General features: G+C 39.3%; 1 protein-coding gene and 1 long non-coding RNA gene across 2 annotated transcripts in view; one reads left to right on the top strand and one right to left on the bottom strand.

Annotated features, from left to right (window-relative positions):
* LOC140725967 (uncharacterized) overlaps positions 1-2,680 on the bottom strand; it is a 6,985-nt gene extending 4,305 nt beyond the window's left edge. Inside the window, exons 1-2 of the long non-coding RNA XR_012098549.1 lie at positions 2,618-2,680; positions 1,937-2,071 (exon numbers count right to left, since the gene is read on the bottom strand). This is a non-coding gene — a long non-coding RNA (uncharacterized lncRNA). The remainder of the gene's footprint in view (positions 1-1,936; positions 2,072-2,617) is intronic.
* Positions 2,681-16,689: 14,009 nt separating this feature from the next.
* Positions 16,690-46,355, top strand: katnal1 (katanin p60 subunit A-like 1). Its single transcript, XM_073043841.1, has 11 exons — positions 16,690-16,927; positions 31,606-31,781; positions 34,440-34,603; positions 35,662-35,827; positions 36,727-36,854; positions 36,941-37,046; positions 40,975-41,133; positions 42,439-42,565; positions 42,773-42,907; positions 43,077-43,203; positions 44,475-46,355. Exons 1-11 carry the CDS (start codon positions 16,768-16,770, stop codon positions 44,671-44,673), a joined length of 1,647 nt encoding a protein of 548 aa, XP_072899942.1. The 5' UTR covers positions 16,690-16,767; the 3' UTR covers positions 44,674-46,355.
* Positions 46,356-72,089: the final 25,734 nt, after the last annotated feature.

The following is a 72,089-nucleotide window of genomic DNA, read 5'->3' as shown; positions in this document are numbered from 1 at the left end:
CCCATCCAGACCCACTTAGCTCTGGGAAACAGGTCTTAATACTCTCTAACTACACAGGCATTTTTTCAGGCCCAAAGTCCATATACCATTTGCTTATATTTAATGGAGATTGTATTGTCTTATCGTCTGTCTGTTTTGTACAGTTTATCAACCTGAAACATTAATTCTGTTTCTCTTTCCACATTTTGCCTGACGTGCTGATCATGTTTTTATTGCAGATTCCCTGCATCTGCACACGTTTAAATTTGTAAACAGAAGGCAACATACCCTTCATAACAATGATTTTCTGAAGATTGTTTTAATAGATCAGATGCTTCTCCTATATGTAACTTGGAACAAATACTACAAGAATGAGATAGCTGCTCACGCTATACAGAAGGATCAAAGCCTTCCTCTGATGGAGACCAACTCCCAACAATGAGTTATTTTGGGCACTTCTTCCAAAGCTAAAGATTAGAAGAAGATTTGTACATTTTGTTGTCTTTGGAGGAAATAGGATCAAGGTGGTTAACATTCCACCAAGCACCGGGTCTGGGCTGCATTGATTAGAGATTAATCTAACACATGGCCTGGAAACCATTAAAATGTCTCTCTGCTTCATTAATCTTCAAGAAGTTAGGACAAGAGTAGGTGATTTGGCCTCTCATGTTTGCTCAGTCATTCTATAAGAGCAGGGCTGATCTGATCTTGCCCTCAGCTTCAATTTCCAGGCTTTTCCTCTCCTCTTTAACTCCTTTAATAGTTTGGATAGCTTCAGCCTTCATGGCTCTCTGTAATACAGAATTCTGGAGGTTTTCAACTATCTGAAAGAAGAAATTACTCTTCATTTATATGAAGGTCTAGTGAATCTCCTGTATGGCCTTGCAGTTAGGATACCCGATATTCACCCAGCTTTGCCTTGAGTTTGACTCCTAGTATGGGATTGAAGGGCTGCTGTGGTAGCAAAGTGGTTAGCATAATGCTATTACAGCACCAGTGATAGTAACCTAGGTTCAATTCCCACTGTTATCTGTAAGGAGATTGTATGTTCTCCCTGTAACCAAGTGGGTTCATCAAGGTGCTCCAGTTTCCTCTATCATTTCAAAGATGTACAGGTTAGTAGGTGAATTGGCACAAGGGTGTAATTGGGCAGTGTGGGCTCATTGAGTTGGAAGGGCCTGTTATCGTGCTGAAAAAATGAAATAAAATTAAATTAGTGTGTGATCTGTCATTCTAAAACTCTGCTCTTCTGGTCTAGATTCCCCTATGAGGACAAATGTTAGGCCTAATAAACTCATCTTGGCTTTCCAGCCAGGTACAAGTTATCGATTACAACTCTGCCACCTTTATCAGGAATGATGCCTTGGCATGTCTAGTCCAGTGGTATTTATACCCCAGCAGTCTGTCCCTCCTGATTGGTTACTCCTCGTCCAATCAGGTTTCTGCTCCCCCACCTTATTTACAATCTAATTCCAGTTCTTACTTAAATTTCTTTCAACATCTGCTCTGTTAAGCCTGCATAAGTTTTCTATGTGTTTATAAAATCACCTCTCATCCTTTTAAATTCCCATGAGTATAGGCCCTGACTTAATCGTTTTTGAAAAGACAATCCCTTCATCTTTGTTACCTAATACAGAGACAATGGTAAAACCTAGTGCTATTTTGCTGGTGCAAGCATCTCTACCTTTTGTTACTTCTGACAATTTAAATACAAAATACTATCTACCGGTAATTGATCTAAGGTCTCTGTTGAGCTCAATCATTCCCTTTTTGGAAATGGTCCATTCTGTGTAAAACTTTTCTGAACTTGGAGCACTTTAGCAATAGCATGAAGAAAATAAATTAGAAAATGCTGGAAACATTCAATAGATCAGTCAGCAACTATGAAGCAACAACTAGTTAATATTTGAAGGTGAAAGCCTTTCATGAAAATCAGAATTTAGAAAAATAAACTTACAGAGAATGGGGTGGTCTGAAGAGAGATATGATTGGGAGAAACCATGAGATGATAAATGCAGACAGGGTCGGCTTTGATGGGACTATCTCTCAGTAGTGATCCCAGTGATCTTCATTGTGTTGCTTAATATTCTTCCTAAAATGCAAAATAAATATTGTAAATAATACCACATGATTCACTCAGTTTTTTAATATGTAAACTAGCTATTGCTGATATTCTGTTAAATGTTTACATTCTCTGGTATCTCTAACACTTCAGGTTTCATGGCCCATTTTTAATATTCTTTTTCCAGACTAAAAATGTCAATGTGTTATCTGTCAATATATTTATACTTGCTGCCTGTTGTCGCTCTTCCCGAGTATTTAACAATATACATCCTTCCTCCGTATTGTGGATCTGGAATATCAAGGATGCCCACCATTTAAACCTAAAAGTGAGGACCTTCACTTAAATCTACCTTTTGAGGTAGCAGAAATTTTGTGCAGGCTTATCCTGATATTTTGATCAAAGGCCTAGAATTTTCAGATCTGACTTCAGAACTTCAAGTGAGAACCTTACTGACATGTCAGCTGTTTACAAACCTTTTTTTAAAATTTTATATTTTTAAAAATGTTTCAATGTACATCTAAATCGCACACTGCAGTCAAAGACATTTGAGACAGATCTATCAAATTCACTGACCTGCTCGGCATCAGGCTGAGTGGCCACTCTTTTGCTGTGTCTTGTGCAATATTTGCCTTAGGACTCCCCCTAGTGGCACATGAAGTTCAACAAACTTACTGCAGTCCACAATTAAAGTTGAAACATGTCAGATAAGACAGTGTAATGAATTGATAGCTTCAGCACGAAAGCTACTGTACAATTATTGGTTTTATTGCATGTATTAATTATATTCATATAAGTCAGCATGCTTTTTCGTGTTTGGTTTTTGAGGACTGAAATCCCAGTTTGTACAAATATTCTGCATATTTCAGTGCAATGGACTGAGTCAGACTGGAAGCTTAATCAGGCATCAGTTTTGTATATCCCATTCAAATTATGCTGCACATAAACATCTGCCAGTATAAACTGCTGATGCATGAAATGGAAGACAAAGTAATTTGAATAAGAAGTTTGACACTTCCTGTAAGATGTGACACATTTGATCACAGTGGCTTCTTTTTTAAACATATTTTTCACAATCACATGGCCGTTACCAGATATTAAGAACTTAAAGTACTGCAGGTCTATCCCCTCAGTGAGTTGCTCATTGAAGCAACTGAAAGAGCTGGAGTTGGTGTGGATCGTGCTGCTGCCTGTGCCTGAGAGGCGTCAGAGGAGCTGGTGTGCAGTCTAACGATCATCTTAGTTGCTTTTCTTGTGATCGCAAGACCCTGTTGGATATTGTTAATGTAGACTGCTGGAAGTCCAATTCACTGATTAACTGGCGGACGGCAGGGGAGCTGCGTGGCCTCAGTCACAGTGAGGAATAGGCCTCAAGCTGCAGTGTCACCTGCTCACAGCCACCCAGGGGAAAAGCTTTGGAGTCGGTGCACTTCACTGGAGGTGCAGCATGCAAGCTGAAGTTGGGCAGATCTTGCTCAGCAGAAGAAGCTGTATTGTGTATCAAAGCAGCAACGTTCATGAACTCAGGGTCATAGACTGTATTTTCTATGTGACTTTTTTTTATTGATATCTTATACGTGTTTGCTATCTTATATGTGCTATATGTGCCTTGTGCTGTGTGTGACTGTTGGTATTGTGATTTGTACAGGGTATCACTGTTTCATTGTTCTGTATTCATGAGGATTTATGTATCGTTAAAAGACAATTAAACTTTAAAATTGAAATTCATAGTTTAAAATAAATGTACTATCAAAATACATAGATGTCACCATATACAATGCGGAGAAACAAATACCTTTACAATTTTATGTATCTGGAACACTATCCCCCACGTAAAGACACACTCAAATAAATGCGAAACCCCAACTAACAACTGTAGCTTAGTATTCCTTTACTGATATTTTCCTCTGCCTTTTAACTTTCTGATACTTAACTTGTAGCTTGGGAAATGTAAGAGACATTAGGAAGGGTGAGCTGGGTGAGAAAGTGAGGAGAAGGATTACTTCACAAGGGTTTGCTAGGCATGAAGTTTGGCAAAGGTGTAGATGAAGGACTGGGTTGGTGTGCAGGAGGAAGCAATCAACATCCTTCAAAGAGGTTCAATTAGACCTTTAAGCAGAAGCATCACCATCATACAATTCAAGGATCTTTGAAAAACAGTTACAGAGTAAGGTTAAAGTCTTACTTAAAAGACACACAATATGGAAACAGAGTAGCAAGATCAAGAGGTGTCAAAGGTTTAGGGTAGGAACTTGAGAAGGAAAATAAACTAGGAAAAGGAAAGAGGCTGTGAGAGGTAAAGGGAAAACACCAGGTTACAAGTTGGATATCTTCACCTTCTGTCTCTACACAGTCTTTTCTCTATTTTCAAGGCACAAGTCAGAGATGTGATGGAATATTCTCCACTTGTCTGGATAAATGTGGCTTCAGTGACATTCAAGAAGTTCAACATTGTCCAGAGCAAAACTATGTGCCCATTTGACTGGCACTCCATTCACCACTATAAACTTCCCCTTCACCTTGTTGCACTGCAGCTGCTATTGACAACATCCACACAAATGATGCACTGATTGCTATTAACAAAGACTACAAACTTAAAGCCTCTTCCATCAAGAAGGAAATGGGCAACAGATGCATGGGAAAACCATCTTCTGCAGGATCCCGTCCAAGTCATGCACCATCCTAACCTGGAAATAGATGCCTGTTCCTCTTATCACTGGGTCAAAATTGATATATATATATTATTTAAGCCATATTTTGCTGCCAGGGACAAATTGCCAGCACACACAAATGACTCATGTGGTAGGTTCAAATTTACTGCTTAGATTCAGAGTGATTATGATGCAGAAGGGACCATTCAGCCCCTTGAGTCCATAGTGGTTTTACAGAGAGTAATGTCATAAGCCCAATTCCTTCGCACTTTCCCTCCAGACTCGTAGGTTCACTCCCCTCAAGCGCCTTTTGAAATTGATAATTATCTCTGCTTCCACCCTCATAGTTTCAGATCAACAATATTCCCTGAGTAAAACAAATATTTTTCCCATACTAATACTTTTTGCTGGAAAACTAAAATATGTGTCCCTTAGTTCTTATATTGCGAGGTATTGCATTCTCTGCCTGCACATAAACCTGTCAGAATCTTGATTATCTCCTTCAAATCTACCCTTAAACTGTTTCGCTCTCAGGTGACTAATCCTAGTCTCTCTGACCTAATCTTGCAGCTAAATTCCTTCATCCCTACAACCGTTCTGGTAAATCTCTTTGTCAGTTTCTCAAGAAGTATAACATCTTTCCTGACATGTGGTGACTAGAACTGGATCAGTGCTTTAGCTTATGCTTATGTAATGCTTCTGCTCCTAATCAATGCTTTAAAGTTCAGCAAAATCTCCCTTTTTTGCCTCATATGAATGCAAACTATAATACTTCTGTCTTTCTTCAAAAATCTACCTATACAACAGCAGCAGCAGGTGGTTCTGTTTCTACTGACATTAAAACTATAACCCTTGTCTGTATTGCCTGTTCTCGATGAGATGCGCTCTCCGGCCCAGAGAGAAGCGCAATAGAAGAGTATATAAGGAAGCTCTTGTTATGGGATTAATTCAGCCCTCCACCTCACCAGCCTGCGCAGGCTTCTTCTTCGTACAAAAGAAGAATGGGAGACTGCAACCATGTATTGATTATAGAGGATTAAGCTGCATAACAGTCAAGGACTGCCACCATCTTCCACTCATGAATACTGCCTTCGAGATTCTACAAGGGGCAAGAATATTCACTAAGCTACAGCTACTGAGTGCGTACAATCTGGTTTGTATAAAGGAAGGCAATGAGTGGAAGACTGCCTTCAATACACTAAGGGGGCACTATGCATACCTGGTTATGCCCTTCGGCCTTGCGAACACTCCAGCCTTTACAAACAATGTGCTCTCCATAGGTACGCCTTCGTCTACTTGAATGATATCCCAATTTTCTCGAAGTCCATGGAGGAGCATGTTCCTCATGTCAGGGACATTTTAAAGAGGCTTTACGTTAAGCTGAAGAAATCTGAATTTCACGACAACCATTTCATATTTGGGTTTCATCATCTTCAATGGCAATCTCAAGATGGACTCTACGAAGTCTCAGGCAGTTAGAGATTGGCCACAACCATCCAGTGTCAAGTCTAACGATTCATAGACTTTTACCAGAAGCTCGTCGGGAACTTCAGCTTCGTGGCAGCTCTGCTGATGGCTCTAAGAAATCCATGTCTGCTTTTTGTCTGGTGAAGGTTGTTTTATAGAGCTCAAACAGCAGTTTATATCAGCTCCCATCTTGGTTTCACCTAACCCAACATTCCCTTCATCGTGGAGGTGGATGCCTCAGACATCAGAGTAGGTGCAGCATTGTCTCAATAGTCAGTAATCTTTGGGTGGTAAACTGTACCTGTTTGCATTCTTCTCTAGGCAGCTATCCCCAACAAACAGAATCTATGACATCAGGAATTGGGAGCTACTGGCAGTTGAGTTGACTTTGGAAGAATGGTGCCACTAGCTTGAGGGGGCCAAGAACCTTTTTAGTGTTTGGACAGAGCACAAGAGCCTGGCCAGGAGACTAAATTCCAGGCAGGCCAGGTGGTCTATTTTCTTTAACTGCTTTAATTTCATCCTGAACTATGACTGAGGTTAAAAAAAAAACAGAAACCAGATGTCTTGTGCTGTCAGTTTGACAAACCTGAACAACAGGACCAGCCTATCACCAACTTGTCCCAAGCCAAAGTGGGGAATCAATGTTCTTGTTCGCAAGGCACAAGAACAAGGGGAGATCCCTAAGAACGGTCCTCTGGGTCGACTGTTCACCCCAAGTTTCGTCCAGTCTCAGGTACTCCAATGGGGATATTCATCAAGAATGACTGCTCACCCAGGGATTGCCAGGACCAAGTTCATCAAGAGAAGGTATTGGAGGCCCAGAAAGGCATAAGAGGTTCAGCAAAAAGCACAGGAAGGTAACGTATGGAACAAGGAGCTCCATACCCAACCTGTTCCAGAAAGACCATGGGCACATGTCTCCACAGACTTTGTCATGGGTCTTCCACCATCCAAGGGGAAAACTATCATCATGGTAGTTATCAACTGGTTTTCAAAGGCCTGCAAATTCATTGCCTTGAACAAGTTACCACCTGCGGTGGAGACAGCCAGAATTGTCCTTGACTAGGTCTTCAGGATCCACATATTCCCAGTTACGTTGTCACAGATTGTAGTCCACAATTTGCATCATGTTTCTGGAGGGCATCCTGTAAACTGATTGGGACAACTGAGAGCCTTTCCTCTGGGTCAAACCTTACAACGCCTAGCCTCAGAAAGACTTGACAAGTGGTGCGACCATTTGAGGTTGCCCGCAACACCTTACAGCATTCAGTGCTCAAGATCTTTGGGCACAGAGCTCAGAAAAAGTGATGCAATGGACTTTTAACTTTGTAAATCAATGAGTTGTTTGTTATGTCTCCCCTCTCCCTGCGAAATGGAGACACCTCTTTCTCCCTTATTAGGGAGAGAGAGAGAGAGCCTGTGGTATGTCGAATACCGGGTGAACAAGTAGTCTTTGGGGTACTGCAAGTCTGTGTCTTTGCTGTTACTTTGCTCACGCTTGAGTGCTTGGTGGTGCGTGCCAATGTTTTTTTTGCTGGAGGGGGAGAGGGGATCATTGCTGTTCTGCCGCTTACATGCGGGAGGGAAGCAAGCTGGAGGGGACTTTGGGGTTCTAACATTAAACTGTCATTTATTCTTTGGGGGCACTCTTGTGTTTTCATGATGGCTGCGAAGAGGAAGCATTTCAGGATGTATATTGTATACACTTCTCTGACATTAAAAGTACTTTTAAAACCTTGTTGTTTGCGAAGGGACCCAAGGAAAGGTGCTGGATGCCTGAAAAAGACATCTTGGATCTGGTTCTCATCCATGAATACCATCACTATCTCTCTGAGCAGCCAGGGCCTTCAAGAGTCGACTGTAGGGGAGGGAGTCATGTTATCAGAAGCACCCAATTGTGCCAGCTTTCTGGGATTTAGACGCTCTAACTTTCTAGAGTACGGATAGCTGGTGCAGCCTCTTTAAGGGTTCAAGACCATCCTGTTAATTGGAAATTATGTTTTGGCGTCAAGAATTCACTATTTAAAGAGCACCTGAACAGAGCCTCAGTGCACGATTGTAAAATCAACTAGCGATATCGTCTAGCATTTTGTTTGTGCTCAGTTCTCATTCCAGCTATATACCGTGCCTTGATCCTTGCCTCAGATACCCCAGCATTCGGGTGCTAAGCATCCTTGTCAAGGTCTCTCATCACAACAGGAAAAACACCACTGACCAACATCTTTCAGTCCAAAAAACAATCAATTCCCTGTTTTCCATTCTTCATTCAAATCTTCATCCAAGATGACTCTAAACTTCATATTGCTAATTCCTATTTTTCTAATCAGCCTTTGGTGTGATACTTCAAATACTCTTTGAAAATCTACAAACATCTACTTCAGTCTCTCATTAACAATCTTTGTAATATAATCAAAAAAATGATTGTCAAACATGTTCTACTTTTAAAAATTAGTGATGAGTCATCTTAACTAAAATTTTTGTGAATGTTGCCAAATTTTTTGTTTATTGATTATTGACCTGAATATCATATCCACCACATATGTTAAAGTAACTGGCCCGCAGTTACTCAGAATGCCCTCGCATTCTTCCCTGAAAATCTTCAAGTCTCTGAAAACTCCCATGTATCTATGATTAAAAAATTATAGCAAACACTTCCACATTCTCTATCCCGACTTTCCTTAGCAACTTGTGCAAGACATCTGAGCCCAGGCTACTGATTCACTCAACGTTAAAGGACTAGGCCCTCCATGGCAGTAGAGCTGTGGTGAGGTTATGTCATCAATGTCAGAGTCATACAGCATGAAAGTTTGCCCTTTGTGTTGCTCAGCAAGCTTGTCCCATCTGCCCACATTTGGCCCATAGCCCTCTCAGTCTCTCCTTTCCAAGTACAGTGGATTCTGCTGAACTGGTCCATCAGGGTAGCCACTTATCAAATCTTAAAGAACAAAATCTAATCGAGAAAATAGCCAGGGTTCTCTCTGTTTATTTGGGACACTGCGCTACTTAATTGGAAGAGAGACTGTTGCTGAACAGTTTTTGACTATCGTCAGTCATGTGAATTTGTGTGACTGTTAGACACAACACCTGCGTTTAGAGTGAACAGTTTTTAAAATAGTGTTAGTGCTTGTGTTCAAAAAGAAGTTATTTCTGTCACTGATAGTTGCCGAGAAATAAGCAATACAATTTAGAAACGTTTTGCTCACTGTGGTTTCAAGCATTCAGGCTTAGAGATGCCAGAAACAGCCAGGAGTGAAAATGAAACAATTTTATTACTTCAACAAGTTAGGAACCATGAAGAACTTGAAAGTAGCGACAATCATCTTGAATGTTACAATGAAAATGAAGATTTTATGATGCAATCGTTAAAAGCAGTGTATGAAGTCAGTCCATTATCTGCACTAGGTGTTTGTGCTAATTATCTTCATTTGCAGTCAATCTAGAGAACACAGCAGTGTATTGGTTATATCCACCAATGACAGTGAAATCTGTGTGATAGAGTTTTTACAGTGGAAAAGCTGTCATACTGCGACAGTTCCACTCTCTCAACCTCCGAAATCCAGGTCCAATGGTATGAGTAGTTGGGTCTTACTTGGTTGCTGTGGATACCCACGACTTCTTCTGTGCCTTATTGTGCCCTTCACTCTCCATGAAGCATTCTTGGCCCTTGGACCCCACTGTTGATGTCATCTGTCCAGTTCCCCCCAGAGCTGACTTTACATACTAGGACAGGTATTTCCCTATTTCACCAGAGTAAGGAGCCCACCAGCTACCCTCTCCTGGTTTAGCCCACCTGTCGAAGCAGGGGTGTGGCCACTGTCATATCCAAACAGCTACTTGGAGCTACATGTGACAGCTGGTCTCCCAGTGGGGACCAAAGATCAGGGAGCTGCCCCAGCATGGACATGACAAGCCCCTTCACCGGGGTGCTACCTCTCCCTGCCACCTTTTTTAACTATCACCATAAAACTCCAGCTAATTAGGGCAGCTGCTTAATTAGACCAAAATGTACTAGTCCTAATGTGTCACAATTACCCAGAAATCACTGTACTTATCTAGATGGCTTTTAAATGTTGTTACTATGCCTATTTTAATCACTAGCTCTGGCAACTCTTTCCAAAGAGGCACCAACCTTTCTGTGAAGATGCTGTTCCTCACGTCCCTTTTAAGTTTCTCACCTCTTATTAAACCTATGCCCTCTTGTTTTCAGCAACCCTCCCTGGGAAAAAAAGACTTTGTGCAACACTCCTCAGGGTCCTATCATTCACAGTACAAGTCCTGCTCTGGTTTGATCTCCCAAAATGCAATATACCATAATTACCTGGATTGAAAGCCAATTGCCAATCCTCACCCCGCATACCAGCTGATCAAGATCCCCTGTTATTTATTTATAACCTTCTGCACTATTTACAACATAACCTGATTTAGTATGATTCACAAACTTGTTAACCAAGTCTTTGTATATTCACATCCAAATTATTTGCATATACTGTATTGTAAACAAGGGTCCCAGCACTGACCCCTGGATCACACCACTAGACACAGAACTCCTGCCTGAGAAACCACCCTCAATCATCATCCACTGCTTCCTACCACTGAGCCAAACCACTATCTTCCCTGGATCCCATGCCATCTAATCTCCCAGGCTAGTCTGCGATGAGGGATCTTGTCAAAGGCCTTTCTGAAATCCACAGAGCCAACACCCACTGTTTTACCCTCATCTAGCCTCTTAGTCAGCTCCAGGACTTGTTAGCTACAACTTCCCAGGCACAAAGCTATGGTGATTGTCTGTCAGCATTTCCTCCAGCAACTTACCCATCACCAACATCAAACTCATTAGCCTGTAGTTTCTCTCCTTGTTTTGCTACCTATTTTAAACAATGGTACTATATTAGCCACTCTCCAGTCCTCTGGAATCTCACTTGTAGCCAGAAGTGAAGCTAAAATCTCTGCAAGGCCCTCTGCAATTATTTTCTCTAGCTTCACACAAGGTCCGAGAATGCATTAGGTCAGGCCCTGAAAACTTGGCCACCTTAATGCACTTTAAAGCTTCCAACTCCTCCTGCTAATTCATATGTGGTCCAACACAAAACCATTCTTTTCCCCCATTTCCATCATTTTCTCCAAGTAAAAACTTAAAAGAGAAACATTCATTAAAAATCTCATCAATTTCCTTTGGTTCCTTACACAGATGGCCATGTTGATCTTTACTGGTTGCAGGAGCGGGAGAACTGGCAGCTCTGTGCTCCAGGGATCCATTGTCTTAAATGTGATGGAGTGAGAGGAGTGACATTACTAGTCAGGGAAAATGTCACGGCAGTGTTCAGACAGGGCAAGCTGGAGAGCTCATCTACTGAGGCTACATGGGTGGAAATGAGGAAAAAGGGATAACCACATTAATGGGATTATATTTTAGATGACCCAACAGTCAATGGAATTTAGAGGAGCAAATAAGTAGAGATTGCAGACTGCCGCAAGAAACATTGGGTAATAACAGTAGGTGATTTTAACTTTCCACTTAATGACTGGGACTTCCATACTGCAAAAGGGCTAGAAGAGATAGAGATTGTCAAGTAGGTTCAAGAAAGCTTCCTTAATTAATACATGGAAGTCCCAACTAGAGAGAGTGATTTCCTATTAGGGAATGAGACAAGGCAGTTTGTGTAGAGGAACACTTACCATCTAGTGATCATAATGGCATTAGTTTCAATATAATTTTGGAGAAAGGTATGACTAGTCTTCAGGATGAGATTCTAAATTAGAGAAAGGCTAAATATGATGGCAAGTGGGGATTGGAAAAGGTTGTTTACTGACAAAGGTGCGTTTGGTAGGTGAGAGACCTTCAAAGGTGAAATTTTGAGAGTACAGAGTTTGCATGTTCCTGTCAGAATAAATGACAAGGATAACACATTTATGGAGATTTGGCTTTTGTGAGATGTCGAGGTACTGGTAAAGAAGGAAAAGGATGTGCCTAGCAGGTTATAGGCAGGAAGGAACAAATGCGGTACTTGAGCAGTATAAGAAATGCAAGATAACACTTAGGAAGGGAATCAGAAGGGCTAAAAGAAGGCTTGCAATTGCTCTAGCGGACAAGGTGAAGGTGAATTCTAAGGACTTCTACAGATATATTAAGAGCCAAAGGATAGCAGGGGATAAAATTGGTCCTCTGGGAAGATCAGAGTGGTAATCAATGTATTGAGCTGAAAGAGATGGAAAAGATTTTATAAGGAATTTTTTAACATCTGTATTTACTTGGGAGATGGACACAGAGTCTATAGAAATGAGGCAAAGCACCAGCAAGGTCACGGACTGTATCACTACTGGAGAGAGGGTGAGCAGCCAGAAGTTTTGCTACATGTTAGCACCAATGACACAAGGAGGGAAAAAACAAAATATGAAGGTAAGCTAGGCAAAAATATCAAATAGGATAGAAAGGCAAAAGAGGTAGCAATGGGGGACAAGGAAATGGCAGACCAGCTGAGTAAGTACTTTACATCTATCTTCACTTCGGAAAATACTAGCAGTATGCTGGAGGTTCGAGGGTGTCAGGGGGCAGAGGTGAGTTCAGTTGCTATTAATTGGAAGCTAAAAGGTCTGAAGGTAGATAAGTCACCTGGACCAGATGGTGTACACCCCAGGGTTCTGAAATAGGTGACAAAGAGATTATGGAGGCACTAGTAATGATCTTTCAAGAATCACAAGATTCTGGAGGATTGGAAAATTGCACTCTACTTTTCAAGAATGGAGAGAGGCAGAGGATAAAAAAATAGGCCAGTTAGTTTGATCTCAGTGCTTGGGAAGATGTTGAAGTTGATTGTTAAGGATGTAGTTTTGTGGTACTGAGAGGCGCATAATAAATAGGCCAATGTCAGCATGGTTTCCTTCAAGGAAAGTCTGCCTGACGAATCTATTTGAACTGTTCGAGGAAATATCAGGCAGGATAGACAAAGGAGAATTGGTGGATGTTGTATACTTGGATTTTCAGAAGGCCTTTGCCAAGGTGCCACATGAGGCTGGTTAGCAAGATAAGAACCCATGGCATTATAGGAAAGATACCAGCATGGATAGAAAATTGGGTGACTGGCAGGAGGCAAAGAATGGGAATAAAAGCAACCTGTTCTGGTTGGCTGCTGTTGAATAGTGGCATTCCACATTGATTGGTGTTTGTACAGACTCTTTTCACATTAGATGTCAATGATTTAGATGATGGAATTGATGGTTTTGTGGCCAAGTTTGTGCACAATATGAAGATAGGTGGAGGGGCAGTTAGGGTTGAGGAAGCAGGGAGGCTAAGAAGGACTTAAGACAGATTAATAAAATGGGCAAATAAGTGGCTGATAGAAAACAGCGTTGGGAAGTGTATGGTCATGCAATTTGATGGAAGAAATTAAAAGATAGATTATTTTCTAAAAGGGGAGAAAATTCAAAAATTAAAGGAACAAAGGGGCTTGGGAGTCCTTGTGCAGGATTTCCTAAAGGTTAGTTTGTAGGTTAAGTCTGTGGTGAGGAAGGAAAATGCAATGCTCGCATTCGTTTCAGGGGGACTAGAATATAAAAACAAAGATGTAATGCTGAAGCTTTGTAAGGTACTGGTGAGGCCTCACTTGGAGTTTTTGTGAGCAGTTTTGGGCCCTTTTCTAAGAAAGGATGTGCTGACATTGGAGGGAGTTCAAAGGAGGTTCACAAAAATAATTCTTGGAATGAAAGGCTTACCACGAGGAGCATTTAATGCAGGGGTGTCAAACTCATTTTAGGTCACGGGCCGGATTGAGCAAAATGCAGCTTCATGCGGGCCGGATCAGTCGGACGCGTGCGAACGCAGCTTTCGTTGCCTCCGTTTTTTCAGCCTGCTCTCATGTGTCTCAGTCTCTGCTATAACTACAAAGTGTTTCACTTTACAAATTCCATTTCTTATGAAGACTGCCGAATAAACACTAAAAACCCTGAAAACCTGGTACCTGAATAAACTCAGCATTAGCCATATCATATGCCATAGGCGCTTTGATTATTGGGGCCAGCTTTAATAGTAATTAGATATTATCTCGCGGGCCAACGATAATTCCACTGCGGGCCGGATTTGGCCTGCGGGCCTTGAGTTTGACATATATGATTTAATGGATCTGGCCTGTACTCAAAGGGATTAAATAGAATAAGGGGGTATCTCATTGAAACATATCTAATGGTGAAGGGCTTAAATAGGGTGGATGTGGAGAGAACATTTTCTATGGTGGGAGAGTCTAGGACACAACCTCAGAATAGAGGGATGTCCATTTAGAACAAAGAGGAGGAAATTTTTAGCCAGAGGGTAACCACAGACGGCTATGGAGGCCAGGTCATTCGGCATACTAAAGGCAGAGGTTGATAGTTATTGATTAGTTGGGCGTGAAAGCATGAAAAATTACAGGGAAAAGGCAAGAGAATAAGTTTGGGGGGGAAATGGATCAGCCGTGACGAAATGGCAGAGCAGACTTGACAGGCAAATAGCCTAATTCTGCTCCTAGGCCTTATGGACTTTTAGGTTTGGACTTCTTTCATTAGAGTGTAGGAGAATCAGGGGAGATTTGTTAGTGGTATACAAAATTATGAGGGGTATAGAAGGAGTAAATGTAAGCAGCCTTTTTAAAATGTCAAGCAAGATTAAATTCAACAAGGACTAAAGCAGAAGACGTGCAGCTGTTCAGCGCCGCCTGCCGGCATTTGACTGGTTTCCCACTGCCTCTCTGCTGTTCTGGTTTCTGGTTACTTCTATTTTTATGCTATTTTGCCCGATTTTGATTGGGGCAGACTGGCTTTGCAGCCTGCAGTCAACAAATGATGCAGCACTAAATTGAATTGAACTGAATTAAACTGAACATTCCTAGACTGTATCAAGGACAGTTTTATGTTTAATAATCTTTGAGCTATTCACTTGTTTTTTGCCGTTTGCATGATTTTTCTTTTTACGTGCATTGGGTATTTGATGTTTTCTTTGAATGGGTTCCATGGTTTTGTGGCTGTCTGCTGGAAGACAAATGCAGGGTGTATACTGCATACATACTCTGATACTAAATGTACTTTGAATCCATTGAGTTTGGGTGAGACTATAACTAGAGGTCATGGATGAAATGCTTAAGGGGACCATGAGGAAGAGGAACTTCACTCAGAGGATGGTGAGAGTGTGAAACGAAGTGGCCAGCAGAAGTGGTGTTTGCAAGTTCAATTTCAACATTGGATAGTTACATGAATGGGAGGGATATGGAGGGTCATGGTCTGGAGTGCCAGTTGATGGGGCTAGGCAGATTAATAGTTGGGATGGACTAGGTGGGCTGAAGGGCTATTTCTGTGCTGCCGTATTCTATGACTCTACAATACTAGCCACTGTTTTACTCTTAAAAAGAACCTACAGAATCCCTTAGGAATTTTTTTCCACCTTGCCTGCCTGATCTTTTGCCCTACTAGCTTCTCTAAAATGTACATTAGTTCCCAATTGATTATACATTAGTGTGTGTATTCCTTTTTTTTATACCAGCGTTGTCCTTCACCCTAACAGGAACATGCCAGCCCTGGAGAGGAGCAAGCCCTACTCACAATCCTGATAAAAAAGAAATTGACGCACCCTACCAGAGTCTTGGTTTCGATCCTTACCTCAGGTGATCTCTATGTGGGGCGCACACATTCTGCTTGAGACCACATGGGTTTCTCTCCCAGATCCCGAAGGCAAGCAGGTTGCTAGGCTAACCGGACACTGCATTTTGCCTCTATGTGCAGGCTTGTGGTTGAATCTGGGGGCAGTTAACAAGGCTACAGGAAGAATAAAAAGGGGATTAATGCAGGGTGTATATTTAGCCTATATATCAATGTACACACGTAGGTGCAGTATATCCCTATATATCTTTCTATGATCTTAAATTTACAAAGATCCTTTACAGCTCTTCATCTCTATTCCTTGCAGCAGGGCTAATCCAACAAGTTCAGATGGCAGATCCTTTGTAAGCATTGTGGAAATATAACATGTTTAAGTATGTACACAGTTACCATTTTGAAGTGAACCTATCCTAGAATTCGCTGTTTAAAAACAATACAGGATTGCTTTGGTTTAGGGTGACTACTGTTCACTGATGTCTCAAAGTTATAGACGGACAATAAATATTGGTCTTGCTAGCAACATCCACCCCATCCTACAAAAGATTTACAAACAGGAATAGACCGAGCAGCTCAAGCCCATTCTCAGGCTTTAGATAATGACTGTATCTTGACACCATGCAATATTGTCCGCTAACAAAGCATTCACGCCTTTTTTTTGCAGCAGATATTTTTGTAAGCCATATTAATGCAGTTTGTTCTGGCTTCGTACAAAAGTCAGTTTTCAGGAGGCTGAGGGAAATATTTTCAAATAGCTCCCGTGTCTTCTTAAGGGTGAAGGAGAGAATACATTTGTTTTTGCTGACACGAGGTATAAAAACTGTGGCGAGGGTGGCAAAGCTAACACTTTAGACTGTTGCACGTTAATGAGAGACAACGACCGACTCCTGCCTCAGGTTTAAGCTGCCCCATTTCGCTGAGCACCTCCCGCGCCCGTGCTCAGCTTTCGTGCTGATTGGCCGGTTTCCTCGGCAGGGTTTGAGTCGAATGCGCGGTTCCACAGCTCGAGTTCTGTTGGTTGTCCGCTGCCGGGGTAACGGTAACGGACTGGAAGCGGCTCAACCCTTACACCTCCAGCTCACCGACACTAACCACCGCTTGCCTCCGGATCAAACAGGGGTAACGGTGGGCCCTGAGAGGAAGGCAGGTACGTAAGGCTGTGGTCTGCTGCAACACCAGCTGCTACCCTAAACCGTGCGTGAATATCGAGCCGCATCTCCCCTGCGCGGCCTAATCGCCGCTCTGCAGTTTGGAAGCGGTTCCGGCGCCAAGAATTGTGGGGGTTGTAGTCAGAATGCGCGGTGTTGGCCCCGGCAGATGTTAATGTAGCCTACAAATCCCATCGTGCGTCGGGAGATTATGTCTGATTGTCACCTGTATAATTTGACAATTAAAAGTCAAAAACAGCCAAAGTGAGGGGGAAAATGGAGTTAAAGATACCACCTAGCGTGGTTTAAGGTTTTCGCACGTCCTCTCGGCGTTTGCGGCCTTTGTGGGTTATGGTTGTCTTGGAGACGAGAAGCGCTGGTTGGAAACGGTCTCGGGTTACAGAGAGGAGGGCGGTGTCCATTGTGTGTGCAACCAGAGCTGTAATATGGGAATAATGGTGTGATCAGAAAATCGGTTATCTCTGCACGTTCTCTGGGCAGCCGGCAATCAGTTTAAATTTAATTTCATGTGTGGAATATTAATACACAATTTGCATATCCAATCAGGTCGTTTTGTCTAAAAGTGAATTTAATTCGTAAACTGCTAAAAGTGAACAGTTCCCAGACCCAACTGCTTGGACATGTTAAGTGTTATTTTCCAAATCAGTGCCGTACCGTTACTATGTGCAGTTGTGTTTGTTCGTCTTCGTGGATTTTACATCCAGCATGCAAATTAAGAGCAGGACTAGGCCGTAGCCCCTCAAACCTACTTTGCCGTTTAGTAAAATCATCAGATCTGACTGCTTACCCTAGGTACCCTTTCACCCCTAGACCATCGAAATATTTAAAGATTCTATTGCCCCTTGAGGAAGAGGGTTCCAAAGACTTATGACTTTTTAATTCCAGATTCTCTCACCTGATTAAACGTCCCGTTCACAGCTCTGCCCCGTTTTGATACAAGGCGAGCTGGCGCAGCCTTTTGCCATTAGGTAGCCTGCTTATTCCAGGTGTTTGCCAAATAAACCTTTGAACTACTTTCAATGCATTTACACCCTTCCTTGAATAAAGGACGTCGATACTAGATATGTCTGGATGGACCTAGATAGGAGGCCAAAGAGACCTGAAAGGCCTAGATGAGTGGATGTGGAGAGGATGCTTTCTGTAGAGGGAATGAGGTCACAGCTTCAGAATCCCTTTAGAACGGATGAGGAATTTCTTTAGCCAGAGTGTAGTGAATCTGTGGAATTCGTTGGGAATATTTAAAGAGGTTGATAGGTTCTTGATTAGTCAGGTGTCAAAGGTTAAGGGGAAAAGGCAGGAGAATGGGGTTGAGAGTGATACTAAATCAGCCGTGATGGAATGGTGGAGCAGACTCAATGGATTAAATGGCCTGATTCTGCTCCTATGTCTTATGGACTGAACTGTACAACAACACTCTGAATGTCGTCTCACTAATGCTTTTTGCAATTTCTCCATCAACAAAAAAAGAACATTCAGTTGACTTTTTCATTATTTGCTGATCCTGCATACTACTATAAATCATGCAAAATGACACCCAAATATCTCTGCACCTTGAACTCTCACCACTTGGATAAAAGGATTTTTAAAATTTTTGCTACCAGATTAGACAGTTTTACAGTTTTACATATTCCATCTGCCAGATCACTGTCCATACACTTAACCTATCTATATCTATTGCAGACTTTTTTTTCTCTTAACAGCTTGCTCTACTTAATTTCAACAGCTTTCTGAAGCACAAAACTCAATTTGTTAAGTTTTCTTTCTTTTTCCATCTTTTTATTATCATTATTAATAACAACAAAATAAAATTGGTACATAGATAATGGGATTACAAACGTACATATTTCAACTAACTATAAAAGATTACAAGAACAATGATTACAGTATAAATAAGTATCCCCACATCATAAATGATACAATATACAGACAAGGCAAACCTAGGTGTATCATAATATAAAATAAAAAGAAAAAAAATCATTATGCAAAAAAACTAATCTAATAACTAATAGAAGAAAAAAACAAAAGAGAAAAAAAAGAAAAAATAAAAAAGAGAGAAAAAAAGGGCTGTTTATAATAACTCACAAAAATACAAAATCATCAGTGTCGTCAACTCCGATCCTCTTGACATATATGAAATCAAAACTGGAAAATCAAATAGGCCTGGAACAGGGTCCTATTACATCATATGAAAATATTGAATAAATGGTCTCCATATCTTTTCAAATTTAGTAGAAGTGTCAAATACACCACTTCTAATTTTTTCTAAATTTAAACATAACATAGTTTGAGAAAACCAATGAAATACAGTAGGATTAATTTCCTTCCAATTCAACAAAATAGATCTTCTAGCCATTAGTGTAAGAAATGCAATCATTCGACAAGTGGAAGAAGATAAATGAAGTGAGTCCATCATTGGTAAACCAAAAATTGCGGTAATAGGATGGGGTTGTAAATCAATGTTCAATACTGCAGAGATAATATCAAAAATATCTTTCCAATATTTTTTCAAAAACGGACACGACCAGAACATATGAGTTAAAGATGCTATTTCAGATTGACATCTATCACAAATAGGATTTATATAGGAATAAAAATGAGCCAATTTATCCTTGGACATATGAGCCCTGTATACAACCTTAAACTGTATTAATGAATGTTTAGCACATATAGATGATGTATTAACTAATTGAAGAATTTTATCCCAATTCTCAATAGGAATAATAAGGTTGAGCTCTCTTTCCCAATCATTTTTTGTCTTATAAAGGGGCTCTGAACGTATCTTCATTATTATATTATAAATAATATTTATAATATTTTGGGTTCTATTTTGGGGACTTCTCTCCCTTTTGCTCTTTCTAAATTGCTTAAACGAATTGACAACCCGATGGTTAAACGTACTTTACGTATATGGTTTCAATTTCGGAAATTTTTTGGGTTAACTCAGTTTGTTTTAAATATTCCTATTGTATCCAATTGTTTTTTCCACCCTTCAATTATAGACCAAGCTTATGTGGCTTGGAAGCCTAAAGGATTACTACGATTTTCTGATTTATTTTTGGATAATTGTTTTATGTCTTTTGAGCAGTTATCTAATAAATATAATTTGCCTAGATTTCATTTTTTTAGATATTTACAGATTAGGAATTTTTTAAATACTGTACTTCCTATTTTTCCAAACTTTGTGTCTTCAGGCATTTTGGAGAATTTATTTGAATTAAACCCCTTTCAGAAAGGGCTTATATCAAAACTTTATAATACAATTTGTTAACTTTTTTTAAAAGTCTGTAGGGATTTTTAACACTTTTTTATGAACCTGGTTAGCTTGCTTCAGACTTTTTTTTCTCCTTTATCTTTTAGTTATTCTTTGCTTTTTAAAAATCTATCTTCTCATCTGCAACTCTTGGTCCAATTATGTTTAAATTTATGTTATTTCCTGTTAAAATGTATCTATTAATCTGAAAAATCCTGTTAAATGATTGATTGGTCTGCAAACTAAATTGCTTGTTCACTTTTGAATTGGAATTGGTGTGCTTCAGGTTCAGTACTGGGCCCATTGGTGTTTGTCATTTATATCAATGATTTTGATAAGAATGTACAAGGTATGGAGATGACACTGAGGTCTAGAACACTACAGCACAGAAGCAGGCCCTTTGGCCCATCAAGTCCATGCAGAACTATTAATATGCCTAGTCCCGTTGACCTGCACCTGGACCATATCCCTTCCATCCATGTACCTATCCAAATTTCTCTTAAATGTTGAAATTGAATTTGATTTCACCACTTGCACTGGCATCTTGTTCCACACTCTCACCTCCCTCTGAAGGAAGAAATTCCCCTCATGTTCCCCTTAACTCATGACTTCCAGTTTAAGTTGCATCCAACCTCAATGGAAAAAGCCTGCTTACATTTACCCTGTCTATATCCCTCATAATTTTGTATACCTCTATCAAATTGCGCCCCCCCCCATTCTTTTATGCTGTAGGTATAAGTCCCAACATGTTTAACCTTTTCCTATAATTCAGGTCCTGACAACATCTGTACTCTTTTCAATCTTGATGACATTTTTTCTGTAGGTAGGTAATTGAAACTGCTCACAATATTCCAAATTAGGCTTCACCAACATCTTGTACAACTCCAACATAACATCCCAACTCCTCTATAATACTGGAAGTTTGAGAAATCAATGTTCATGCCATCAGGTTGGAGGCTATCCAGATGGAATATAGGGTGTTGCTCCTCCAACCTGAGTGTGACCACATTGCAGCAGTAGAAGAGGCCATGGACTGACATAAAAGAATGAGAAGCAGAATTGAACTGGGTGGCCACCTGCAAATCCTGCTTTTTCTGGAGGACAGCGCATAGGTGCTTGGTGAAGCCATCTCCCAATCTACATTGGGTCTCACTGATGTACAGGAGGTCACACAGGGAACTCCAGATACAGTAGATGACCCCAACAGATTCACAGGTGAACTGCCGCTTGGAACTGGAAGGACTGTTTGGGGTCCTGAGTGGTAGTGAGGGAGGAGATGTAGGAGCAGGTGTGGATTTTTTTCTGCTTGCAAGGATAAGTACCAGGAGGAAGATGTACTTGTTGGTGGGATCCTGTTGGAGATGGAGGATGTTATGGAGAATTATGTGCTGGATGTGGAGGCTACTGGGTTGGTAGGTGAGAGTTAGAGGAACCCTCTTCCTAGTGAGGCAGCAGGAGGATGGAGTGAGGGCAGATATGCATGAAATGGAAAAGATGCAGGTGAGGGCAGTTTTGATGGTGGAGGAAGGAAATCCCCTTTGTTTAATGAAGGAGAACATCTCATTAGTTCTGGAATGAAAAGCCTCATCTTGAAAATAGATGCGGTGAAGACGGAGGAACTGAGAGAAGAGGATGGTATTTTTACAAGTGACAGGGTAAGAAGAGGTATTGTCCAGGTAGCTACGAGAATTAGTGGGTTTATAAAAGATATCAGTAGATAAACTGCCCTCAGAGGTGGAGACAGATCGAGAAAGTGGGGGGAGGTCTTGGAAATGGGCCAGGTAAATTTGAGGACAGGGTGGAAGTTGGAGGCAAAGTTGATGAAGTCAACAAGCTCAGTATGGTTGCAGGAAGCAGCCCCAGTGCAGTCGTCGATGTAGTGTAGGAAAAGCTTATGAGCAATCCTTCGGCTTGGAACATAGACTGTTCCACGTAGCCAACAAAAAGGCAGGATTATCTGTGAGCCATGCTCACCTTTGGTTTAGTGGCTACACCTTTGATTTGGGGAAAGTGGGAGGAACCGAAGGAGAAATTATTGAGAGTGAGGACCAGTTCTGCCAGACAGAGGAGAGTGGTGGTGGAGGGTAACAGGTTGGGTCTGTTATCCAGAAAGAAGCGAGAGCTTTAAGGCCCTCCTGATGTTGGAACCAGTTGTTCTGCTGTCTGGGAAAAGGCTCCAAAGCATTCGGGCTGTCACGACCAGACTATGTAACAGTTTCTTCCCCCAAGCTATCAGACTCAATACCCGAAGCCTGGACTGACACCTTGCCCTACTGTCCTGTTTATTATTTATTGTAAATGCCTGCACTTTTTTTGTGCACTTTATGCAGCCCTGTGTAGGTCTGTAGTCTAGTATAGCTTTCTCTGTGTTGTTTTTTTTTATTACGTAGTTCAGTCTAGTTTTTTGTACTGTGTCATGTAACACCATGGTCCTGAAAAACATTGTCTCATTTTTACTATGCGCTGTACCAGCAGTTATGGTCGAAATGACAATAAAAGTGACTAGACTTGACTTGTTAGGTTAACTGGCCATAGTAAATTGAATATGCTAGGATTAAATCGGAGGATAGTTGGTCAGCATTGCTTGAAGAACTGGAAGGGCCTATCCTTTCTGTATCGCAATAAAATAAAAAAATGAAATTAACGCTGGCTTCCCCAGTGAAGCCAATGTTTAATACAATTTACTATCTCATCCTGAATGCCAAGCGACTGAACCTTATTGACCAACCTCCTGTGTGGGACCTTGTCAGCAGCCTTGCTAAAATCCATGTAATCAACATCTACTGACTTGCATTCGTCAACTTTTCTCGTAACTTCCTCCAAAAACTCAATAAGATTGGTTAGACACGACTTGCCATGCACAAAGCCATGTTAACTATCCCTAATTAGTCTTTGTCTATCCAAATACTGTATCTGTTTCCTTAGTATACCTTTCAATAACTTATCCAGTGCTGATGTCAGGCTCACCAGCCTATAAATTTCCTGGCTTAATTTTAGAGCCTTTTTAAACAAAAAAGCAAGAGCATTAGCTATCTTTCAATTCTCTGGCACCTCATCCATGGCTAAGGACATTTTGAATATCTTTGCTAAGGCCCCTGCAATTTCTGCATTAGCCACTCACAAGGTCTTGGGAAATACTTTGACAGGCCCTGGGAAATTATCTACCACAATTTTCTTCAAGACAGCAAACATCTCCTCCTCTGTATCTGTATATGGTCTATGAACTCACTGCTGTTTTGTCTCGCTTCTATAGACTCTGTCCATCTCCCACATCTCTTTCGGCTCCCTTGCTATCCTTTTGCATTTGATATATCCACAGAAACCTTTGTGATTCTGCTTCACCTTGTCAGTTAGTGCAACCTCATGTCTTCAGTTAGCCCTCCTGATTTCCTTCTTATGTGCTCTCTTTCACTTATTTTACTTCTGAAATACCTCACTTGCTCCTTCTTACCTATACCTGCTATGCACCACCTTCTTTTTCTTAACCAGGAAAATCTATTGAAAATCAAGGTTCCCTAGCATATTCTTCCCTTTTATATTAACAGGAACATACAAACTCTGTACCCTCAAAATTTCACTTTTGGATGCATCCCTCTTACCAAGTACACCTTTTCCAGAAAACAATTTGTCTAAATCCACACTTGCTAAATCCTTTCTGATACTGTCAAAATTGACCTATCTTCAATATAGAATGTCAGTCTGAACACCAGACCTATCCTTTTTCATAATTACCTTGAAACTAATGGTATTTGATTAGTAGATGCAAAGTGTTCCCTACACAAACTTCTGTTACCTGCTGTCTCATTCCTTAATAGGAGATCTAGTGTTGCACTTTCTCTAGTTGGGACTTCTAGGTACTGATTAAGGGAACTTTCCTGAACACATTTGACAAACTCTATCCCATCCAGCCTTTTTACAGTATAGGAGTCCCAGTCAAGAACTAGCAAGTTAAAATCACCTTCCATCACCTCCTGGCACTTACCCTTGCAAGCGGAACAAGTGCTACACCTGCCCCTACACCTCCTCCCTAACCACCATTCAGTGCCCTAAACAGTCCTTCCAGGTGAGGTAACACTTCATCTGTGAGTCTGTTGAAGTCATGTACTGTGTGCGGTGCTCCTGGTGTGGCCTCCTGTATGTCGGTGAGAGCTGACAAAGATTGGGAGACCGCTGCACTGAGCACCTATGCTTCATCCGAAAAAGCGGGATCTTCCAGTGGCCACTCATTTTAATTCCACTTCCCAACCCCATTCTGACATGTCTGTCCGTGGCCTCCTCCACTGTGACGCCACACTTAGGTTGGAGGAACAGCACCTTATATTCCATTTGGGTAGCCTCCAACCTGATAGCATGACATTGATTTCTTGAACTTCCAGTAATGCTTTGTACCCCTCCTCTCCTTCACCATCTCCCATCCCCTTTTCCTTCTCTCACCTTGTCTCCTTGCCCACCTGCCTCTCTCTGCTGCTCTTCCACCCCCTTTAATCCCTAGAAATGCCCCTTCAATCCCTCCTGCTCTATTACATCTAAAACAACAGAACCCCGGAATATTGAGCTGCCATACCTGCTCTCTTGCAACCAAATCTCACTAATGTCTACAGTGTCATAATTCCACGTGCTGTTCTATGCCCTAAGCTAGTGGTCACTAACCTTTTTAAACCCAAGATCCCCTACCTCAGCCTTAGTGGAAGGCAAGATCAACTTACTAAGTTGGTTAGTCACATGCATGCGCACCAGGCAGAAAAGACCAGAAGTAAAACCCCGCAACCCGGAAGAAGAAATAATATATGTACACCAGGGGTCACCACCCTTTTCTCGCACCATGGACCGGCTTAATGCTGACAATATTCTTGCGGGGGGGGGGAGGGGGAGAGGGGGTGTTAAACACGACCGGAATACAGCGATAATTGAAGGAGGTTCCTTATGTCCAGTCTATTCCGCAATTTAGTTTACGTGGCTCTCAGCTCTTAGCTTCTGTCCCGCTTGCTCATGTTTTTTCTGCTGAAAAAACTCAGTGGGCTTGTCTTTAAATGCAGGGTGCTTGGACTCAGGGTACCGAAGCAGTTTTGAGTGCTTCATTGTCTCATTAGATAGCATCTGAGCCTGAACTCCAGCCTCCCGCCTGCCCGCCACCAGATGCCTTGGCCAGGTACAGCTGGTTGTTGGAAGGGTGAGAGGACAAGGTCAGGGCCAGAGGTCCCCGTGCCAGGGCTGCGGTGGTCACATTCTGGAGAGAACGACCGACTGAGCGAGGAGTGCGACTGGGCGCGTGCCCGCCCCCTTTTTAGGTAAGTAGGCTGACAAAAGTTTGGCTCGAGGGATGACTTTCAGTAGATCGCAACGAGGTAGCTGCTCTGCTACTTACGAAACCCGGAGCCCAAATTAGGTCATCTGCGAATATTTTAGCACTGGGTTCCCCACAAACATTTGGTGTGGTGAACAGGTTTAGAGGCGGCGCCCATCTGTCCACGCTCCAGGCCAATATCAATGGCACTTCTCTCCGGCTGGTTACCCAAGGCCAACCAGTGATCCCTGGCGCAAGGGTATTACTGCGTTTAGGCGACTGGTGACTTCGCCTGTGTTCAAGTTCAACAGTGGGCGTGACAGGGAATGAGGAAAGGTGCAGCTGACTCATATTGTTTCCTCGCGGCCCGGTGGTTGGGGACCACTGTAGTACACTGTGTAGTGTGTGGCGGGGGAGCTACACGCATGCACACTGGGCAGAAAGAACGGAACTAAAACCCCGCAACCTGGAAACAATCTCTCAACTGTATTTGTGTATTTATTTTTCATTTTTTTCGGGATCTACTGGGAAAGTCTCAAAGATCGACCAGTCGATCGTGATCGACAGGTTGGCGACCCTAAGCTAATCTGTCTTTCCTACAATACTCTTTGCATTGAAATATATACAACTCAGACACAAGATTAAGTGATATCAGTGATGATAAAGGAAGTTAATAGAAATTACAGGCCTATATCAATCACCTGGGGTAAGTGGTCTAAGGAATGGCAAATGGAATTTAATTCAGAAAACTGCAAGGTGTTGCTTTTTTAGAGAGTCAAATTAAGGTAGGACTTTCACATTTAATGCTCTGGAAAGTGTTGAACAACAAGGGACTTTGGTGTTCAGGCACATTTGCCTGAAAGTGGAATCATAGACAGTTAGGTTGGTGAAGAAGGCTTTTTGCAAGCTGCCCTTCATCAGTCAGACATTGGGTAAAGAAGCTGGGGGTTTATGTTGCAGTTCTACAGGTACTGGTGAGGCTACACATAGAGTATTGTATTCAGTTTTCATTGCCATGCTGTAGAAAAAAAATGTTATTAAACTGGGAATAGTGCAAAAAGGATTTACAGGAATGTTGTCAGGACTCAAGGGACTGACTTACAGGGAGAAGCTGGGAAGGCTAGAACTGTTTTCGCTGTAGAGCACAAGATTGAGGGGTGATCTTATAGAGCAGGAATTCTTAGCTTGTGATCCATGGACCTTCGATTAATGGTAAGGCTCCATGGCATAAAAAGGGTTAGGAACCCCTGTTATAGAGTTATATGAAAACATGAAGGGATGGATACAGTAAATTCACTCAGCTTTTTTTGTCAGATTTGGGCGATCGAGAACCAGACAGCATAAGTTAAGGTGAGAGATGAGAGGTTTAATAGGAGTTTGATGGGCAACTTTTTTTTTGACATTGAGGATAGTGTGTTTATGCATTGTGCTGCCAGAGGAAGTGGTTGAGGCAGGTGCAACAACACCTTTTGAAAGACAGTTGGACAGGAAATGTTTAGAAGAATATGGGGAAATGTGACTGGCTTAGATGGATATATTAATTGATCAGCATGAACCAGCTGGGCTGAAGAGCCTGTTTGTGCTGTATGAGCCACAATTGTCACAGACTTTATAAAAACAGTTGTAGACAAGTGTGTCTTCACAAAGGCGTTTAGAGTCATGCGTAACCAGAAGCCCTGGATGAACCATGAGATCTGCAATCTGCTGAGGGTCAGTTCAGAGGTTTACAAGAGGTCCAGGTACGATCTCTGGAAAGCTATTGGACTAAATTTGAATCAATGAAGGATGTTCAACAGCTGTGGCAGGGCTTGAATGCTGTCACCTCTCACAAAGTGAAATCAGCGAACACAGGTAACAACAGGTCTTTGCTTCTAAATGAGCTCAATGCCTTCTATGCTCGCTTTGACTGTCAAAACATGGAGGAACCATCATAAACTCCCACAGCCCCTGATGACACTGTGATTTCAGTCTCAGCCTGACCTGAGAGCATCCTTCAGGAGGATGAATGTATGAAAAGCATCCAACCCAGATTGGGTACTTGGTTGAGTTCTAAAGACCTGTGTTAATCAATTATCTGGAATGTTCACTGAGATCTTTAACTTCTCATTTCAGCAGTCTGAGGTACCCACCTGCTTCAATTAATCTGGTGCCTAAGAAGAACATGGTAACCTGCCTCAATGACTATCATCCAGTAGCACTTACATCCACAATGACGAAGTGTTTTGAGAGTTTGGTGATGAAACATATCAACTCCTGCTTAAGAAGTGACTTGAATCCACACCAATTTGCCTACAGGCTCAACAGGTCCACAGCAGATGCCATTTCAATCCTAGAGCATCTGGAAAGTAAAGATGCCTACATCAGGATGCTCAACATCCAGTACTATCATCCCCTCAAAACTAATCAGTAAGCTTCAAGAACCATTCGACCCCTCGTCGCGTTCCTCCGACCTCCACGTCCCTGCACCTGGGACCACCCGGGTGGTCAACCGAGCAGTGCAGCACACGTCCACCTTCTTCGGCGTCTTCTTCCCAACCTCCCGAAAAGACCACGAAAACCCAGCTCCACCCAGCTCCCAGACCCACAAGACAAAATAACATTCCCCCATTGGTTAACAAATGAATACAATCCCCGTTATCAGCAATTCTAAAGCTAAACAACTGCGAGAGAAAACACTTATCATAACAAAGAAGCATTACTACTTTTAACAAAACGAAGAAGCCATTTTGATTAACATACGCAGTACATTGTACATAACTTTGAACCTTTGACTCTGTGACTCTTTGTCTGCTTCCATAATAACCTTTTTTGAGTTTGTAATAAAAGCCTTGAACCCATTCTATTTTCCTCAATCTCAATGTAAAATTCGATCAAATGGTTACTGCCTAGGCCTGCGCTCACAATGAGGTTATTAATAGATTCTATCCCATTATACAGTGACAGATTGTTTGGGTGGTGGGGGCTGCAGATGGTAGAAATCTGAAGCATAAAGAGAATATGCAGTAAATTCACAGTTGATTCACTTTCACTTCTCTTCCAGGAATGCCAGTTTTGAGGATGTTTACCAGTGCTCTGCAGAGTGATTCCATCTGTTCCTTTTGCCTGTTCACTCTCAGAGAGTGGTTTCTGTTTCCCCTCTGATAAAGATGTTGACCAAAACTCACTTCACACTCTCAATTCTTTCCTCTGTAAATGCCTTTGGCTTTCTTGTTTTTCTCCCTTTCCCACTGACAAATGGTCCTTGACCCGAGATGTTAACTCTCTTTATCTTTCCATAGATGCTGCCTGGCTTCCTTAGTGTTTCTGACATTTTAATATAGCGTGTTCTCTGGTTGCCTCCAGAATGTGCAGATTTAGGAAACTACACAGAGTACATCATCTTGGCTATCTTTGTTCGTCTAAATTTTGGCATAGTTTTTCTCTTGAGACACTTAAATTCTCAAAAGATGAATGTAAGAATTAAAAAATATATATTATACCTGTACTAGCAATGAATTGGGAGCAACTGTGATGAAAGTCTACGTTTCCAGTGAGCAGAGGCTTCCCATCATGTAATTTCAATCATTATTTTTATTCTATGTGCGGAAGCAGTCAAATTTAGAAGGAGATTTTATATATATAAAAAAAAAGAATGTTATAAGTAATGAGGTGTTTCTAATTCAGGAAAACCTTTCAGTGAGTCAGCAAGTTTGTTCATCCAATTTTTAATTATAGTTTCAAAGGATGAGAGGGAGGGTTAGAAGAATACTTTGGCACTAAAAGAAGTCGAGGCAGTGTGATGTGGCACTTGGAAATGCAAACACGAGGAAATCTGCAGATGCTGGCAATTCAAGCAACACACACAAAATGCTGGTGGAACGCAGCAGGCCAGGCAGCATCTATAGGGAGAAGCGCTGTCGATGTTTCGGGCTGCAACCCTTCATCAGGAGATGAAACATCGACAGCGCTTCTCCCTATAGATGCTGCCTGGCCTGCTGCGTTCCACCAGCATTTTGTGTGTGGCACTTGGAAATGTTAGTTCAATTGGGCAGAGTAAAGAAGGAAATGAAAAGGAATTCACATTTGAGTGATCTCTTAGTGTTATTTGAGGTTGTAACTGGAAATTTGAGCGAGATCTAGAGGGAGCCAGTGGCTATATTGTTTTTGGACTTCCAGATGCCATTGATAAGATGTCACAAGATCATTAAATAAAATGAAATAATACTGTACTGGGTAATATACAGGTGAAGAATGAGGACATAAAACAAGGTAAGAGCAGACAGATTATGTTTAGTTTGGGAGGCTGTGATTAATTGGGGGGGCTGCACAATTTAGAGGTTCAGTTGTTTGCAATTTGTATCAGTGATTTGAATGAGAGGAGTCTAATATAATATATCCAAGTTTGCTACAGTATAAGATTAGTTTCATATAGTTAGGCAGCATGGAAACAGGCCTTCAGCACAAAAAATCCTTGCCAAGCAAGGTGCCTATCTAAGCTAATCTCATTTATGCTTTAAGCATTTTCTATCCATCTACTTGTCCAAATGTTTTTTATAAATCTTGTAACACACACAAAGTGCTGGTAGAATGCAGCAGGTAAGGAAGCATCAATAGGGAGAAGCGCTGTTGACGTTTCGGGCCGAGACCCTTTGTCAGGACTAACTGAAAGGAAAAAATCTTGTACCTGTTTCTACCTCCTTTGCTGGCAGCTTTTTTCTAATTACCCACTAATTATGTGAAAAGTCTGTCCTCAGATCTATGCTGTGTTGTTTTGGTTTCCCCTTCTCTGGGAAGAAGACTGTGACTATCTTTCTTAATTATATAATAGTTTTATGAATCTCTGTAAAGTTACAACTCTGCCTTCTTCACCCCATGGAAATGGGAATTAGGTGGTAGTGTGTGCTTATACCTATGGATGATGCAATGAGATTTCAAGGGATGCAGATAGGCTAAGTGAATGAGTGAGGATATATTGGATAAAATACACTTAGCATTCACTTTATTAGCCTATCTGCTAATAGATAATATCCTGTACCTAATAAAGTGGTCACTGAGGTTACAAATAAAAGAGGTCTTCTGCTGTAGTTCATCCACTTCATGGTTCAATATTGTGCCTTCAAAGATGCTGTTCTGCACAACACTATTGTAACGCATGGTTATTTGGGTTACTTCTGCCTTTCTGTCAGCTTGAACCAGCCTGGCTATTTTCCTCAGACCTCTGTCATTAAAAAGGTACTGTTACCCACAGAACTGTCGCTCACTGGATGTTTTATGTTTTTTGCTCCATTCTCTATAATTTCTAGAGATTGTTGTGTGTGAAAATCCCAGGAGATGAGCAGTTTCTGAGCTTCTCAGCCCATTCAGTCTGGCACCAATAGCCACTACAATCAAAATCATTTGAATCACATTTCTATCCCATTGTGATGTTTGGTCTGAACATCACCTGAACCTCTTGACCATGACTGCATACCTTTATGAATTGAGTTGCTGCCACATGATGGTGTACCTAATGAAGTGGCCACTGAGTGTATAGCATGGAAAAGTGTGAGATCATTCACTTTGATTGAGCTATCAGAATAAACTGTGGCAAGAAATTGGAACTTGTTGGTGTTCTAAAGGACCTTATGTGGATTTTCACTGGAAGTTAACGTAGTTTCTGCAAGCAGGTAAGAGGGCAAACCGAGTCTTGACCCCCATTGCAAGAGGATTTGAGGACAGAATTAGGATCATGACATTGCAATTATATTTCACAATAGTGCGGTCATATCTGGAGTATTGTATACGGACCTGTTCTCCTCATCTAAGGAACGATATACTTGAAATAAAGGAGTACACTTGACATTTGTTGGGTTTTTGTCATTTGCGGAAAATAATTAAGCAGACCGGGTTTATGTTCTGGAGAACAAGAAATGAACTTACTGAAACATAATATATTCTTTAGAGGATTGACAGAGTAAATGTTTCCCCAGCTGTGGTATCAAGAACCAAGAGTTAGAGTCTCAGAAGAAAATGTGAATCATTCTTAATTTATTCAAGAAAGATCAATATTTTGTTAATAAAGAAATTAGTGCAGTAAAGTGGCATGATTGAAACGTGAACTATAAAACATGTTATTTCATTTTCTAATGCATTTAATCTTACAGGAGTGTGGAACACCATGAGTTTAGCAGAAATTTATGATAATGTAAAGAAAGGGAGAGAGTATGCCCTTTTAGGAAACTATGATTCTTCAATGGTTTACTACCAAGGAGTGATCCAGCAGATTCAAAAACACACTCATTTAATAAGAGATCCAGCTTTAAAGGTGAAATGGTTGCAGGTATGAGTTCCATTTTGAAATTTCTTTCTGTGTCATGTTTTATATAGATCAGGGATTCCCAACCGTGAAATGAGGGGTCTGTGGACCCAGGTTGGGAATTCCTGATATAGATGTTTGTTTATATATTATAACTTGACTACCTCTAACACTTGAGTTATTACTCAGTAGAGATGTTGATCAGCTAGGAGAGTGGGCTGAGGAGTGGTAAACAGTGTTCAAACAAGACAAGTCAAAGTAGGGTAGGGCTTTCACAGTGAATAGCAGTGCCCTGGAGTGTGTTGTAGAGCAGAGGAATCCAAAAGTTCAAGTGCATAATTTCCTGAAAGTGGAAAACGGTAATTATGGAGATGCTTGACATGCTGTTCTTCATCAGTCCATGGAGTATAGGAGTAGGAGTGTTGTGCTGCAGTTGTACAAAATTCAATTATTATGTACAGTTTTGGTAACCCTGTTGTAGGAAAGATATTAAGCTGGAAAGAGTATAATGGTGATCATAAGAATATTTGCAGGACTCGAGGATTTGAGTTTTAGACAGACGTTAGGCAGGCCAGGACTTTGTTATTTGGAACATAGGAGACTGAGAGGCGACCTTATGGAGGTGCACAGAATCAGGAAGGACGTAGATGTAGATGCAGATGCACAGTCATTTTTTCCAGGGAAAGAGAATAAAAAATCTATGCATTTAAGTTGAGGGGGGAAAATTTAAAAATGAACCTGAAGAGTAACTTCTTCAGGCAAAGGTGGTGCACATATCGATTGAGCTGTCTAAGGAAGTGGTTGAGGCAGGTACAATGATAAAATTTAAAAGTATTTGGACTGGTATATAGCATGGTCAGGTTTAGAAGGATATTGGCCAAATGCAGGTAAATGCGATTAGTTTAGATGTACATGGATGATTTGGGCCGAAGGCCTTTGTTTCTGTGCTATTTTGCTGTATGTCACTGTGACTCTATGAAAGACACTGAGGGTGGAGGTTGAAGGGCCATTTAGGAGAGCATTGGATGAATCAAGAATGGCAATCATTAGAGGGAAATTGTCCTTGATGTTGGTAAGGTAGCTGTAAACAAAAGGTGTTATTCTTTCATGAATAAGATTTGAGGTTAGAATCTTAGGTTCAGGTAAAATAGGATGTAGGGATATTTGCTGCTTGCATAATATCTATGCATATAAGGCAAGTTGTGTTTTATGGGAATACTTGAAAATGACTGCTTCTTATATACTTGAATTTTAGTGGCAGTATAAAATTGCAGTAAGTTCTTACAGATGTATTTTCCTTGTCTGAGCATATCAGACTCTAAGTACTTTACCAGAATGTATGCTTACATGTTATGCTAGATGTTTGTTTGTAGGCTCCCTGCCTGAGTTTGATGATCATGAGTATTTCCTACCTACTCCTAAGGTACCGTAATTAAATTAATTAAAGGAGCTTACCTGGCCTTGCCTCACTTGGAGTGAAGCTCGTCCTCAGCCTCTGCTTGCTTTTTAAATTCTCCCACTGATATCAGAGGCCGACTTTCACGTGCTTGCGTGCACTCTACAGCTCTAAGACCTAAAACCACAAGGCACAGAAGCAGAATTAGGCCATTCAGCCATCGAGTCTGCTCTGCCCTTCATTCACAGCTGATTAATTTTCCCTCTCAGCACCATTCTCCTAAAACAGAACAAACAGATTGTTCCTGGAGCCATATCTAATTCTATTCTTCTAAATGCTAAGTATGGAAGCTAGCTGTAATGATTTACAATGCTAGTAAAAATCATTGAGTTTTGAGCAAACATTTTGGTTTTGACAAAAATGTTTCAAATCAGAAGTTTTAACGCTGTTTCCCTTTGCACAGATGCTGCCTGATCTCCAGTATTTTCTTTCTTTTAAACTAGCTACTCTGAATGACTTACTTGTATGTATACCTTTTACCATAATGGACAAGGGAGCAGTGAAAATCCTGTTGTGTAACAATGATTTTGTGTGCCTCAAAATAGAATTCTATCACGCATACTAACTTGCAAAATGCAGTTAAACACATGTTTGAATTTCAATGCATAAAATTGTTCCCTTCATTAGAGGCTAGAGAATAATGTGAGCCTGCAGACAACATGGAGGCCTGTGGCTTGTTTTAGCAGTAGTTTAACCCAGTCTGACATGCTGCAGGGAACTTGAGATGCTCTTCATCTTCCAGGTGCCTTTGTTGTGATGGGAACCGGTAGGCTTTGAGGCTTGTGCACCTACATTATGCAAGGCATATTCTATTGGCCCACAGCTTTGGGGACCTCACACCACACTGGTGTGCTGCCCATGCTGTATATATCTTAATGTGCTTTCTTAGCTGCAGTATAGCTGCACCTCACCAATTTTTTTTCCCCCCAGTTTGAACCAGAGTATGAGCTTTTTATATGTGACTCATGCTACTTTTTTCCTGCTTGGATGTGGTTCTTGAGGTTTATTTTACCACCTTATCTCTATTCAGTTATGAGTTGGACTAAACTAAATGCCCTTTTGTCAACATATATCGACCTGTAACTTTTGAAGATTAATGGCAGAAAGTGATGTTATTTTAATGAGCTTTTCTTGAACCATTGAGGGTATAGATGTTTATTCTTTGACTAGAACATGAAGATATTCTGTCTGAGAAACTATATGCTGAACTGAGTTTTGTTTTACAGGTGCGACAGGAGCTAGTTGAAGAGTATGAGCAGGTGAAAAGTATTGTAAACACATTGGAAAGCTTTCGAGTAGAGAAACCTCCAACTGATTTCTCTGTGCCACAGCAAGATGAGTCTCCCAAAGATCCAAGTATTTGGCCACCACCTATTCCAGTTGAGCACAGGTGTGTAAAGTAAATAATGTTCATTTTATAAAGTTATAAATTACAATTTCAATAATTTTTTTGTCTGTGAAAGTAAATGGTAATCTCTTATCAAACATAAGTATTATAAGGAAAACACTTAAAAATCAATAATACATGTCATAGATAGAGTGGACAGTCAGGACCTTCTACTGTATAGAAGTTTCTTTTACAAAAAGCTAGTACAGAGGTTTCTGGTTAATTGGGGAAGCGCTTATTGGGGACGACTCCTAAAGAACAAAATCTAATGGAGAAAATCGCTGGGATTCTCTTCGTTTATTTTGGATACTATGCTTAATTAGTACAGGAGACTGTTGCAAAATGGGTTCTAATTGGCATCAATCGCGTGCACTTATGTGGCAGTTAGATGCTATAGCAAGCTTAGAGCAAACAGTTTTTAAGCAGTCATTTGTGTGTTTGTGTTTTTAAAAAACTGATTTTGGCACTGATTGTTGGCAAAAAATAAACATTAAGATAATTCATGACTTCAACAAGTTAGGAACTACGAAGAATTTGAAGGTATCGACAATCATCTTGAATGCTGCAATGAAAATTAAGCTTTGGATGATGCAGTCATCAAAAGCAGTGTATGAAGGAAATCCATTATCTGCACTAGGTGTCTGTGCTAATTTTGCTCATTTACTGTCAATCAAAGCACACAGCTATGTACACAAATGCATAGGGTGCAGAGTGGAGATGCATCTTTACCAAAGGAGATGTAAGGCACTCCTTCCATCTGCTAGCCTGCAGGTCATCCTTGGGAAAGATGTACAACCTGCTTAGCCCTCCAATCAGAGTCATGTGAAGCCACGGAAGCAGGTGGTGGATGGCTGTATGGTGCATATCACAAATCCTGGTTATGACACCAGGCAGACTATCTCTGAAGAGTATTGATAATGGCTGAGACCGCCGATCTTGTAAAGACACTGCCCAAAAGAAGGCAATAGAAAGATTTGCCAAGAACAGTCATGGTTATGGGACCATGATTGCCTACATCATACCTAATTCTACCTAATACATTTTTATGCTGAACTTCACAGAGCTCCTTTGATGAAGCGGCAGAATCGTGAAGTTAAACCATCTCGTAAAGAGTCTCCAGTTGTCCAGGCACGAGGACTTGTAGGTCGAGGGCAACAGGCTGGTAGAGCTGAGAAGTCCAGCAGCAAGTATGGTGGTGATTCCAGAATTAGGGCGAAAGATGATAAGGTAAAAAAAAATTGTGCTACTTGTAAATTATGCTGTAGAACTCCTGAAAATTATTATTTATGGTCAAACTTTATGGTTTTTAATTTTTTTATGGTTTTAGTTTTGAGACTGTCAAATCGTGTTTTTTTTTAAAACAGTTTTCTATTATTTGTCTTGGAGCCATAGAATCGTACAGCATAGAATTATTTTTATTTTACGTAATTGTTTCTCCTCGCTAATGAATGGTTTTCTAGTAGCATGGGAAACCCTAGCTTTGCAGTGTGAGAGGTGAGTGGCTTATAATATCATTCTTGCTTCCTTCAACTTTGTTTTCATATATTTTTGGGACTTCTAATTTTGAGTTTCATCTTCTCTTCTTCCTTGAGGGTGTACTTGAGATAGCTAAATTGAGACCAAATAATTAACTCCTGACTTTGTAAGAAAATCTTTATAAAAAAAAAATTCCTAATTTTCTGCTTCTGTGATGAGTACTTTAAATTAGAATTTTCACTTGTTTGAAATGACTCAGGCCCATCTAAATGCTGAAAAACACCTAAAGTGAAACTAAGATTACAATATGATCAAAATTGCTTTTAAGGTAGGGAAAGAAAATGACAGCAACTGAACTTACCTTCACAGGTTTAATAATTAATGGTAACTCAAAGCTTTTTGTGGTTTTGAAGTATTGAAATACCTCGTTGAAATCTTTTCTTGAAAAATTAAAAGTTCAAAGTAAAATTTATTATTAAAGTATATGCACATCACCACATAGAACCTTGAGATTCTTTTTCTTGTGGGCATACTTAGCAAATCTATAAGATAGTAACTGCAAATGTTGTGAAATGTATTCCTATTTCATGCACATGCTAATAAAAATAAAAAAATAAGAATATTAATATCCTGTGTTAACTTGATTGTAGGGCAAAAGGAATCCCCAGGAAGCAGCAGGAGATGCCGATGGGAAGAAATTTGATGGAACTGGTTATGACAAAGAATTAATTGATGTTCTGGAGAGAGATATAATATCTAGAAATCCAAATGTCCACTGGTATTAAATACTTTTAAACTAATGTTTTGAATATACTTCAATTTAGTCATGGGTGGAAAAATTCATTATCTTCATTTTCTATCCAGGGATGATATAGCTGATTTAGAAGATGCTAAAAGGCTTTTGAGAGAAGCTGTTGTGTTACCAATGTGGATGCCTGACTTTTTCAAAGGAATAAGACGACCATGGAAGGTAGAAATTACTTTTGTTGTGATCTTAAATTGATCACCTTTGTTTTGCATCGGGCCTGCCAAAAGAAATAGCTTAGCCTCACTTGTTCCATTAAAACCACCCCTAGTTGTAAATACTTTTGATTCTTGCCTTCATTTTTACCTTTAAAGGAGAATAGTTTTCAAACTAATTGAGCTCTTATTTCACACATGATCTTGGTAAAAGATGTGTTTTCTAGGGGTAGTATCTAGAAATGCAAAGCACCCACTGGTTAGAGACATGTAAAATTTAACATGATTTCTTTATTCAAACCAAGTTTCCCATATTTCAAATATTATATCATCACGGTATATAACATTCATATATTTCTGAATCTGCACCGTGTCGCTATTGTAAACCCAGAAAATAGTACTTTTAAATCATATTATCTTTTTCCCTAAGGTTTACTTATCTGCAAGTCTTCTGTTTTTAGTGATTATGCATTTAACATAGGAAGTTACATAAAATATTGACTTCCCAAAATAAAATTAAATATTATTTGAACTAATTGGGCCAAATATTACTGAATCTAAGTCATAGTGCTATCTCATTTAACTAATGTGGGTGCAAAGTACAGTTAACTCACCTAGAGCATCTTGGACTGTGGTGATGTTGCTTGAGCAGTGGCAGGGAAGCAGTGATGAAACCATGCCTATGAAATCTTTGACGGTTCTTAGTTTTGCTTACTGCTAAAATTGTAAGAGATTATTAGTAGTTATTGGAGACATTTAAAAGCTAATAAAATAACCAAACAGATTTTCAATGAGATTTTTAGGTGGCTAGAAACATCTAAACAAGCGAGGAATTAAAAGTTTAAGCAACATGGAAGTAACTTTTACTGAAAAGTAATTTGCTTTATTTCTGTTTGTTTAATCTTCTGTGAATACAGATGGTTATTAATTGCTTCAGGCTGATCACTCTCGCTATCCAGCTTTTTGCAACTTGGCACCCTAAGTGATCTACTTTTAGTTACTTGGCCAGTGTTCCATTTATTCTGTACTATCTCCCAACACTGAGTTCTACTTTATACAGTAACCTTTAGGTGGCATCTTTATCAAATGCTCTAGGGAATCTCAAAATGCACATCTGCTGATTTCTTCTTTATCTACCCTGTTGCCTCAAAGAAATATTGATTTGATTAAATCAGGATAGCTATGCTTGATTGTTGTTTGATTTCCTAAATTTCCTGCTACCATCTTAAAAGTGGCATCCAAAATTACTGAGTGAAGATGTTAGATCAATTGGCCTATTGACTTGCTTTCTATTTCCCTACATTGTTAAACAGTGATTGTATTTGCTTTTTTCTAGCCCTCTGAGGCCTTAATAAAATCTAGAGAGCCATGACCAATAGCAACCAATGGATCCACTATCCTGAAGTCTATTTGTTTTAAGATCCTAGCATATAGACTATGGGGCTCAGAGAACTTGTCAGTATTTAGTCACATTAGTTTGCAACTTCATCCACTGGGTAACATCCATACTTAAGAATGTGTCTTTCCCAGTTAAGCAGATCGTCATCGTCTGAACCCTTAGTGCCTAGGTGGCACATGGGGCCTCCAGTTAACAGCCATATATTCTGCTGGTATGAAGACAGTTGAGGATCAAAGGAAATAATGGGGAAATGAATGCTATCTACAAATGTTTGGGTGACTGGAGCATTTTTTTTTCCCCCTAAGTTAGAAAACCTTATGGAATTAGGGATGCACTGTGTTAAAGGATACTCTAAACTTAAGGATCAGTTTTATTTGCTAAATGCATTTATATGTATTAGGAATTTGCTGAGGTGTGTTGGCACAACATGCAACGAATAAAACAACATTCAATAATTATATAAAATGTTAGAAGTATACATATGGAATAAATGTGCATAAATACATAAACACAGCATATATTAATGTAAACAGCATTGTAAAAAGTGGCTTAGGGTGTTTACCTAAGTCTGCAGAGACTGTGGTAATAGACTGGGGGGTTGGGGGGCTAACTAGAATGATTAACAGTGCGAGGAAAGACATTTATAAGGTGACATGAAGTTTTTGTTTTAGTAGCCCTGTAGCACTTCCCAGAGGGAGTTTTTTGGAAGAAGTAGTTTGCTGGGTGGGTAGCGTCTGCAATGATTTTTCTGCCCGCTTCTTTGTCCTGAGCACATGCAAGTCCTGCAGTGATGGTAGACTGCAGCCAATAGACTTTTCTGCTGTCTTGTAGTTTTTGTGTATTGTGAGAGGATGCTGGACCAAACCAAACAGTAATGGATGATGTGAGGATGCTTCCTATGATGGCAATGTTGAATTGCACCAGTCTGTTAAGTGGAAGGTGGAATTTTACCAATTGCCACAAGAAGTACATCCTCTGTCAAGTCTTTTTGTTAATGAAGGACATGTGGTTCTACCACATAAGTTTCTGTGAAGTAATAATGTCCAGAAACCTCAATGTTGAAACAGTGCTAACTGTAGAGTTGTTGATGATGATACACGCTTCTCCTGAAGTCAGTATGTCTCTCTTTTTAAGGGCATTCACTTCCAAGTTATTATGATTGCACCAAGATACCAGCTTGTTTACTTCCTGTTGGTACTTGGAGTCATCACCTCTGATAATTAGTCCAATAATAGTGGTGCTATCCACAAACTTTAAAGAGTTTAACTGATAGGTGAGAACACACTCCTGTGGTGCACCAGTGCAGATTGAGTACAATGTAGAGATGTGCTTCCCTAGTCTCACATACTGCCTTCTGTCAAAGAGGAAATTTGTGATCCACCTGCAGATGAGATCTGGTACATTGAATCTGGGGAGTTGCTCTTTAGAAGCTCATGGATGATGGTGTTGAAGATCAAACTGAAATAGTCAAGAGAATCCTGACATGTGTGCCTGGGGAGTTGTTGTGCTGTAGTAAGAAGTCCAGACCAATGTTAACTACATTATCTACGGACAAATCTGTTTGCTCTGTAGGGGAACTGCATAGAATCTAGAAAATTGACTTTTGGATTTGAGAAATTACATGACTAGTCTTTCTAAAGTGTTCATTATGACTGATGTCAGTGCAGCTGGCATGCAGTTATTGAGTCCAGTGATTTTTTTTTTGGGGGGGGCAGTGGATTGGAATAATGACAGATTTCTTGAAACGTGCTGAATCAGTGCATAGTTTCAGCAGGTGCAAATCTCAGAATGTAGTAAACCAACTGGCATTAGTTCAAGATTAATTTCAGTGTTCCATAGAACAATTACAATAACACAACTTGAGAAATGTGACTATGAATCTGGAACGTGGTACAAAAGTAAATGCCATTGCACAGAAAATTTGATGTTATTCCAGGAGACATGTTTTAATTTGAAGCAGAAAATTGCATGTGCGTGCATGTATATTGGCATGATCTGAATTACTGAGTAAAGTTGGTATTATTTCTAAATACATTTGTTTACTTGTTGAGTAACTTCCATCAACTGATTGGATTTTGTAAAAAAAATATATTTCATCTTATAACCCTCATTGCTTTTATTAAGCTTTAACATCTTGACATGGCAGCTCAAGAGAATGTTGGATTATTTATTAGATTATACATTTTTCCTTTATTTGAATGAAGCTGAGCTTCTATCTTCAAACTTCGCATAATGTCATTCTTCATTTCTCATTCTGATGACAAGCTTTGGGGTTATATTATTGTTGCTTTTGTGCTCTTTGTACTAGCCAATGTTACTCAGCAAACCAGCAACGTATGATTAAAAGAACAATTTTGAAGCCAGCTTTTCAAACTGAGGAAGACAAGAGGGTTGTTATTTACTTGGAGAGGAGATGAAGAAAGTAAACACTCACCTTACATTTAGTGCATAATGAGTCAGCATTTGAATGCTGGATAAATTAATTGCATTCAAATACAATTTTGAGTAAAAATCTTTTTTTCTGGATTATTACTTGTAGGGGGTCTTAATGGTTGGACCACCAGGGACAGGTAAAACCATGTTAGCTAAAGCCGTGGCTACAGAATGTGGTACAACTTTTTTTAATGTGTCCTCTTCTACATTAACTTCCAAATACCGAGGAGAGTCTGAAAAATTGGTTCGTTTGTTGTTTGAAATGGTAAGTAAAATTGTTTTTTAAGTACATATGCTGTGTATCTGTGGTCGCAATGGGTGCTGAATAAATTCTAAAACAGTGTTGATATGTGCATTTTTTCATGAATCAAATTAGTGGGGGATGTTCACATAAAATGTACCAATCACAACTGCAATCTGCAAATACTGTACGTTAAGCTATGTTGACTGATCAGATTAATTCCAATCTTTAAATTTTTGACTATTGTAAACATTCCCTGGAATAAATGCAACATCCTACAGTTTACTATCCACCATTAAATTCTCTTTTCACTTTAGCTTGCTGGAGCATGTAGCTTCATGAAGGTTGAAGGCTTCCCACCAATGCAGGATTAAAAGTGAAAACACTCCTTTACTCTCTGACTGGTATGGGACCTTTGCAGCACTAAAGAATGCTTCATTATTAGAGATGATCGCCTTTGAGGAAGTTTATTAACCTCAAAATTCAAAGTAAAATTTATTATCAGGAGTACATACATGTTACCACAAACAAGCCTGAGATCCTTTCTCTGCGGCATACTTAGCAAATCTATAGAACAGTAACTGTAAACATCAGGAACTGTTAACTATAAAAAAACTGCAAATGCAGATATAAACAACAATAAATAATGAGCATGAAATCACAATATTACAGTTCGCAAATGAGTGTAACTATCCCCTTTTGTTCAAGAGCCTGATGGTTGAGGGGTAGTAACTGTTTTTAAACTTGGTGGTGCAAGTTCTGAGATAAGTGAGACACAGATGCTTAGGATTTCATACATTTATTTGACATATTACATTAAGCCACTTGTTGGTTCAACATTTCTCCACATAAGCACCAGTAACATAGTTATTATTCCATGAAAATTTGTGCTTACAAGTCTGCAATTACTTTGTAATTTATAATGAAAAATATTTTAGGACATGTATTACGACATGATGAAACACCATATAAATACAAATCTTTCTTTCAGATTTGGTTTTTAAAGAATATTTATAAAACCTTTTTCCAAATTATTTTCAAGTCTCTTTTTTTCAAAGAAGTGCAAATTTCAATTACTTAAAATATTTTTTACCATCTATATTCTACACTGTCTTCTGCATTTTGTGAAATGGTTAGATCCCAAAGGTTTCCATAGTTCTGTAGAAACACATGACCAGTGAAATTACTGATTTCAAAATGAAATAACTATTCTTAACAGCTTGGCGTTAAATTAATTTTGCACACAGGTGTCTTGGAGGAAAATGCTTTGAATATCTTGAATACTCACTTGTGTACAAAATCTCTATATTTATGATTTTCTTCTTTCAGGCTCGATTTTATGCTCCAACTACTATTTTTGTAGATGAAATTGATTCCATTTGTAGTCGTAGAGGCACCTCTGATGAGCATGAAGCCAGCCGCAGAGTCAAATCAGAATTGCTCATTCAGATGGATGGTATGTTATCTTGGTTTAAAATATATTAGTAAATAGGGAACATTTACTGTTGTATCTTCTGGACAACTATTATTTAAAGCAGTTTGTTTTTATTTTGTTTGTTGATTAACAAAATTTAAATTAATGCTTGATTTACTTTATGACTAGTAAAACATTGAAAGTTGTTCATTAAGATTTATGGTATTTAATGTTACTTTATTATTTCAGGTGTAGGGGGTAGTTCAGAGAATGAGGATCCATCAAGAATGGTAATGGTTCTGGCTGCCACAAATTTTCCATGGGATATAGATGAAGCATTACGGAGGAGACTGGAAAAAAGAGTGTACATTTCATTGCCAACAGGTTAAGCCGTTTTAATGTTTTTAAGGGCTTTCTTGAAAAATTATGTCCTTATTGAATTATACTCATTATGCTTCAGTTACTAGGGATATTAAACCGTTGTTTCTTTTGAGTGAGGAATTCTTATTTGAGAATATACTTTGCTATTTAATGCTATATATCTTTTTATTAGCAAATGGAAGAGCAGAACTACTGAAAATAAATCTACGAGGGGTAGATGTTGCTTTAGGTGTTGATGTTACAATAATTGCTGAGAAGATGGAAGGTTATTCTGGTGCAGACATCACCAATGTATGCAGGTAAGGGTAATTAGTTAAAAAAATATAATTAGCCAAAGTAATACAAGATGCAGGTTGTTAAGAGTATCTTGATTTCTTTAGAAAATTAATAGTGTTTAATAATAGGTTTCTGCTAAGGTTGTTGCATTATTAAACAAAAATAATTTGAAGAAACAAATTAAACAAGGTTTTATTCATACTGCTTAAAAACGATGAAATTCCAATGCTTTTATCCAATGGGGAAAGTCTTGCCTTTACATCTTACAATGTAATTTTCAGTTTACACAGTATATCCTTCCACTGGCTTCTTCATATCTGTAAGGTCTTCCAGTCCCTAAGCATTATAAATTTTGTCATTACCCTTAACACCAGTGCCCTGATTACTATTGCTTCACTAATGGTGACCTTATGTCCTATTGCCAAATGATTTAGTTATGCTAGTTATCAATCTTAAACACCAAGGGAAGGTTGAGCATGGAGAGTTGGGATGAGTCTGATAATTTCCTGTTCTGAGTATTGATGAGCCAACATAATTGAAATAAAACAGTCATTTTTAGAAACTTGCAAAAGAAGCAAGTCAATACCTAATTGGATCTCACTCTACACCCAGATCTTGAGAGCCAGACTGAAACATGCTTCTGTCAATTCCAATATATAAGCAAATGCCCTTAACCAGATGCCAATGAAATAAAGACCAGAGTAGTGGGTGGCAATTCAAACCTTCCATCAAATGAGCTACTGTCTATCACTAAAGTGCTCCTGCTGTTCAGTAAGAATCAGATTTCAGTGTGTAATACATTACCATAAGGCCAACTGGAGATATATAGCTGTCTTCAGTCCTTACTGAGTGCTGTCTTTGTCAAGACAATGGGGTCTAGAATTTGGGTTTAGTTGTGGTTTTCAGAAGGTAATGTTCAAGACATTTTGTTTTGAGAAGTTTGAAAATTTTCCCATTTCTGTATGTTTAACATGTTATAGAACTAATTATTAACTTACAATCGTATTAATTAACGCATAGTAGTAGTGAAAAAGATGATTGGAATCAACCTTATCTGTTGACTACAATACCTGATATTTATTTATTTGTAAATTTGGATATATTCTGGCCATTTGATGGAGTATAATCAAGCAAAAGAAAAACATGATAGAATACACTGATCTGGACATGCCAATATGCAAATATACTTGAATTAATAAGGATAGTGAAGGAAGAGTATTATTTTTAAATGAAACTGGGCCTTAAATAGTAAATTTAAATGTATTTTTGTAACTTCTGTTCTAACTACTTTTAGAGATGCTTGCATGATGGCAATGCGTCGACGAATTCAAGGCCTGTCCCCTGAAGAAATCAAAGCTTTATCCAAAGAAGAATTGCAAATGCCTGTAACAATGGATGACTTCGAACTGTCTCTAAAGAAAATCTCCAAATCCATTTCTGCTTCAGATCTTGAAAAGTATGCAACTTGGATGGCTGAGTTTGGTTCAGTGTAGTTCTAGGTGAAAGTGAATCGATTTGAGTTATATATACTGTGTGAGTCATAGGGAAATGAGGATTAAGTTGGTACATTTTGGTTCATAAATAGACAGTGTATTAATAAGTTGAGCCTTGAGAATTGGCTGTTTACTGATGCTGACTTGATGCATACAAATTAAAGCACTTTATTATACTAGTAATTAAACCAACTGGCACGTATTGGGTCACAGTAATGTCAGGTTATTTAATTGTGTTGACCAATTCGTTTAAAAAAAAAGAGAACTTTTTTCCCTGTATTCATGTTAGAGAAATCTTTAATTACATCTCAACATAAAACTATGGTGTGTATTGAAAATAATTCTTCTCTCTGGTCTAAATTATTGGTCTGAATTACCTAAATTCATTCCATAATTCAGTACATCGCATATTTGAATGCTCCAAACGTATGCCTTTGTTTAACAGCCATATATGTAATGCATAGCAATAATTATGTGGTTTGGGCTTGAAGTATAGAAGAAACTACATTTCTGCTTTAATTAATCATGAACAAAACTAACAATTCCATAGGCAACAATATATTTTCATTTATTAGATTTTTTAATGGTTTTATAAAAAATTGAAAAGGCTTCATTTATTTGTCTGCTTACCTTCAGGTGAGTTTAATCATTTAGTTCCATGGTGGTACAAATCAAACAAATTAACAAAATCTTTAAATTTTCTTCTTGATTTTTGTTTTGTCTGCTCTGTGGTAGACCATAGTAGCAAGTAATTACTCCTGTCATTTATCCTATTGTCCCTTGACCTTAATTTTGTGTTTACAGTTAGCTTCCCGACCATGTTTACAGAGAGTGACATTTGCCATTTGCCATTGAAAGGTATAAAAGTGATAATAGGGTAATATAACATTACCGTACTTTATTACAATTGCATTAATCTTTGAGAATATTTAGTTTGCTTTGAATTATTTTGCTGTCGTATATACCAGCATTATGAGGATAACTGTTTAGCCCATTGCATACTAAATTATGAATAACCAAGCCCAATTTTTTTAAAATCACCACTACTATTTGTTTATGCAGTAGATAAACTTGTTACAGGAGTTTTATAGCAGAGAACTAACTGGTATTTCCATGCTTGGTAATTTGATTTAATTGTGGTTTAGATATGAAGAATCTTATTAACTTACTGAGCTGATTAGTATATCTAACTACAAGTAACTACTAGTAACCTTGATTTAAGGATGGATACACTAAGCATTGCACAAGGACATCAAAAGTCAATGAACAATTTTAATTGTTCCATTGTTTCTAATATGATAATGAGGCAGAATATCTTGTAGCATTCTTTTTCAGTTTATAAATTAACCATGCTATTACAATGACTAATTTAGCTAAGCTTGAGTTGAATAGTGCTGTAAACATCAACAATTCAGTATTAAGTTATGAGCATTCTTTTTAGTACTTGCACTTTTTGTACAAAACTTTCTAAGAACAAGGATGCTAATGTTTTATGTCATTTTATATTGTGTAAAAGCTTTGTGTATTATGTTAATGACCACTCATGTTACTTCTAAATATTATTTATGTTGTATTTTTGTTATGCAACTGTTCTAAATAATTTTTTAAACACTTGTGAAATCTCTGGTACAATGGACTAATCCTGATAAGCTTACTAGTAAACATACTTTTGAATTTATCGATTTCAGATTTATTTTTAATCAATACTTTATGAAAATAGACAAGTACATTTATAAAATATCCATCATATTTTCTAGTTAACTTAAATTGATTAACATAGAATTAGGTATCAGCACTCAAATAAATAACACAGTTGATCCCACAGACAGCATTGTGATAAATAACCAGTTACTTTGTTTTCATGATAATGATCATTAGGACAGATCTCGGCTGGCAGATGAGATAAACCATGCTGAGATTGGCTTCTGTCAATATAGAAGCACATAATCTGTGTTACCTGATTAGTTGCTTCATTTCACATGCCATTGTTAGATAAACTGTTGAGAAAAAATACTATGCAATCTTACTTAGCTGTAATTATTGGGTTTAATTATTAAAAATCAGTGTCAGTGATGTTGCATAAGGGAGTAAATAATTTCAAAGTAACTTGCATTTACAATATTTTGAGTTCTACTGAATATCAAATAATAGGTTTATTGTGGTCAACAGCTACCAATTATTGGTGTCATTTGCATGCACAGAAAAGGTATTCAGTGGCAATAAATTTTTTTTCTTATTTCTTCCTCTGGCTACAAGTTGATTATTAAGTGATGTGAGTAACAGGTAGGTAATTATATAATCTATTTTGTATGAGTATTCTTGAAAGTAGTTTCTGTTGTATAACTACTCATTCTATGACCTCGCTTGAGATTTCCTAAATTTATTGAAGTCACATCCTTGCAACTCAAGGGACAGATGTTCCTCTTAAGTCAGAGGTAAATTTGAGGACATATCTAGACACTCAAGGGATAGCAGTTCTTTTTAAAGTCTGCGTTAAATTTCACACCATATCTAGACAGAAAGCTATAGCTAATTCTGCCCCAGATCACAATACTTCAGAATCAGGTTTATTATCACTGGCATGTGACGTGAAATTTGTTAACTTAGCAGCAGCAGTTCAATGCAATGCATGATTGAGCAGAGAGAGAAAAAAAAATAATATATAAAATAAAACATAATAAATAAACAAGTAAATCAATTACATACATTGAATAGATTATTAAAATATGTGCAAAAACAGAAATACTCTAAATTTTAGAAAGTGAGGTAGAGTCCAAAGCTTCAAAGTGCATTTAGGAATCGGATGGCAGAGGGGAAGAAGCTGTTCCTGAATCACCGAGTGTGTGCCTTCAGGCTTCTGTACCTCCTACCTGATGGTGACAGTGAGAAAAGGGCATGCCCTGGGCACTGGAGGTCTTTAATAATAAAGATGCTGCCTTTCTGAGTCATCGCTCCCTGAAGTTGTCCTGGGTACTTTGTAGGCTAGTGCCCAAGATGCAGCTGACTAGATTCATAACCTTCTGCAGCTTTTGGTCCTGTGCAATAGCCCCTTCATACCAGACAGTGATGTGGCCTGTCAGAATGCTCTCTGTGGTACAACTATTAAAGTTTTTGAGTGTATTTGTTGACATGCCAAATCGCTTCAAACTCCTAATAAAGTATAGCTGCTGTCTTGCCTTCTTTATGACCACATCAGTATGTTGGGACCAGGTTAGATCCTCAGAGAGCTTGACACCCAGGAACTTGAAGCTGCTTGCTCTCTCCACTTCTGATCCCTCTGAGGATTGATATGTGTTCCTTCGTCTTACCCTTCCTGAAGTCCACAATCAGCTCTTTTTGTCTTACTGACGTTGATTGCCAGTCTGTTGCTGCGGCATCATTCCGCTAGTTGGCATATCTCACTCCTGCACACCCTCTCCTCACCACCTGACATTCTACCAACAATCATTGTATCATCAGCAAATTTGTAGATGGTATTTGAGCTATGCCTAGCCACACAGTCATGTGTATACAGAAAGCAGAGCAGTGTGCTAAGCTCACACCCCTGAGCTGCGCCAGTGTTGATCATCAGCGAAGAGGATATGTTATCACCAATCTGCACAGACTATGGTCTTCCGGTTAGGAAGTTGAGGATCCAATTACAGAGGGAGGTACAGAGACCCAGGTACTGCAACTTCTCAATCAGGATTGTGGGAATGATGGTATTAAATGCTGAGCTATAGTCAATAAACGGCATTCTGACATAGGTGTTTGTGTTGTTTAGGTGGTCTAAAGTTGTGTGAAGAGCCATAGAGATTGCATCTGCTGTTGACCTATTGTGGCGATAGGCAAATTGCAAAGGGTCCAGGTCCTTGCTGAGGCAGGAGTTCAGTCATAACCAACATCTCAGAGCATTTCATCACTGTCAATGTGAGTGCTACCAGATGATAGTCGTTAAGGCAGCCCATATTATTCTTTTGCACTGGTATAATTGTTGCCTTTTTGAAGCAAGTGAGAGGTTGAAAATGTCCTTGAATACTCCCATTACTTAAAAAACATTAAACATTTTTCTCAGAAATAAATTTAATCATAAACTTTAATTTCAGAACTTTATAGTAACCTTTACCATTTGTATCATTGTATTATTCTGAGCTAGTAAGAATTTTCACTACCAATTCAGCAAAGAGGAATTAGTTAAAATTTAGTTGATACTCATTTATTCTAATGAACATAGTTATAAAGAAGGCAAGACAGCACACTCAAAAACCTCTATAGTTGTACTGTGGAGAGCATTCTGACAGGCTGCATTACTGTCTGGTATGGAGGGGCTACTGCACAGGACTGAAAGAAGCTGCAGAAGGTTATGAATCTAGTTAGCTCCATCTTGGGTACCAGTCTACAAAGTACCCAGGACAACTTTAAGGAGCAGTGTCTCAAAGGCAGCATCCATTATTAAAGACCTCTAGCACCCAGGGTATGCCCTTTTCTCACTGTTACCATCAGGTAGAAGGTACAGAAGCCTGAAGGCACACACTCAGTAATTCAGGAACAGCTTCTTCCCCTCTACCATCCGATTCCTAAATGCACTTTGAAGCTTTGGACACTACCTCACTTTCTAAAATTTAGAGTATTTCTGTTTTTGCACATATTTTAATAATCTATTCAATATATGTGATTGATTTACTTGTTTATTATTTTTTTTATTTCATTTTTTTTCTCTGCTAGATTATGTATTGCATTGAACTGCTGCTAAGTTAACAAATTTCACATCACATGCAAGTGATTAATTTGATTCTGATCTGTAAAGGAGAATGATAAGTGTTTCTGGACATTTGGTCAGCTATTCACAATAGTTGTAAGTCTTTGTTACAAAATGGTGAATTGTCAGTATGTTTCAAATGAAAGATTAAAGCAAGATCCAATCTACTACATGAAAAGTATAGGTGATCCTATTGGCACCGTTTCAAAGGAGGGAAGATGGTGGGTATGTTATTCTGTCATAGCCAACATCCATCTTTACAAACATTATTTAGTTTCCACATAGCTGTTTGTAGAGGCTTGCTATGTGCATATTGGCTGACCCATTTCCTATCATTGTAAAAAAAAAATTCCTTAAGAATCAGATTTATTATCACCAGTATGTGTTGTGAAATTTGTTAACTTAGTAGCAGCAGTTCAATGCAATACATAATATAGAAGAAAAAATATACTGTAGCAAATCAATTACAGTATACGTATATTGAATAGATTAAAAATCGTGCAGAAAACAAATAATATGTATTAAATAGGTGATGTAGTGTTCAAGGGTTCAATGTTCATTTATCAATCAGATGGCAGAGGGGAAGAAGCTGTTCCTGAATCGCTGAGTGTGTGCCTTCAGGCTTCTGTACCTCCTACCTGATGGTAACAGTGAGAAAAGGACATGCCCAGGGTGCTGGGGGTCCTTAATAATGGACGCTGCCTTTCTGAGTCACTGCTCCCTGAAGACGTCCTGGGTACTTTGTAGGCTAGTACCCAAGATAGAGCTGACTAAATTTACAACCCTCTGCAGCTTCTGGTCCTGTGGAGTAGTCCCCCACCACGTCACCCCCCCCCCCCCATACCAGACAGTGATGCAACTTGTCAGAATGCTTTCCACAGTACATCTATAGAAGTTTTTGTGTGCATTTGTTGACATACCAAATCTCTTAAAACTCCTAATGAAGTATAGTCACTGTCTTGCCTTCTTTATAACTCCATCAATATTTTGGGACCAGGTTAATTCCTCAGAGATCTTGACACCCAGGAGCTTGAAACTGCTCACTCTCTCCACTTCTGATCCCTCTGAGGATTGGTATGTGTTCCTTCGTCTTACACTTCCTGAAGTCCACAGTCAGCTCTCTCGTCTTACTGATGTTGAGTGCCAGGTTGTTGCTGCAGCACCATTCCACTAGTTGGCATATCTCAGTCCCGTATGCCCTCTCATCACAATCTGAGATTCTATCAGCAATGGTTGTATCCATTAGCAAATTCAGTACTTAAATTTATTTATTGAGGGCATGACTTTGACTAGAAAGTGCTTTGCAATGTACAGAGCTTGGAAATACTACTATATAAATGTAATTGTGTAATATAACATTTTGTAATTCCATCTCAAGAATTAATTGTACTGTAGATGTCTAACCCATGTTTGTGTTAAATATGGAATTTCAGGGTAACTTTTAGGGTATTAGTCTGGAGTCTTGCAGCTACTCCTTCGATAGTGAAAATCGTTTCTATGCTTTAGGTATTGACCTTCAAACTGCTGCCTCCAGAGTGTTTATACATTCACATTTCTATTGGCTTAAATCTATGCCCCCTTGTATTGACCTTGCTACTTAAGGGAAATACAGTAGTTACCTCTTGTAGCTATCTAAATGTCCATTATTTTGCACTTCAATTTAAATATCCCCCAGTACCCTCTAGTAATTTTAATTATGGGCTAAAGTATTTAAATGAGAACAGAAAGGGCTAAAATTTTTCAGATAAGGTAGAATCTATTTTGTAGCTATTTCATGTCAATGACCTTAAAGGAGCCTGTTAGAAGACAAATCTCAAGGTTGTATATATAATGTATACATACTTTGATAATAAAATGTACTTTGAACCTTTTGAGTTTTGAACCTTCCATCAGAGGTCTATCCTCTTAACTTTTCCATCTCAGTGATTCCTTATAATTACCGAAGTCCCTCTAGTGATATTTTATTCTTCCAATAATATATTCCAGTACGCTAATGCAACCTAACTTATTGTGTGTTTCATTACAAGATTCCTGCTCTTAAGCAGTATCTTACTATAAAGGAAATATTTCTCTGTTTCCTTAACCACCTACTTCTGCTATTTTTGTAGGTTGGTGGACACACAATTGTAGGTCCAGTGAATACCCCTAACTTTCCATTTTCCTACAACTTAATTGTTATTTCCAGTGTTTTATTTACCTTTACCAAAAGCATAATCTGAGCCTTCCCTGGTTTGAATGCCTTTTACCAGGTTCCTACCCATGTGACCTAATTGATTTCTTCTTGCAGTTCACAGGCTTCTTTCACACTCTCAGCTCCAAGGCTTCTATTTGTATTTAATTAGTAAACATTCTAATGCAAGCAGGTTACTCAAGTATTTTTAGACAAAAGCTGCTATTAATCCATTTCCACCACCTCAGTATTTCAAATTGGAATATTTTAATGAATGATATCCCAAACTAATATTACATTTTTGTAAATGTAAATGCTATGGATTGCCAGTATAATCCTGTAGCATTTTGAACCTCAAACTCCTCAAACTTATACATGAATGTATTTAAAACTCCCTTTTAGTATTGTCTCTGCATGTTACAGTCAATCTGCATTAAATTTAAACAAATTGGGACATCTATTGAATTGGGTGTAGAAATGGAAATATTTGCTTAACCAAATATAAAATCCAGTAGGGACATACTGGGATTTCCCCCCATTTTAAAATTAAGTTAAAATCAATATGCATATTAATATTTCAGTCTACTTTTATCATTATTACTCTACACACTTGCAATTCTTCGTGGTGAATTTATGTTGTGATTGTTGCACAATGAGTAACACAGCAAGTTTAAGTTTAATTGTCATTCAGTCATACATGAATATGAGAAATGTTTGGCAGCTCTTGGACTGTATTCCCTGGAGTTCAGGAAAATGAAAGGGGATCTCATAGAAACATTCTGAATGTTAAAAGGCCTGAACAGATTAGATATGACAAAGTTATTTCCCATGGTAAGGGAGTCTAGGACAAGAGGGCATGACTTCAGAATTGAAGGACATCCATTTAGAACAGGGATGCGGAGAAATTACTTCAGTCAGAGAGTGGTAAATCTGTGGAATCTGTTGCTGAGTGTGGCTGTGGAGGCCAAGTCATTGGGTCATAGATACTCTTTTTCATATTAAACCATTTCAAAAAGGACTGATAGCTATAATTTATAAATGGTTATTGAATTTGCAAATGTTATCTAATGATAAAATTAAGGCTGCGCGGGAATTGGAATTTCAAGAGTCACTTTCAGATAATCAATGGGATAAAATTTTTCATTTGGTAAATACTTCATCTATTTGTGCCTGTCATTCCTTGATACAGTTCAAGGTAGTACATCGGGCTCATATGTCAAAGGATAAATTAGCCCGTATCTTTTCCAATATTAATCCTATTTGTGACAGATGTAATATTGAGGTGGCTACTTTAACACGTATGTTTTGGTCTTGTATCAAGATAGATAATTTTTGGAAAGATGTCTTTAAAACTTTATCAAAAGTCTTGAATTTGTACCTACAACCGAATTTACTTAGAGCAATTTTTTGGATCACTCCACCAGAAGCAAGACATATTCCTGTTTCCGCTCAACGGATGATAGTTTTTACAACCTTATTGGCTAGGAGAGCCATTTTGTTTAAATGGTGGAAGGACTCTAATTCACCTACTGTTTTTTATTGGCTTACCTCCATTATGTCCTGTCTAAGTTTAGAGAAAATAAGAAGTCGGACATTTGATACATCCTTTAAATTTGAAGAAACCTGGCAACCTTTTATTCAATATTTTCATATGATTTGATTTATTGCTCTTCCAGGTACTTTCTCGAAATGTTGGATTTGATCAGAAAGTCTCTCTTTTTTTTTCTTGCTTTCACTCTCAGTATGAGCTGCCCAGTTCCTTTCTTTCTTTCTTTTTTTTTGCTTTTTTTGTTTAGTGGGTTTTTATGTATATAAAAATTATAAAAGTTTCTATCTTTTTTCTTTTCATGGAATGATAAGAGGAGAATTGATAATCTTATTTTTTATTATATACAATTAGATTAATACTATGTATGATCTTGATAATGTTTATTTTACCTTTCATATGAATTGTTATCGATATAGATACTTCAGATCATTCTCCTCTTGTTTATATATGTATACTTTTTTAATTAATAAGAAGATTGATAAAGAAAGAAGATAAGGCTGGTTAAATTGGGGGATTGCTGTTTGGTGTGACTCGAAGGGTGTACTGCATGCTGTAGATCACCAAATAAGTAAATAGTCTAAGACCCTTGAGTCCAGGAATGTTGCAGAGATCTGCAGTTGAACACAATACAACTTGTCTGGCCAAGCAAACACTGGGCGACAGCACAAACTCCAGCTCTTACGCCAGGCCACACTGCCTCTGGTGGACGGCGCTCTCTTGGACGCCTCTCTAGGTGGTTGTAAGCAGGCGAACCTGTGGTGTGAGGCCAAGTCCTCACAACAACCAAGGATATGCCATCTGCCAATAAACCAGTGAATAGGACTCGCATCATCCCTCAATAACAATGGCCAACAGGGCCATTGATCACAAGAAAAGTGACCCAAGACAATAACTTGCTGTTAGACTGCACACTGCCTTTGTGCGCCATCTCCTCCACCACCTCTCTAATGCAGCACAGTCCAAACCAAGTTCAGCTCCTTCAGTTTCTCTGCCATTGAGTAACTTACTGATGGGGTACTCCTGGAGTACTTTAAGTTCTAATGTCCAGTAGGGTTTTGCAGTCATTAAAAAAAATACATTTAAAGTGCACAATAACACCTTTGGTTGACTCCTTAGAAACCTCTGCCATTGATTGCACTGCCATCTTACCAGAAACCTTAAAAGATAGGAGCAGAATTAGGCTATTCAGTCCATTGTGTCTGCTCTGTCATTTCATTGTAGTTGATCCATTTTTCCTCTCAACCCCATTCTCATGCCTTCTCCTTGTAATCTTTCATGCCCTGACTAATCAAGAATCTATCAATATTTGCCTTAAATACACACAATGACCTGGCCTCCACAGCTGCCTGTGACAGCAAATTCCACAGTTTCGCCACCCTCTGGCTAAAGAAATTTCTCCATTTTAATTGGATGTCCCTCTATTCTGAGGCTAGGCTCTCTGGTCTTAGACTCCCCCACTATAGGAAACATCATCTCCATATCCACTCTATCTAGGCCTTTCAACATTTGATAAGTTTCAATGAGATTCCCTCCACCACCCTCACTCTTCTAAATTCCAGCAAGTAAATGGCCCAGAACCATCAATCATTTCTCATATGACAAGCCTTTCATTCCTGGAATCGTTTGTGTGAACCTCCTCTGAACCCTCTCCAATGTCTGCACATCCTTTCTTAAATAAAACTGCTCACAATACTCCAAGTGAGGCCTCACCAATGCCTTATAAAGCCTCAGCATTACATTCTTGCTTTTATATTCTACTCCTCTCGAAATGAATGCTAACATTGCATTTGCCTTCCTTACCACGGACTCAATCCTTTGCACCACGGATTTTTGCCCATTTTGAAAGTAGTCCATGTTTTTGTTCCTTCTACCAAAGTGCATGACCATACACTTCCTGACTCTATACTCCATCTACCATTTCTTTGCCCGTTCTCCTCATCTGTCTTCTTGCTCCCATAATACTACCTGTTCCTTCACCTACCTTAGTATTGTCTGCAAACTTGGCCACAAAGCCATCAGTTTTGTCATCCAAATCGTTCGACATATAATGTAAAAAGAATCAGTCCCGACAGTGACCCCTGTAAAATGCCATTATTCACTGGCAGCTAACCAGAAAAAGCTCCCTTTATTTCCACTCTTTGTCTCCTGCCATGTATCCTTCTCGTAATACTATGGGCTCTAATCTTGTTAAGCAGCCTCATATGCTGCACCTTGCCAAAGGCCTTCTGAAAATACAAGTACACAACATCAATGGATTCTCTGTGTATCATGCTTGTGATTTCCTCAAAGAATTCCAACAGATTTGTCAGGCAAGATTTTTCCTTATGGAAACCATGCTATCTTTAGTCTATTTTATCATGTGCCTCCAAGTACGCTGAAACCTCATCTATAACAATTGGCTCCAACATCTTCCCAACCACTGAGGTTAAGCTAACTGGCCTATACTTCTCAAACTTCTGGTTTAAGATGGCACTACCAAACATGTCCAACAGCTCACTTGTAGTTCAAATGACAAGAAATTTGATTAAGCACATTACTAATACAACCTTTTATGAATTGAGTTGTGGTAAATTATCACTCCAAACAATGAAGAGGCGAGTGAAGGCGAAGCAAATTCAAAGGATGAACCATACTGGTACATTACAGAATTGATGCATATGGAGAGAGCTATTCAATGAGAATTTGAACAATGAACCATGCTGGTACGTTTCAGAATCACCACAGAGGACAATTTAAACAACTTGGACAATTTAAACGATATTCTGGAAAGACAGGGCATCGGGATCGGAGGCGAGAGCTGATTTTGCTCACTCTCTCGTGATGTTCTCACTGCTCTCCATGGCCATGAAGGCTTGCCCTAGCTGCTCCATGCCCGCTAATATGATGGACTGATACCAAGGCTCGGGCCTATTCCGGGCTGCTCTGAGGTTCCGATCTAAGGACTCATTTTGGTTTGGATTGTTGTTGCTCGCTTCTATTCTTTGCATGATTTGTGTCTTTTTCCCTTTCTCTGGGCATCGTGTGATGGTCCTTGTTTTACTTTTTTTTAATTGAATTTTTTTTTTCGGGTTTCTTGTTTTGTGGCTGCCTGTAAGCAAACAAATTTCAAGGCTGTATAACTTCCTCCTTTCTGCTTCTCTCCCTTCTTGAAGAGAGAAGTGACGTTTGCGATTTTCCAGTCCTTTGGAACCATGCCAGAATCTAGTGATTCTTGAAAGATCTTTACTAGTGCTCTACAATCTATTCAGTCACCTCTTTCAGAACCCTGTGGTGTAGTCCATCTGGTCCAGGTGACTTATCAACCTTCAGACCTTTCAGCTTCCCAAGCACTTTCTCCCTAATAATAGCAATTGCACTCAATTTTGTCCTCAACACACTCAAACTTCCAGCATACTTCTAGTGTCTTCCACAGTGAAGGTGGATGCAAAATACTTATTCAGTTCATTTGGCCTTTCCTCATCCCCCATTACTAAGTCTTCAGCATCATTTTCCAGTGATCCAATATCCTTGCCTCTCTTTTACTCTTTATATATCTAAAAAGGATTCTTTGGTATCCTCTTTGATATTATTAGCTAGCTTTCCTTCATAGTTCACCTTTTCCCTCCCTATGCCTTTCTAGTTGCCTTCTGTTGGTTTTTAAAAGCTTCCCAGTCCTCTAATTTCCCACAGGTTTTTGCTCCGTTATATGCTATCTCTTTTGCTTTTACGTTGTTTTTAATTTCCCTTGTCAGTAACAGTTGCATCATCCTGCTTTTAGAATATCTCTTCTTAGGGATGTAGCTATCCTATGCCTTCTGACTTGCTCCCAGAAACTCTAGCCATTGTTGTTCTGCGTCATCTTTGCTAGTGTCCTCTTCCAATGAATTTTGGCCAGTTTTCCTCTAATACCTCTATAATCCCTTTAATCCACTGTAATACTGATACTGATTTTATAGCAGTTAGAGATTGGTATATATGATGTTGTGGGCATCTCTGAGTTGTGACTAAAAGATCATAGCTGGGAGTTTAACATCCAAGGATACACATTGTATCAAAAGGACAGGCAAGTAGGCAGATGGGGTGGAATGGCTCTGTTGGTTAAAAAAAAAATGAAATGAAATCCTTAGAAAGAGGTAACATGGGATCCGAAGATGTAGAATCCTTGTAGGTGGAACTAAGAAACATCAAGCGTAAAAAGACCCTGATGGAAATTATATTTAGTTTCACCCTCTCAAATTGCAGGGTGATGTCTATCAGTTTATGATCACTCTCCTAATGGTTCCTTTACCTTAAGCTTCCTGATCAAGTCTGGTTCATTATATAACACCCAATCCAGAATAACCTTTCTCCTATGGGTTCAACCACAAACTGCTCTAAAAAGTCATCTCGTAGACATTCTACAAATTTTCTCTTGGTATCCAGCACAAACCTGATTTTCCCAATCTACCTGCATGTTGAAAACCCCACAACTATCATAACATTGCCCTTTTCACATATGTTTTCTATCTCACTTTGTAATTTATAGCCCACATCATGGCTGCTGTTCAGAGGCCTGTATACAACTCCCATCAGGGTCTTTTCACCCTTGCTTTTTCTTAACTCCACCCACAAGGATTCTACATCTTCAGATCACATATTACCCCTTTCTAAAGATTTGATTACATTTTTTACCAACAGAGCTGTTCCACCCTGTCTGCCTACCTGCTTATCCTTTTGATACAACGTGTATCCTTGAATGTTAAGCTCCTAATTATGATCTTCTTTCAGCAGTGACTCAGAGATGCCCAGAGCATCATATGTAACCAATCTGTAACTGCGCTACAAGATCATCTATCTTATTCTGTATGCTGCTTGCATTCAAATATTACACCTTTAGTCCTGTATTCATCACCCTTTCAAATTTTTCCCCATTACACTGTAACTCATTCCATTAACTGCAATTCTGTCTTATCATCTGCCTGTCCTTCCTGACAGTTTCAACATACACTGCATCTAGTTGTATAGCAACAGCTCCATCCTCAGCCCTCTCACTCTGGTTCCCATCCCCCTTGTCAATTTAGTTTAAACCCTCCGTGATAGCTCTAGCAAACCTGTTAGCAAAGATATGGAAACAACACACACAAAATGCTAGTGGACCTGACGAAGGGTCTCGGCCCAAAACGTCGACAGTGCTTCTTCCTATAGATGCTACCTGGCCTGCTGTGTTCCACCAGCATTTTGTGTGTGTTGTTTAAATTTCCAGCATCTGCAGATTTCCTCGTGTTAGCAAAGATATGGGTTCAGGTGTAACCCTTCCTGTTTGTACAGCCAATACCTTTCTCAATGATCCAGAAATCTTAAGCTCTACAGCTGCACCAGTTCCTCAGCCACACATTTACTACTGCAGTCATCTTCTCCCCATTTCCCTGCTGAGCCATAGCGCCGGAGTCATTGCCAGAGACCTGGACGCTGCTGCTGCCAGGTTGTCCCCCTCAACAATATCGAAAGTGATATTACTGAGAGGAATGGTCACAGTGGTACTCTGCACTGGCTGTCTATTTCCTTTCCCTCTCCTACAGAGAGCCTGACACCTGCCTCCTGCAACTCAGGGGTGACTACCACCCTGTAGCTCCTACCTATCACTTCCTCAATTTCCCGAATGAGCCGAAGGCCATCGAGCTGCAGCTCCTGTTCCCGAATATGTTCTCTGAGGAGCTGCAGCTTGTTGCACCTAGTTCAAATGTCGTTATCCGGAAGGCTGAAGGTCTCCCAGAATTGCCACATTTCACACAAAAAAACACAGCACAGCCCCTGATACAACTCTCACTGCACTAACTGATGAAGAATGCAGAGGTAGAAATTTCCCTGAAACTTGTCTCGCCCAAGCCTGTTGAACCAAAACATTCCCACTTTAACACTAGTCCACTCCATTAGTCCTGACGAAGGGTCTCGGCCCAAAACGTCGACAGAGCTTCTCCCTATAGATGCTGCCTGGCCTGCTGTGTTCTACCAGTATTTTGTGTGTGTTGCCACTCCATTAATGCCTCCTCTGCTTGTCCCTACATTATTTTTATTTGCCCTTGCTAATGAACTGTGATTAGACTTGGCCAACAGAAACAATCTAAATGTTTGCCCCGACCTCTGGGCAGCCTCCCCTCTCAGTTCGATTGGAGGCAAAACAACTAAGTTATAGCTAGGGTACCTAAGACTTGCACAATGCTATGGACCATTTGATTATTTTTTCTAATTCGCATGAACGGGATTTGATCTGAAACATTAGCTATGCTTCTCCATGAGTGCTGCAGGACCTGCTGACTATTTCCACTGTTTTCTTTTTTTCATTTGAGATTCACAGTATCTGGACAGTTTTATTTCTGTATATTGTTTGGCTTGTTGATTTAGTAAGAATCTAAATATGGTATGACCAGACTATAAATTATAATGGTTGAGTGTAATTTCTGGTGAGTCATTAAAGAGGTTTTTTTTCCATTGCCTGATGTCAGGCGATTCAGTAACTGCTGGGGGATTTTATGACGATAGAGGGCAGTACAAAACCGTCATTTGATTCTTACAGTACTGCTGTTAGCCAGCTATTGCTGACTTTGTATGCAGAAGAACTAAACCCTTAATCAGTGAACTTCTAGTCTACAAAAAAGGTGTAAAAGCTTGTCAAATATCACAGTACCGTGCTGATTACATTTGATTATAATTAATACCATTTTAAAATTGTTCACTGCAATATGAAGACATTCTGGTGTGGCCAAATATTTTCAGCTGCTAGCTTGCACAGTTTGTATACTGTTTATAAAAGAACTTGTGTTTTATAATATTTCAATCATAAAATGTTGCATCTCAGATGGATTGGTTTGACCAGGTTGGTCAACAAACAAAATTACTAATTTCTGTGAACTTCCAGGTGAGTGGTAGTTGACTAAATGTACTTATCATAAATCTAAATTGATAGCATAAAATTATTTCAGCTAAGAGCTATTTCAAAATATTAGTCAGTGTTAATCATTGTACTTTTCTACTATAAATTGTGTTATATCATGTGATTTAGTCATAAAACCAGAAGATTGCACATGTAACCACAGTGCAATTTTGGCAGCTATATTTGTCCTTGACTTATACTGGAAGTTATAACCAAAATATCTGTACTCAGAAAGTGAAATGAATAATTATGCAGCATTCACTTGCTTTGCACAGAAAATGAGCAGATATAGAGTCATAGAAAAGTACAGCACAGAACAGGCCCTTTGACCCATCTAGTCTATGCTGAACCATTTAAACTGCCTACTCTCATCAGCCTGTACTTTGTAATGTAGAGGTATTTATAACATTGATTTGACATAAGGGTTGAAACATTACTCGTTCCTTAAGAACGTGTTTATGTGTACTTTTTTGCAGTACCTATTTTATGTTATTCTTGATGGAAACATGGTCATGTTTTACAATGCATCAAGAAAATCAAGTTTATTCTGATTCTGTTTTCCATTTATGGCTGACTGCTAAGCACTTACCCCTCTGCAATGCAAGACTATTTATTCAAATTCAGCTAAAGTCTGAGTGTGAAAACTAGATTAAAGCTGACGCTGTGCTGATTGAATACTTTTTTCTATCGTGCCTTCTTTCAAATGAGGCATCAGAAGTTTAAGAAGAAACTAGGGCATTACTTGAATGTTTTCAAATCAGAATAGACTTGATTTTCTTGATCTAATATTATTGTTTAATTGCTTGGAATAGCAATGCTATTGATGAAATAAATGGTGGTAAATTGTTAACTTGAAAATTGCAAAACAAAAGCATTCAAAAGTGTATCCTCTGTCTCTGTGTTCAGGACCATTAAACAATGAAGGCCTAGAAAGTTAATTTTATTTGAAACCATCTGTTAAAATGCCATTGAGCAAGGGATTTGTGCCAGTTTGTTAGTCTGCGTTTGGAGCAAGATTTCCTTGAGTGCCTCAGACTTATACACTGAAGGACAACCATCTGTAATTTATTTTGCATTAGCACACTATTACCATGAGTAAATTCAGGAGAGCAGAGAACCAGCTGAATCTAACCTGCACTGATAAATATGCATTTCATTTAAAGGTAATTCCAAACACTGCGAGAGATCATTGAACAGGATCAATAATAATAACAGGGTAATAATAATTAGGCAAGAGATGGACATAAAGTGGTCCTGCACATTCGGAGGACTGCCGATGCAGCCCATTGTGAATGGTGCCGACTCTTTTGAGCAGGAATCTGCTGTTCTGCCACAGCATTCCACACTGCTGCCCTTACATTGCCTCTCTGTTGCCCATGGGTCAGCCGATCCAAACTCTTGCTGATCCTCAGGGACTGGTGCAACACTCAGCAGAACTAGACCCAGCACTCCTCCCGGTTTTCCTTCACAATACCGGCCCTTCTGTGAACAGCGTGACTATGATGGTTACAAGTAGTATTTTATGTATAGGAACTGACATGGTGATTAGACAACAAATACATGGCATTGGTTTTGGATGGGTATGGCTGCAGGCTTGGTTTCTTAGGTTCTGGTATTTATGATCTCTGCTCAAGGAGTGAAAAACATTTTATTTTAGATTTCCCTTGAGGGATGATAGACTTTGTAGACAGCTTAATATTTATAGGTCATTCCTAGTGCCACCCTCTCTGACTGGTGTCTGTGCTGATGGCGCTCCATTGCACTATTATTTGGGGAGCTCCAATACGTTGAATACAAGAGAACATATAAATGGGAAAATACATTTCTAAGTGAGTGCAATGTTTAAGCATTTCTGGATACTAAAGATTTTTAAAAAATCAATTACTAGAGATTTTGGTAGAAAAGTCTACAAAATTGTTTCCTATGAAATGGCGGCTTCTAGATTCCTACATTTAACCATGCACCTATCTATGTCTACTGTTTCCTTTTATGGATGGTGATTGGTGGCACTTTCACCCTGATTAACAAAAGGCAAATCCAGTCCTTTTATTAAGAATGCTGCAGTAACTTTTGTGTTTTCCATATGGCCAAAAGTAGTTGTGGTAATTTAGTTCTAATCTTGTAGGAGATTGATGATCTAGATATTGTTTCGCCATACTGTAGAGGATGCACTCTGAAATGGCGATCTTTCTTCAGAAGGTCCAAGGATCTAAATGACTTCAAACTTTGCTAAATTTGTGAACTGCATATTTTTTCACATGGAGTGCATGAAGCAAGGCTACAATATTACACTAATGAAATTTTCAGGGTACGTGAATTCCTAATGGTGATTAGGAGTTTGGGTATGTCTGATATGTGCCTTCAAGAACATTGATACACCTAAGTCTAAAGCCATGAGTGACCCAGGAGATTCACAGTCTGCTGAAGGCCAGGTCTGTGGCATTCAATGCCAGTGATCCAGAACTATACAAGAAGTCCAGGTACGACCTATGAAAGGCTATTTTAAGAGCAGAAAAGCAATTTAGATTGAAGTTAAAGACAGGATCAGATGCATGTCAGCTCTAGATGCAGGCCATTACCTCCTACAAAGTGAAACCTAACACCATGAATGGCAGCAATGCTTCACACCCAGATGAGCTCAATGCCTTTTATGCACACTTTGAAAAGGGAGAATAAAACCATACCTGTACAAATCCCTGCAGCATCCAGTGACCCTGTGTTCTCTATCTCAGAGGCCAACGTCAAAACATTTTTTCAAGACCCTTGCAAGGCATCAGACACAGACAGTGCACCTGGTAGGGCACTGAAAACCCATGCCGACCAACTGGCAGGAGAGTTCAAAGACATCTTCAGTCTCTCACTCCTGCAATCAGCGGTTCCCACCTACTTCTAAAAGGCCACAATCAGGAGGACTAAGGTGAATTCCCTCAAGACTATCACCTAGTTGTACTCACATCTACTGTAACGAAGAGCTTTGAGAGGTTGGTCATGGCTAGACTCAACTTTTGCCTAAGCAAGGACCTGGACCTATTGCAATTTGCTATTGCTACAATAGGTCTACAATGGATGCAATCTCACTGGCTCGCCACTCGGCCTTGGATCACCAGGACAATAGCAATACCTACATTAGGCTGCTGTTTATTGATTATAGCTCAGAGTTCAATGCAATTATACACTCATTTCTAATCAACAAGCTCCAAAACCTGGGTTTCTGTACCTCCCTCTGCAACTGGATTCTTGACCTCCTCACCAGGAGACCACAGTCAGTTCAGATCGGAAATAACATCTTCTCCTCACTGATAATTAACACTAGTGCTGCTCAAGGATGCATACTTTGTCTTCTGCTCTACTGGTAATACAAGACCAGGTTGCTAACACAAAAAATCTCTGCAGATTGGTGATAATATCTCCTCCTCGCTGACGATCAACACCGGTGCACCTTAGGGGTGTGTGCTTTGCCCACTGCTCTACTCTCTGTACCCATGACTGTGTGGCTAGGCATAGCTCAAATACCATCTATAAATTTGCTGATGATACAACCATTCTTGGTAGAATCTCAGGTGGTGATGAGAGTGTGTACAGGAGCGAGATATACCAAATAGTGGAGTGGTGTCGCAGCAGGAACCTTGCATTCAACGTCAGTAAGATGAAAGAGCTGATTGTGGATTTCAGGAAGAGCAAGATGAAGGAATACATACCAATCCTCATAGAGGGATCAGAACTGGAGAGAATGAGCAGTTTCAAGTTCCTGGGTGTCAAGATCTCTGAGGTCCTAACCTGGTTCCAACATATCAATGCAGCTAAAAAGAAGGTAAGACAGCGACTATACTTCATTAGAAGTTTGAAGAGATTTGGTATGTCAACAAATACACTCAAAAACATCTATAGATATACCGTGGAAAGCATTCTGACAGGCTGCATCTGTCAGAATGACTGTCTGGTACTGGGGGTGGGGGGAGGGGAAGCTACTGCACAGGACCGAAAGAAGCTGCAGAGGGGTGTAAATTTAGTCAGCTCCATCATGGATACTAGCCTACAAAGTACCCAGGACATCTTCAAGGAGCTGTGTCTCAGAAAGGCAGTGTCCATTATTAAGGGACCCAGGGCATGCCCTTTTCCATTGTTATCATCAGGAAGGAGGTACAGAAACCTGAAGGTACACACTCAGCGATTCAGAAGCAGCTTCTTCCCCTCTGCCATCTGATTCCTAAATGGACATTGAACCCATAAACACTACATCACTTTTTAATATATTATTTCTGTTTTACACAATTTTAAATCTATTCAATATACAGATACTGTAATTGATTTACTTATTTTTACTTTTTTTCTTCTAGATTATGTATTGTATTGTACTGCTGCTGCTAAGTTAACAAATTTCATGACACATGCCAATGATAATAAACCTGATTCTGAATTATCAATAATACATAATAAAAGATCAATTCAATATGGTAGATGTAGAAAATGCTAAGGAAAACCAGAAACAATGCAACACATTACAGGATCCTGTAGCAGTTTAGCAAAATGATTACTTACACAGGCACATCCTTCACCAAGATCTTGCTTTAAAATACAAACTCTTAAAAGAAATCATTCCTTACTATAAACACAAGCCTGATCCAGTTTTAGAGTCAGAATCCCATAAATTATAATATAACTGATCCATTATTACAGATAGGACAATTCATAATAACCATCTGGATATAAATTTACAGGAATAACAAGCAAGAACAACTTACTTAATAGATAAAGCCATTCCAAGGACACATGACATACAGAATAGATAAGTGAAAAACACTAGAAATCTGCTGAATAAAAGAGGAAATTGAAAGACTTTGGAACATGAGCAGGGTATATACTGCCGATAGTAACATCTCCAACTGGTGTCATCCCAAAGGCACTACACAATAGCATTAAACATTAGGGCTACACAGCAATATTTATGTAAATCTTCAGAAAGCCACAATACTGAACACCACTGGACTAGTCTGAAAGTACCTAGCAATTGACAAATCAACATGTTTGGCTATGCCCGTACCTCAGGTTTTACCAACTTGAGCTGAGAATGAATGAATGACAAATAAATAGGTAAATAGAAAACAAACAAACAAATAACTGGATGACTGCATGATCAAATGGATGAATCAATGAATAAATAAATAAGAACTAAATGTTGAGAACATGAGGTGAAGAGTCCTTGAAAGTGAAAGTGAATCCATAGGTGGTGGGAACAGTTCAGTGATAGAGATCTGGAGCCCCTGTGGTCATGGAATTCTAGGTATTCCTTATCTTGGTATTACAATGGTCTAGTGTGTTGGGACCTCTGGTGCTGATGGTAATTGGGCAGGGATTTCTTCAAACAAGCCTGATTGAAATCCCTGACTATGACATGAAATGTATCAGAGTAGATTGCTTTTTGTTCGGTGATGGCAATATGCAGTATCCTAAATGCTTGATTATAGTCGGCCACTGGTGGTATGTAAACTGCAATTAGGATCATGGGGAAGAAGTCTCTTGGTAAATAGAACAGTCGGCATTTGATCATTAGGTGTTCAAGGTCGGGAATACAAGAACCACAAAAGCGTCACCTTGGAGCATCACAGAAACACATGAAACACACACCTCCACCTTTTGACTTTTCTGAATCGGCAGGTTGGTCCATTCTATGTATTATTTGGGGTACTCTGAGTATGCCAGGTCTTGCTAAAACACAGAACACAACAATTTCTCATTGCCCTTTGAAATAGCAGTCATACCCTCCGGTTCTTAATTTTGTTCTCCAGTGACTGTACATTTGCTAAAAAGAAGCTGGGTAGTGGGGCCTCATTCTTCTGTGTTTCTGCTTAGCTTTGTGTTGCCTCTCCCCCCACCCCCACTCCTGCCTCGCTTCCGGCCAAGGCGAAGACCTTTCGTCCACTTAAAGGTGCTTGTGTGAGAGTTGAGTCTGCTGAGTCCTTCAGTAGATTATGAAATCTATAGTTCATTACGTCGATTTAAAATGTTTGTTGCTTCAAGCGAAATTACATGCTGCAGATTGCAGTGGGAGTAATTCAAAAGCAATATGTTTAGAAGTATTTAGAATATGGGCGATGTAGCCCATAGAACATCGCCTTGAGCCACTGGCGCTATCCTGTCTCCATTTGGCAAAACTCAAATTGAGCATCAGTAACCAGGTGATTGGTGAGTAAATGTCATGTGATAGCACTGTTAACGACAACTTCTGACACTTTATTTATGATTGAAACTTGATGTATTTGTTGGTTATAAGCCAGATTGGATAGAGATGGCCTTTTGTATAAGCAAATATCCAGTGTTGTCAGCTGGGTGCCACTGTTGTAAGCACACTGGAGTAAGTTGACTGGAGGTACATCTAGTTCTGGAATGTAAATCTTCAGTATCGAAGGATGGTTTTACTATCCTGAGATTCTTTTCACCCTGTTATTGTAGATTTCACTGTTTCCAAATCAGATACACTGCTAGGATGACCACTGAAACCAGTTCCAGCCACTGGTTAGCTTTGGCTAGTTAGCTTTAACTGGAACTAGTCACTCCTGCTACTGGCACGCCGCTAATTCAATCACGTATGGATTAGTATGATTTGTACTAGTAAGATAACAAAAATCATTCAAATGAACAGACACATAAAACTGCTGTACTGCCAATTTTGCAAAAGAGGGCAGAGATTAATCACACTTAATGATTCTCATGCCCGTTTTCACAAGTAACTAAATTTTCAAAATTAGATTTATTGTCACTGATGTAAGTTGTGAAATTTGTTATTTTGTAGCAGTAGTAGAGTGCAGGCACAACAAGTTCTTTTTACAGCATTTTCAATTAAAAAATAAAGTAGAACAAAAGAGCAATACTGAGATATAAAAGAGGAATTTAGAGGAAATGAGGTCATTCAGAAATACGATAACAAAGGGGAAGAAACTGTTCCTAAAACATTGAATGTGCATCTTTCAGGTTCCTGTACCTCCTTCCTGATGGTGGTAATGAGAAGAGGGTATGTCCCAGATGTTGAGGGTTCTTCATGATGAATGTTGCCTTCTAGAGGCACCATCTTTTAAAGGTGTCCTCAGTGAGGGAAGGCTTGTGCCTGTGATGGAGCTGGCTCAGCCTACAACCCTCTGATGCCTTTTTATGATGTTGTGTATTGGTGATTCCACACCAGATGGTGATGCAACCAGTCAAAATGCTCTCCACAATACATCTGTAGAAATTTGCTAGCCTTTGATGACAAAAACTCTCCTCAAACTCTTACTTCTCATTTTATTCCTAACATAAAAATTAAGTATAATTTTAATTAGATAATTAAGTTAATTATCTAAAGTAGCAGTCCAAGACATTAAATTGTTGAAATTGTAATTTAGCTATTTTGATCTATATATTTAGTAAAAGCTAGATGATATAACTATTCTACTTCTCACCAAGTCAATAGAATATGAGCAGAAGAATGGATTCAGTGTTGGTGGAGTTTGAATAATCTCCCTGTGACTGTTAGGGTTGTCCCCAGATGGCGGTAAGTGAATTGGCCACTAACTTGCCCCTAGAATGGGTGTTTCCCAGGTGTAGGGCATTTAGAGGAGAATAAGATACAGGGAAATAGTTGGGTTCTGGGACTAATGAGAATGATCTGAGAGCCTGCATAGACTCCATGGACTGAGTTGTTCTTTGTATGGTAAGAAAATATAAAATAAAGTGTTAAACCATCAAGCTAATTTTGTGCCTCACAGAGAGGAGTGAATCTTTACATTCTCTGCCCCAGAGAGTGGTAAAGGTTTATTTATTATAAAGTAGAGGTAGACATTTTTTGGAAGATCTGGAAAATGTGAGCTATGGGGAGTTGGCACAGAGAAGATGAGGCCTAGGGTAGATCTGCCATCATATTGAATAGTAGGCAAGTTTGGGGTACAAGCTTTAAAATAATGGACAATGGAAAATTCTGGTCAGTTAACAAAGTCATATGGAGCTTTTAGCTTTACAATATTATGCAAGAATTTTATTGAAAAATGACTATACACAATGGCAAAGTTTAAGATTGGGAGTGTTGAAGAGTTCTTTGACAAATAAAATTGCAAATCAGCTTACACTATACATGTAAATGAATGACGAAAGGCTAAGTATTCAGATATCAATCTTGTGTGAAATGAGTTGTTAATGCAGGGAAGTGAAACAGCCTTGAACACAACAGGGAATGAGTATGAAACAACTATTATTTGGAACTGAATAAAGTCGTGTTAGAGTGAAATGAATTAAACAAGCTATTACAATCCTGCAGCATTGTAAATTGTCTCACACAGGAGGGGGAAAGAATGAATAAGCCTCCATGGAAACAACCAAACATTGAACATACTAAATATGGAACAGAATTTTCTCTCAAATAGCCATCATAGTAAATACAATTTTATTCTTTAAAATTAGAGACTTTTTATTTAAAAGCAGAAATTTTTAGTCACGACAACTAATATTCTACTTGACAAAATTGTGGCTGTGCTAATGCAAATGTGATGGCTGTGAACAATATGTCATTAACAACATGATGTAAAGAACCAGCGATATTTACTAAAAGTTGACAAATGCTGATTAACCCTGCACTTGGGTTTTTAAAATGGAGAAATAAACATGCTTTGACTCTTACCATGGCCACAATCTGTGAAATCTGTTTCAGAAGTTCTTTAATTTCCTTCTTCCCTGGCATTCTGGAATGAGAGCATGAAAGGCCAACACAAATTTCTAAATCTTCACGGCCAACTTTAAATAAACCCTTTCATTGTTCTTTGTTCACTGAGCCCATAGAGCATCTTAGCAACAAGACTGGAATGCAGTACATTGGCAGTAGGTTAGAGTGTGCTCAGCAGAGAAGTGGCTTCATGTTCCTTGTTCTTGTTGAATGACTGGCATAATCAATGTGTATTAACAGCACTAAAGGTTTCCACTGAGAACTTAATGTTATTTATGTTTACAGAATTGTCAGCAATAAATAATGGAATAACAATCATTGTAAAGGTCAAACAGTGACTATCACTGAGCAATTCTCTTAATAAACACACTCATACTTATTATTTCAGTAACTTTTGATCCAGATGAAATGGTTAATGCACAAGTTTATAAAGGTGTTATTGTCCTTTTTAAATGTATTTTTTTATGATCACAGAACCTTGCTGGACATTAAGAACTTAAGATATTGCAGGTCTTCCCCATCAGTGGAGAAACTGAAGGAGCTGGACTCGGTGGGGATCATGCCTACATGCTTTCCTTGTGATCGCAAGACCTTGCTGGACATTGTTAATGTGGAATGCTGTATATTCAATTTGCTGATTCATAGACAGACAGCAGGGGAGCTATGGGGCCTTGGTCGTATCAAGGACTAGGCCTCGTGCCACAGTGTCACTTGTTTACAGCCGCCCAGGAGAGAGGAGTTGGTGCAGCTCTCCTGTGTTCACTCAGCAGAAGACAGGTTGTATTGTTTTTCACTGCAGGCTGCTGCAACACTCATGGACTCAGGGTCTTGGACAGTTTTTTAGAACATTAGAACAATAGAACATTACAGCACAGAAACAGGCCTTTTGGCCCTTCTTGGCTGTGCCGAACCATTTTTCTGCCTAGTCCCACTGAACTGCACCTGGGCCATATCCCTCCAAACCCCTCTCATCTATATACCTGTCCAAGTTTTTCTTAAATGTCACAGATGAGCCCACATTCACTACTTCATCTGGCAGCTCATTCCACACTCCCACCACTCTCTGCGTGAAGAAGCCCCCCCCCAATGTTCCCTTTAAACTTTTCCCCCTTCACCCTTAACCTATGACCTCTGTTTTCTTCTCCCCTAGCCTCAGTGGAAAAAGCCTGCTTGCATTCACTCTATCTATACCCATCATAATTTTATACTCCTCCATCAAATCACCCCTCATTCTCCTACGCTCCAGGGAATAAAGTCCTAACCTATTCAACCTTTCTCTGTAACTCAGTTTCTCAAGTCCCGGCAAAATCCTTGTAAACCTTCTCTGCACTTTTTCAACCTTATTAATATCCTTCCTGTAATTAGGTGACCAAAACTGCACACAATACTCCAAATTCAGTCTCACCAATGTCTTATACAACCTCACCATTACATTCCAACTCTTATACTCAATACTTTGATTTATAAAGGCCAATGTACCAAAAGCTCTCTTTACGACCCTATCCACCTGTGACGCCGCTTTTAGGGAATTATGTATCTGTACTCCCAGATCCCTCTGCTCTACTGCACTCCTCAGTGTCCTACCATTTACCTTGTATGTTCTACCTTGGTTTGATCTTCCAAAGTGCAATACCTCACACTTGTCCACATTAAACTCCATCTGCCATTTTTCAGCCCATTCCTCCAACTGGTCCAAATCCCTCTACAAGCTTTGAAAACCTTCCTCACTGTCCACTACACCTCCAATTTTTGTATCATCAGCAAATTTGCTGATCCAATTTGCCACATTATCATCAGATCATGATCCAATTTGCCACATTATCATCAGATCATTGATATAGATGACAAATAACAATGGACCCAGCACTGATAGATGTGGCACACCACTAGTCACAGGCCTCCACTTAGAGTAGCAATCCTCCACTACCACTCTCTGGCTTCTTCCATTGAGCCAATGTCTAATCCTATTTACTACCTCTCCATGTATACCTAGCGACTGAATCTTCCTAACTAACCTCCCATGCTGGACCTTGTCAAAGGCCTTACTGAAGTCCATGTATACTACATCCTCTGCCTTCCCTTCATCCACTTTCCTGGTAACTTCCTCGAAAAACTCTAATAGATTGTTTAAACATGACTTACCATGCACAAAGCCATGCTGACTTTTTCTAATAAGTCCCTGTCTATCCAAATACTTGTAGATCCTGTCTCTTAGTATCCCTTCCAATAATTTACCTACTACCAATGTCAAACTTACCGGCTTATAATTTCCCGGTTTACTTTTTGAGCCTTTTTAAAATAACGGAACTACATGAGCTATCCTCCAGTCATCCAGCACCTGAGACGTGGATATTGACATTTTAAATATTTCTGTCAGGGCCCCTGCAATTTCAACACTAATCTCCTTCAAGGTCCGAGGGAATACCGTCAGGTCCTGGGGATTTATCTACTCTGATTTGCCTCAAGTCAGCAAGCACCTCCTCCTTTTTAATCTGCATAAATTCCATGACCTCCCTACTTGTTTGCCTTGTTTCCATAGACTCCATTCCAGTTTCCTTAGTAAATACAGATGCAAAAAAACCATTTAATATCTTTCCCATTTCTTTTTGTTTCTCACATTTCTTTTGGCCCTCCTGATTTCTTTCTTAAGTATTTTCTTACTCTTTTTATACTCCTCAAGCATCTTATTTCCTCCCTGTTGCCTATACATGTTATACATCTCTCTTTTTTTTTCATCAGAGTTCCAGTATCCCTCGAGAACCAAGATTCCTTATTCTTATTCATTTTGCCTTTAACCCTGACAGGAACATACAAAATCTGCTCTCTCAAAATTTCTCCTTTGAAGGCCTCCCGCTTACCAATCACATCCTTGCCAGAGAACAACCTGTCCCAATCTACGCTTTTTAGATCCTTTCTCATTTCTTCAAATTTGGCCTTTTTCCAGTTTAGAACTTCAACCTGAGGACCAGATCTATCTTTATCCATGATCAAGTTGAAACTAATGGTGTTATGATCACTGGAACCAAAGTGTTCCCCTACACACACTTCAGTCACCTGCTCTAACTCATTTCCTAACAGGAGATCTAATATTGCATCCTCCCTAGTTGGTACATCTATATATTGATTTAGAAAACTTTCCTGAACACATTTTATAAACTCTAACCCATCCAGACCTTTAACAGTATGGGAGTCCCAATCAATGTGTGGAAAATTAAAATCCCCTACTATCACAACTTTATGTGTCCTGCATTTGTCTGCTATCTCGCTGCAGATTTGCTCCTCCAATTCTAGCTGATTATTGGGTGGTCTATAATACAACCCTATTAATGTGGTCATATCTTTCCTGTTTCTCAGCTCCACCCATATGGCCTCAGTAGACAAGCC

This window comes from Hemitrygon akajei, chromosome 4 (assembly GCF_048418815.1).
Source record: "Hemitrygon akajei chromosome 4, sHemAka1.3, whole genome shotgun sequence".
NCBI classification, from domain to species: domain Eukaryota; kingdom Metazoa; phylum Chordata; class Chondrichthyes; order Myliobatiformes; family Dasyatidae; genus Hemitrygon; species Hemitrygon akajei.
The sequence above is the reverse complement of the archived record's forward strand: the minus strand, read 5'-3'. Positions and strand labels throughout refer to the sequence as shown.

Bases quoted from the DNA above. Each gene is read 5' to 3' on its own strand.
- katnal1 (XM_073043841.1), top strand. From the start codon at position 16,768: ATGCGCGGTTCCACAGCTCGAGTTCTGTTGGTTGTCCGCTGCCGGGGT. The intron at 37,047-40,974 runs GTAGAAATTACT...TATTACTTGTAG, and splicing joins GAATAAGACGACCATGGAAG to GGGGTCTTAATGGTTGGACC. The intron at 42,566-42,772 runs GTATGTTATCTT...TTATTATTTCAG, and splicing joins ATTGCTCATTCAGATGGATG to GTGTAGGGGGTAGTTCAGAG.